General features: G+C 45.0%; 1 protein-coding gene across 1 annotated transcript; it reads right to left on the bottom strand.

Moving 5' to 3' along the window:
* Positions 1–26,338: 26,338 nt before the first annotated feature.
* ndufs4 (NADH:ubiquinone oxidoreductase subunit S4) lies at positions 26,339–67,479 on the bottom strand. Its single transcript, XM_020473078.2, has 5 exons — positions 67,318–67,479; positions 58,307–58,385; positions 27,112–27,284; positions 26,841–26,914; positions 26,339–26,548 (listed from the first exon to the last, which is right to left on the bottom strand). Exons 1-5 carry the CDS (start codon positions 67,398–67,400, stop codon positions 26,445–26,447), a joined length of 513 nt encoding a protein of 170 aa, XP_020328667.1. The 5' UTR covers positions 67,401–67,479; the 3' UTR covers positions 26,339–26,444.
* Between the last annotated feature and the right edge of the window lie 4,610 nt (positions 67,480–72,089).

Raw genomic sequence — 72,089 nt, 5'->3', positions numbered from 1 at the left:
CTCTCCATCCCTAGCTCCACCCCTAGCCCCACCCCTGTTCTTAATATTGTATCTATCCATCCCTTGGTCCATCCCTTGGTCCATCCCTAGCTCCACCCCTGTACTTAATATTGTATCTATCCATCCCTAGGTCCATCCCTAGCTCCACCCCTGCTCCTAATATGGTATATATCCATCCCTAGCTCCACCCCTAGCCCCACCCCTGTTCTTAATATTGTATCTATTCATCCCTAGGTCCATCCCTAGCTCCACCCCTGCTCCTAATATGGTATCTATCCATCCCTATCTCCACCCCTGCTCCTAATATTGTATCTATCCATCCCTAACCCCACCCCTGCTCCTAATATGGTATCTATCCATCCCTAGCACCACCCCTGCTCCTAATATGGTATCTCTCCATCCCTAGCTCCACCCCTGTTTCGGGAAGACTCTGGGGCGAGACATATTATAGACATGTTTAGAGAATACCTAAATAGAAGATCAGTGATAGATGAGAAATTAGATCTAATGACGCATGTATTTACAGTACGGTTCCCAGCTCTGTTAACTGACACACACACACACACACACACACACACACACACACACACACACACACACACACACACACACACACGATAGAGAGATTCCATGAGCCTTGCATAAGTATCTTTCGAGGGGAGTTGTGATCGAGGTGTGAAGACAGAACAGCACATTCTTGATTCTTCATCTTAATGAATTAGACCCTGCCAAACGATAAGAGCTAGAATCGCTTTGATGCGATGCGCCAAATGATCTTGCTAATGATTGTGTGTGTGTGTGTGTGTGTGTTCTTTCAGTTCTTATCTTAGTGTTTAAAACTGATTTACTTGATCAATTATACATGCAGCCATAAAGCCTTTTATAACAGCTAAATAACACAACATTTGTTATGGTTATAGCATCTGGTATGTACTGTAGAATCTTATGTAGCATGTCATAACATTTGTTATAGTTATAGCATCTCGTATGTACTGTAGAATCTTATGTAGCATGTCATAACATTTGACATACACTGTCATCCAGACTGTAATAGCAGTCGTTACTAACAGTTGACATATGACAACAGGATGACCGTGTCTCATAACTATTTTTTAAAACGACTTATGACAGATGTTTTAAGTGTTATATAGCTGTTATAAAGGCTTTATGAATACATTCATAAGGACACCTAGAGTGAAGTGTTACCAGAAAATCATAGATAGACATTTATTTATTTTTTGTGTGTGAATCATTTTTAGCCCTTTGACTGTATAATAAACATGATAGTTATTTTCCCCCCTTTGTTCCTGGACTGGAAAAGCACCCCTTCAAAACATCTCAAAATGACTCTTTTGGGGATGAAAAGTTTATACAAAGTCCATGTCCGTCAACATGACACTGACACCTTCATCCCCCCCCCAACCTAGAATCCTGTTGTTGTTGTCTCATGTTTTGATTGAATGCCTTCTCTGTCTGTTGGTCTATTAGATTCCAGTAGACTGTCGCTCAGGGGCTTACTGTTTTGCTCTCTCTTGCCCCCCCCCCCCTCCCCCCCTGTGATGTTGTTTCTCTTCGTCACCAACAACACCACAGTGTTGACAGACTGAGAATCTCCTCCCAAGTGGTCAACACATCAAAAACATTAAGAAGACCAGCTCTCTGTTTCAGCCAAACATCACTGACTCTTTTTGTTGTCCGAGGGACATGGGGGAGGCGAGGGAGGTGTGGGGTGGGGTGGGGGTGGGGGGTGGGGTGTAAGGGTTTATCTCTCGAAAATCTCCTCTCCCTATCACCTTCCACTGCTCTATCCCACAACAACGACAACAGAACATGTCAATCAAAATGATGGCACCGCATTCTTTAAGAAGTTCAGTTAGGTTTGAATTCAAAATGGCCGGTCGTCACTCTGCACCACTTTAATTTTACTCAAAATGTTTTTTTGAGTTTCTAGAAACCAAAAAACAAGAAGGTTTTATTGATAATTTCCCAGCTCTTAACTCACCAATATTTATTTGTATTTTATTTCCTGTCACCCTTGGTTGTACACAGAGAGCTAACATTAATAATATGCATGTACTTCTCTCATGGCTCAAAGTGGAGGAGAGACTGACTTCATCACTACTTGTGAAATGTTGACAAGCTGAATGTACCAAGCTGTGTTTAAACTAACTACTTGCACACAGCTCAGACACTCATGAATACCCCAAAAGACATCTCTTCACAGTCTCCAAGTCCAGAACAGACTATGGGAGGCACACAGTACTACATAGAGCCGTGACTACATGGAACTCTATTCCACAGTACTACATAGAGCCATGACTATATGGAACTCTATTCCACAGTACTACATAGAGCCATGACTACATGGAACTCTATTCCACAGTACTACATAGAGCCATGACTACATGGAACTCTATTCCACAGTACTACATAGAGCCATGACTACATGGAACTCTATTCCACAGTACTACATAGAGCCATGACTACATGGAACTCTATTCCACAGTACTACATAGAGACACGACTACATGGAACTCTATTCCACAGTACTACATAGAGCCATGACTACATGGAACTCTATTCCACAGTACTACATAGAGCCATGACTACATGGAACTCTATTCCACAGTACTACATAGAGCCATGACTACATGGAACTCTATTCCACAGTACTACATAGAGCTATGACTACATGGAACTCTATTCCACAGTACTACATAGAGCTATGACTACATGGAACTCTATTCCACAGTACTACATAGAGCCATGACTACATGGAACTCTATTCCACAGTACTACATAGAGACACGACTACATGGAACACTATTCCACAGTACTACATAGAGCCATGACTACATGGAACTCTATTCCACAGTACTACATAGAGCCGTGACTACATGGAACTCTATTCCACAGTACTACATAGAGACACGACTACATGGAACTCTATTCCACAGTACTACATAGAGCCATGACTACATGGAACTCTATTCCACAGTACTACGTAGAGCCATGACTACATGGAACTCTATTCCACAGTACTACATAGAGCCATGACTACATGGAACTCTATTCCACAGTACTACATAGAGCCATGACTACATGGAACTCTATTCCACATCAAGTAACTAATGCAGCTGTAAAATCATATTTATATATTTATATTATATTATATATATATTTATACAACAGATTAAAATGCATCTTATGGAACAGTGGGGACTGTGAAGGGACACAAACATTGGCACAGACACACACACATGAGAAGACATGCACTCTACACACACATACATATGGATGTTGTATTGTAGATATGTGGTAGAAGAGTAGTGGCCTGAGGGAACACACTTAATGTGTTGTGAAAAGTGTTATGTAATGTAATGTAATGTAGTGTTATGTAATGTAATGTAATGTAGTGTTATGTAATGTAATGTAATGTAGTGTAGTGTTATGTAATGTAATGTAATGTAGTGTTATGTAATGTAATGTAATGTAATGTAGTGTGATGTAATGTAATGTAATGTAGTGTTATGTAATGTAATGTAATGTAATGTGATGTAATGTGATGTAATATTCAAAAAATGTTTGTATTTTTTTTGTATTCAACTGCCTTAATTTGAATCCTTAATTTAAAAAATATATATATATATTTTTAACCTTTAACTAGGCAAGTCCGTTAAGAACAAATTCTTATTTACAATGACGGCCTACTCCGGCCATGCCCTAACCCAGACGACGCTGGGCCAATTGTGAGCCGCCCTATGGGACTCCGAATCACGGCCGGTTGTGATACAGCCTGGAATCGAACCAGGGAGTCTGCAGTGACGCCTCTGAGATGCAGTGCCATTAGAGAACACTGCGCCACTCAGGAGTCCTCTATAAATACAATATACGTGTGAAAATCTTCAGCTCGGGATGGTGTGTTAGAAATGCCAGATTCTGGTCCCAGTCCACCCCTGCTCCTAATATGGTATCTATCCATCCCTAGCCTCACCCCTGCTCCTAATATGGTATCTATCCATCCCTAGCTCCATCCCTAGCTCCACCCCTGTTATTAATATTGTATCTATCCATCCCTAGCTCCATCCCTAGCCTCACCCCTGCTCCTAATATTGTATCTCTCCATCCCTAGCTCCATCCCTAGCTCCATCCCTAGCTCCACCCCTGTTATTAATATTGTATCTCTCCATCCCTAGCTCCATCTCTAGCCCCATCTATACATTCAGTCTCTCTCTATGTAATGTTTTATCTCTCTTGATGTGATGTGTGTTTTGTCCTATATTTATATTGTTTTTTAAAAATAGTTTTAAATCCCGGGCTCCGTTCCAGGAGAGGCCTTTGCCTTTTGGTAGACCGTCATTGAAATTAAGAATTTGTTCTTAACAACTGGCTTGCCTAGTTAAATAAAGGTTTAAATAAATAAATAGCTAGCTATCTATCGCACACGATGAACTTCAGACACAAAAAATGTCTCAAATAGCACCCCTCTTATATAACTGCTCTAGATTTACGACCAGATACCTCTGGGCCCCTGGTCAAAAGTAGTGCACTATATAGGGAACAGTGTGTCCAGTCCTTGTGATTTGACATGGCTCCTGATTCACATGATTCCTATTGTTCTCTGTGGCCCCATGAGAAGTAGCACCATGGTAGGCAGCCCAGATCGTAGTGTTATAGTACTCAAGAACCGGTCTTGTCTCAGTGTCTCAGTGTCTTAATTATAAAAAAATACATTTTTTTTAAATGACTCGGGTCTTGGACAATTTAGTCGATAGTCGATAGATAAAACCTCTTTGTCAGGCCATATAACCCCACTTCTTTCATGATACATTAATGTCTTATTGCCTCTTGAAACCTGGGTTTCCTAATTGTACTCGTGACACACGTTACAGATGCTGTATCTTAATTTGATCATCCTGTTGTTGCAGAAATGTTCACAACACAACAGGAAATGCAAACTTCCAGTTGATCCCTTTTAAACATCTGTGGGGGAGACCGGGGAAGTTGTAACACATTTGGTATTTGTATCTATTAAAAAAAAACAAAATAAATATGTTTTAAGTGAAAAGTAGGCATTGCTCTAAAACTGAAAAAAGAGGAAGTAATTTACAGGAGCACCACAACTACACCACAACTACACCACAACTACACCAACGCTCAACCAAGGTTTTCCAGCACACAGCTTTGACCTACTACAGTAGCTGTGTTGCTCTATTGAGCTTTAAAACAATGTGTAAACAGGTTTCTTATAGGATATAAAACGATTCAAACATCTCTTGGAGGATGTGCTTCCCCAATAGTGTGATTTGTATCGCCTACACAACGTGAAGTATTGGATTCTTTCCACATTCTTTCACCACACTTATCCCATTCCACTTCCTTTTCAAGATAATTTTTTTGTTTGTTGTTGATATATGAAAACAAGCTTTCTTTTATACTGAGAAAACCATCATGCTTGATTGAGTGAGTTGTTTTATCTTGCAGTAATGTGGTGCCTGACTGTATTTCCTTAATCATTTTTATTTACCAATACATGTCATTGAGAAAAATATTTTTGTGGGGGGGGGGGTCAATAGGTGAACACAGTCACTCAGATAACAGACAGTGCCTTCAGAAAGTATTCATACCCCTTGACGTATTCCACATTCTGTTATTACAGCCTGAATTCAAAATGTATTAAATCTTCTTTTTTATCTCACCCATCTACACCGAATACCCCATAATGACATCACAATACCCCATAATGACATCACAATACCCCATAATGACATCACAATACCCCATAATGACATCACAATACCCCATAATGATAAAGTGAAAACACATTTTTAAACATTTTTTGCTAAATGTATTGAAAATAAAATAAAGAAATATCTCATTTACATAAGTATTCACTACTCTGAGTCAATACACGTATCACATTTGGCAGTGATTACAGCTGTGAGTCTTTCTGGGTAAGTTTCTAACAGCTTTGTACACCTGGATTGTACAATATTTGCACATTATTCTTTTTAGAATTATTTCAAGTTCTGTCGAGTTGGTTGTTGATCATTGCTAGACAGCCATTTTCAAGTCTTGCCATAGATTTTTTAAGCCAAATTAAGTCAAAACTGTAACTAGGCCATTCAGCAACATTCAGTGTCATCTTGGTAATCAACTCCAATGGATATTTGGCCTTGTGTTTTAAGTTATTGTCCTGTTGAAAGGTGAATTCATCTCCCAGTGTCTGTTGGAAAGCAGAATGAACCAGGTTGCCTGTGCGTAGCTCTATTCCATTTATTTATATCCTACAAAACTCCAGAGTCATTAATGATGACAAGCATACCCATGACATGACGCAGCCATCACTATGCTCGAAAATATGAAGAGTGGTACTCAGTGATGTGTTGTGTTAGATTTGCCCCAAACATTAATTACATTTGTTTCTCATATTTGCAGTTTTACTTTAGTGCCTTATAGCAAACAGGATGCATTTTTTGAATAGTTGTATTCTGTACAGGCTTTCTTTTCATTCTGTCAATCAAATCAAATGTTATTTGTCACATGTACAAAATACAACAGGTGCAGACCTTAACATGAAATGTTTACTTACAAGCCCTTAACCAACAGTGCAGTTCAAGAAATTAAGTTAAGAAAATATTTACCAAGTAGACTAAAGTGAAAAAGAATAAAAAGTAACACAATCAAATAACAATAGTGAGACTATATACAATGGGTACCGGTACCGATTCAGTGTGTGTGGGGGTGCAGGTTAGTTGAGGTAATCTGTGTATGTAGGTAGGGGTGAAGTGACTATGCATAGATAATAAACAACGAGTAGCAGCAGTGTAAAAACAAATGGAGGGGGGTGGGGATCAATGTAAATATTTCCCGGTGGCCATTTGATTAATTGTTCAGCAGTATTATGGCTTGGGGGTAGAAGCTGTTAAGGGGCCTTTTGGCAGGAAGCTTGGCCCCAGTGTGTCGTGCGCGTTACCCTCTGATATTTGTCCACATGTGCAGTTCCAAACCGCAGTCTGGCTTTTTTTATGGCGGTTTTGGAGCAGTGGCTTCTTCCTTGCTGAGCGGCCTTTCAGGTTATGTCGATATAGGACTCGTTTTACTGTGGATATAGATACGTTTGTACCTGTTTCCTCCAGTATCTTCACAAGGTCCTTTGCTGTTGATCTGGGATTGATTTGCACTTTTCACACCAAAGTACGTTCATCTCTAGGAGACAGAACGCGTCTCCTTCCTGAGCGGTATGACGGCTGCGTGGTCCCATGGTGTTTATACCTGTGTACTATTGTTTGTACAGATGAACGTGGTACCTTCAGGCGTTTGGAAGTTGCTCCCAAGGATGAACCAGACTTGTGGAGGTCTACAATGTTTTTTCTGAGGTCTTGGCTGATTTATTTGGATTTTCCCGTGATGTCAAGCAAAGAGGCACTGAGTTTGAAGGTATGCCTTGAAATACATCCACAGGTACACCTCCAATTGACTCAAATTGTGTCAATTAGCCTATGAGAAGCTTCTAAAGCCATGACATAATTTTCTGGAATTTTCCAAGCTGTTTAAAGGCACAGTCAACTTAGTGTATGTTAACTTCTGACCCACTGGAATTGTGATATGGTGAATTATAAGTGAAAAATTGTAAACAATTTTTGGAAAAATTACTTGTGTCATGCACAAAATAGATGTCCTGACCGGCTTGCCAAAACTACAGTTTGTTAACAATACATTTGTAGAGTGGATGAACGTGATCTATGGAGTGGTGGTTTATTCTATGTGACAACCATGGGTACGCCTGACTTATCCATTATGATCACAACCAGAGGCTTTCTGTTGATTGACTCTCCAGCAGATGAACTGGCGACCACAGAGAGAGACAACGAGACATACACTCTTAAATATGTAAACATAAATATGTAAATTGTAATTTATTTTCGAATGAGCGGTCGTTCATGTAAAGTATTAGCATTTTCTATGAGTGTCCCGCTCGAGCAGTCCCCACCCCTTTCCTTTGTCTACCAAGCCATCATATCGATTTCGTCTGCTAGGAACTCTTTCTTTGCATCAAGTAATACTCAATGGGGCCATGTATCGTGAGATTTTGAGTGAAAACCTCCTTCCATCAGCAAGGGCATTGAAGATGAAACGTGGCTGGGTCTTTCAGCATGACAATGATCCCAAACACACCGCCCGGTCAATGAAGGAGTGGCTTTGTAGGAAGCATTTCATGGTCCTGGAGTGGCCTAGCCAGTCTCCAGATCTCAACCCCATAGAAAATCTTTGGAGGGAGTTGAAAGTCCGTGTTGCCCAGCAACAGCCCCAAAACATCACTGCTCTAGAGGAGATCTGCATGGAGGAATGGGACAAAATACCAGCAACAGTGTGTGAAAACCTTGTGAAGACTTACAGAAAACGTTTGACCTCTGTCATTGCCAACAAAGGGTATATAACAGAGATAAACCTTTGTTATTGACCAAATACTTATTTTCCACCATAATTTGCAAATAAATTCATAAAAAAATCCTACAATGTGATTTTCTGGATTTTTTTTCTCATTTTGTCTGTCATAGTTGAAGTGTACCTATGATGAAAATTACAGGCCTCTCTCATCCTTTTAAGTGGGAGAACTTGCACAATTGGTGGCTGACTAAATACTTTTTTGCCCCACTGTATATTCGGGAATTGAAACTCTTATGAACAAAAATCTTTCCGTGGTGGCCCGACTTCCTAGTTAAAGTTACATGATTAGTTGAATCACATAAATAAATTACACATAGAGAATTGATTTGATAAGATACAGGTCTTCACATTTAATGATAGTTAAACGACATAACAATGGCTACCTCAGCATTCTGCAGCGATAGGCCATCCCATCTGGTTTGCGCTTAGTGGGACTATCATTTGTTTTTTGACCCAACACACCTCCAGGCTGTGTAAGGGCTATTTGACCAAGAAGGAGAGTGATGGAGTGCTGCATCAGATGACATTGGCCTCCACAATCACCCAACCTCAACCCAATTGAGATGGTTTGGGATGAGTTGGGCTACAGAGTGAAGGAAAAGCAGCCAACAAGTGCTTGACTGAGGGACCTTACATATGTGTTTGTGTGAGAGGAGGTCGTAATATATATATATATATTTTTTTAAATCACATTAAAACACTATTACTGCACACCAGTGGCAGTCAGTGCAATTTAAGATGGAGGAAAATTCAATGTATTTATTTATATTACAGCATATTGGATAACTGTCATTCATATTCCATTTACCCAGTTCAATGTAACATCTATAGGTTTAGACTACTACATGATACTAGAATATTCCCTACACCCATCATGAGGTTGATACAACCTAGCCTACGAATGAAAGTCGACAACGTAGGTGCACACAGGTCGAGAGACAAAATTTGAGGTGACAGACAGTGACACATGTGTAACAGTATAATTTTAGACCGTCCCCTCGCCCATACCCGGGCGTGAACCAGGGACCCTCTGCACACATCAACAACAGTCATCCACGAAGCATCATTACCCATCGCTCCACAAAAGTCGCGGCCCTTGCAGAGCAAGGGGAACCACTACTTCAAGGTCTCGGAGCAAGTGACGTCACCGATTGAAACGCTATTTAGCGCGCACCGCTAACTAAGCTAGCCGTTTCACATCCGTTACACATGGACAGACAGTGACATTCAATACTACACACTCTTGCCTGCATCTATGTCTAGGATTTAATCATTAGTACAACAGTGGCAAAGGAGAGTTTCTATTGGACAAATGTAAGTCTTTTAATCCACGTTTTGTTCCGTTTGCTACCGTGTCATCTAGACCGGCGGCCTTGCGAGGGTTAAAACGTTTCAAATGTCTTACTCACGTCGGCCGCGGTGAAGTAGAGCCAAAAGTCCTTGGTAGCGACGGTGGCACTGTGTTATCCTCAAAGTGGGCAAAAAAACGTGTTTAGCACCTCGGTGTCCACGGCGGTTTTCCGATTGTTTGGGGCATCCGGAAAAAAGCTTGTGTGGAGAAGACAAGGTGAGCGCTACCATCAGTCCTGTGTCATTCCAACAGTAAAGCGTCCTGAGACCATTCATGTGTGGGGTTGCTTCTCAGCCAACGGAGTGGGCTCACTCACAACTTTGCCTAAGAACACAGCCATGAATAAAGAATGGTACCAACACAACCTTCGAGAGCAACTTCTCCCAACCATCCAGGAACAGTTTGGTGACGAACAATGCCTTTTCCAGCATGATGGAGCACCTTGCCATAAGGCAAAAGTGATAACTAAGTGGCTCTGGGAACAAAACATCGAAATTTTGGGTCCATGGCCAGGAAACTCCCCAGACCTTAACCCCATTGAGAACTTGTGGTTAATCCTCAAGAGGTGGGTGGACAAACAAAACCCCACAAATTCTGACAAACTCAGGATGTGGCCCAGAAGTTAATTGACAACATGCCAGGGCAGATTGCAGAGCTCTTGAAAAAGAAGGGTCAACACTGCAAATATTGACTCTGCATCAACTTCATGTAATTGTCAATAAAAGCCTTTGACACTTATGAAATGCTTGTAATTATACTTCATTATTCCATAGTAACATCTGACAAAAATATGTAAAGACACTGAAGCAGCAGACTTTGTGGAAATTGATATTTGTGTCATTCTCTAAACTTTTGGCCACGACTGGACACAGCCATATTATTCTTCATGAAGCTACCCGGGAACATATCCCAGTCCGCATGATCAAAACAATCTTGAAGCGTGGATTCCGATTGGTCAGACCAATGTTGAATAGTCTTTAGCACGGGTGCTTCCTGTTTTGAGTTTCTGCCTATAGGAAGGGAGGAGCAAAATAGAGTCGTGGTCAGATTAGACCAGTGACACAAAATCACATTTTAATCCATTTTGAAATCAGCCTGTCTCCTCCTTTAACCAGTCTCCTCCTTTAACCAGTCTCCTCCTTTAACCAGTCTCCTCCTTTAACCAGTCTCCTCCTTTAACCAGTCTCCTCCTTTAACCAGTCCCCTCCTTTAACCAGTCCCCTCCTTTAACCAGTCTCCTCCTTTAACCAGTCTCCTCCTTTAACCAGTCTCCTCCTTTAACCAGTCTCCTCCTTTAACCAGTCTCCTCCTTTAACCAGTCTCCTCCTTTAACTAGTCTCTTCCTTTAACCAGTCTCCTCCTTTAACCAGTCCCCTCCTTTAACCAGTCCCCTCCTTTAACCAGTCCCCTCCTTTAACCAGTCCCCTCCTTTAACCAGTCTCCTCCTTTAACCAGTCTCCTCCTTTAACCAGTCTCCTCCTTTAACCAGTCTCCTCCTTTAACCAGTCTCTTCCTTTAACCAGTCTCCTCCTTTAACCAGTCTCTTCCTTTAACCAGTCTCCTCCTTTAACCAGTCCCCTCCTTTAACCAGTCCCCTCCTTTAACCAGGCCCCTCCTTTAACCAGTCTCCTCCTTTAACCAGTCCCCTCCTTTAACCAGTCCCCTCCTTTAACCAGTCTCCTCCTTTAACCAGTCTCCTACTTTAACCAGTCTCCTCCTTTAACCAGTCTCCTCCTTTAACCAGTCCCCTCCTTTAACAAGTCCCCTCCTTTAACCAGTCTCCTCCTTTAACCAGTCTCTTCATTTAACCAGTCTTCTCCTTTAACCAGTCTCCTCCTTTAACCAGTCCCCTCCTTTAACCAGTCTCCTCTTTTAACCAGTCTCCTCCTTTAACCAGTCCCCTCCTTTAACCTGGAGTTCCTCTGTAAGTGAACGTAATAAGACCAGTTGTGATACAAATGAAAGAATGAGATTGGTGAATATTTTGAACAACAATTCTATCTTTCTCACTGTCTCTCCAACCATAGGTAATTAATTAATTGTTTTATGTGGCTGTAAATCTTTAAAATGTGCCATTAAATCTCCCTGTAAACCAGAGTAGTGTGTTGTGTTTGATGTTGCTGTGTCAGCGTGAGGCCAGACTCTGTAGGTGGATTAGTTCATTGAATCCAAACAGTTTACAGCGAAAATCAACTCTGATGACGACACTATGTGGGCAGCTTGCAGCGCTCAGAACACACAAACGTTTCGTGTGAAAGAGAATGAGAGAAATAAGCAACTGGTTCACAGTCACCTTCTAGTAAACAAATGGGTTTTCCTTAGAGAGACATTTTCAGTTCAGCCATGGAACAGGGGTTTGGTTTAGAGGACGGATGTCTGGGCCATATTTGGGCAACAGCAGGACACGGTTATAGATGAATATAAAAATTCTGAATCATGAGAGCGAAATCTGTCCATTTATTTTCTACCGCGAATAGAACAATGACAATTCACACTATGGTGCCATGTGACACTGAATAAGAAATAAACCAATGATAAATACTTAAATTAAATACAGGGTAACATTTGACATTCCACTACCTCTTATTTATTTAACCTTTATTTAAATAGGCAAGTCAGTTAATAAGATTATTTACAAATAATCTACACTTGTAGACAGTAAAGGACGAGCTGATCACAATGTGTCTTTTGATCGTCTACACCTGCCCAAAATGTGGGCACAATCAGAATGTGGGCACAATCAGGACAAAGGACACATGTTAGCATCAGGTATAAACGGTGCTTTAGTGTGTCGTTTAGTGTGGCCCATTTGAAAAACCCAGTGGGGTACTCTACTGGTGAGCGTAGCTATGTTCAAGGGAATAGGGTTAAGGTACTGTATACACAGTGTACAAAACATTAGGAACACCAATACAGAAAGGTGTTGTCTGCGTAGAGGTGGATCAGAGAATCACCAGCAGCAAGAGCGACATCATTGATATATACAGAGAAGAGAGTCGGCACGTAGAGACTGCCAAAGGTCCAGGCAACAGGCCCTCCGATTTGACACACTGAACTCCATCTGAGAAGTAGTTGGTGAACCAGGTGAGGCAGTCATTAGAGAAACCAAGGCTGTTGAATCTGCTGATAAGAATGCGGTGATTGACAGAGTCAAAAGCCTTGGCCAGGTCGATGAAGATGGCTGCACAGTGCTGTCTTTTATCGATGGCGGTTATGATGTCGTTTAGGACCTTAAGCGTGGCTGAGGTGCACCCATGACCAGCTCGGAAACCAGATTGCATAGCGGAGAAGGTACGGTGGGATTGGAAATGGTCGGTGATCTGTTTGTTAACTTGGCTTTTGAAAACTTTACAAAAAGGCAGGGCAGGATAGATATAGGTCTATAACAGTTTGGGTCTAGAGTGTCTCCCCCTTTTGAAGAGGGGGATGACCGCGGCAGCTTTCCAATCTTTGGGGGATCTCAGACGATACGAAAGAGAGGTTGAACAGGCTAGTAATAGGGGTTGCAACAATTGGCCGGGGTATGGGTAGCCAGGTGGAAAGCATGGCCAGCCGTAGAAAAATAACTTATTGAAATTCTCGATTATCGTGGATTTATCGGTGGTGACAGTGTTTCCTAACCTCAGTGCAGTGGGCAGCTGGGCGGAGGTGCTCTTATTCTCCATGGCTTTCCTCTGACACCACCTAGTTTATAGGTCCTGGATGGCAAGAAGCTTGGCCCCAATGAATTACTGGGCCATACACACTACCCTCTGTAGCGCCTTACGGTCAGCGCCAACGTCTGAGCTGGATTCAATGAACAGCATTCTCACATAGGTGTTCCTTTTGTCCAGGTGGGAAAGGGCAGTGCGGAGTGCAATTGAGATTGCGTCATCTGTGGATCTGTTGGTGCGGTATGCGAATTGGAGTGGGTCTAGGGTTTCCGGGATGATGGTGTTGATGTGAGACATGACCAGCCTTTCAAAGCACTTCATGGCTACCAACGTAAGTGCTATGGGGCGGTAATCATTTAGGGAGATTACCTTCGCTTCCTTGGGCACAGGAACTATGGTGGTCTGCTTGAAACATGTAGGTATTGCAGATTTGTTCAGGGAGAGATTGAAAATGTCACTTGCCAGTTGGTCAGCGCATGCTCAGAGTACACATCCTGGTAATCCGTCTGGCCCCACGGCTTTGTGAATGCTGACTTGTTTTAAGGTCTAGCTTACATCGGACATCGAGAGTGTTATCACACAGTTGTCTAGAACAGCTGGTGCTCTCGTGCATGCTTCAGTGTTGCTTGTCTCGAAGCGAGCATAAAAGGCATTTAGCTCGTCTGGTAGGCTTGCGTCACTGGGATCTTGGTATCCCTTTGTAGTCCGTAATAGTTTTCAAGCCCTGCCACATCCGACGAGCATCAGAGCAGAGGTGTAGCCACAGCTTTCTTTCTCCCATTGCTTTCTTCCTTCTCTGGTAGTTTTGCCTTGCAGGAACAAACAAAAACGGTTTGAAGTACTGGAGCTGCAGTTGAGGGCAATGTATTCCAGGGTTCTTGCAAAAGTAGGGGACTGTTGCTATGTATAGACAGACTTGCATTTTTCCGCTGTATGGTAGCAAGGGGGAGCAAGGGGGAGGTAACCACTCATGCGTTGGGGAAAGTGGAAGAAGCTTTTCAATCAATCCCTTGAGTGCTGTGGACACCCTTTCCTGCTGTGCACTCAGGTCATTTGTGCCTGTGTGAAATATTAAAGTGGCTGGGTGACCCTAGTTGTTCCTCAGATAGCAGATCTAGGGCGTGCTGGGTATTTGGGCACCAGAGTTTAGCCTGTGGTTAGTGTCTAGAATGGGCTGTTCTGCTGGCTTTCCTGGGGGAGTGGCCAGCTCTTTCGTGGGTTTTTCTGTGTCGCATCTCACCTCTCTCAACTCCTCCATCAGCTTTTCTCTCTTCTCTTTCAGCCTTCTGTCTTCCTCCATCTAGTGCTCTCATCTTCTCCTGCCACTGGGGCCTCCTCCTTTCATTCTTCCTCTTTGTCCCATTGGTGTTGTCTCACCAAAGTCCAGACACGTCTTTCTCCCCCTGCAGTTCTCTCAATCTAGTTGAGAGGGTGTTGTGCTGGACTATTGTCTAGTACTAGTTGAGCGGGTGTTGACTTGCTGGACTGTTGTCTAGTTCTCGTTGAGTGGGTGTTGTTGTGCTGGACTATTGTCTAGTTCTCGTTGAGTGGGTGTTGTTGTGCTGGACTGTTGTCTAGTTCTAGTTGAGGGGGTGTTGTTGTGCTGGACTGTTGTCTAGTTCTAGTTGAGGGGGTGTTGTGCTGGATTGTTGTCTAGTTCTCGTTGAGTGGGTGTTGTTGTGCTGGACTGTTGTCTAGTTCTAGTTTTGGGGGGAGGGGGGGTTGACGTGCTGGACTGTTGTCTGTGTCTGTGCTGACTGCTGAGATTGTTGACCTGCTGTTCCTACTCCACCTGCCTTACCTCCAGCTGGGTGAATGTATCCCTCATTTCAATGAGAGAGTAGTGCTCTGTGTTGGGGAAGGGGAGTCGTCACCAAGAGAGAGCTTCTCCTGCGGTGCTCTGTCTTCGATTTAGTAAAAGTCCTGTTGGAAGTTACACTGCACCACCACTGTTCTGAATTGACAGAGGCAGTCTCAGTCTCAGGGTCCTCGTAAGGAAGCCATGGGGCAGAGAGTCTCAGTCTCAGGGTCCTCGTAAGGAAGCCATGGGGCAGAGAGTCTCAGTCTCAGGGTCCTCATAAGGAAGCCATGGGGCAGAGGGTCTCAGTCTCAGGGTCCTCGTAAGGAAGCCATGGGGCAGAGGGTCTCAGTCTCAGGGTCCTCGTAAGGAAGCCATGGGGCAGAGGGTCTCAGTCTCAGGGTCCTCGTAAGGAAGCCATGGGGCAGAGGGTCTCAGTCTCAGGGTCCTCGTAAGGAAGCCATGGGGCAGAGGGTCTCAGTCTCATGGTCCTCGTAAGGAAGCGAATGGCTTGCTATGTTTAGCAATTTTGTGGGACAGTTCATAGCTAGCTCTCGCAATTCCGTTGTTTGCTGAATGCAGTTTGGTGAAAAGTCCTTGCTGCTTTTGCAACTGAGAAAGCAACTCTTTCAATGCACTTGTACTCTGCTCAGAAGACATATTCCTGTATTTCTCTGCATGCTTCGAGAAAGCAACTCTTTCAATGCACTTGTCCTCTGCTCAGAAGACATATTCCTGTATTTCTCTGCATGCTTCGAGAAAGCAACTCTTTCAATGCACTTGTCCTCTGCTCAGAAGACATATTCCTGTATTTCTCTGCATGCTTCGAGAAAGCAACTCTTTCAATGCACTTGTCCTCTGCTCAGAAGACATATTCCTGTATTTCTCTGCATGCATCGTCTGGAAGCGTCGGGACAAGTTGTAGTCTTTCAAGACAGCGATGCTCTCTTTGCACACTAAGCACACAGCTTTCCCTGATACCTCAATAAAGAAATATTTCAATGTCCACTCTTGCTGCAACATCCTACATTCCATGTTTGCCCAGGCCTGTTGTAGAGGTTAGTATCCTTTATAGGTCTTTGTGAAAAAGTCTTAGTTTATCTAACTCTAAATCTATCATTTTGCAGAAAAGTTCAGGAAAAGTTCATGACCTCTCTGATCTCTCTTCTCCTCTCCCTCTGCTCCTCCTCCTCTGTTTATCTCCTCCTCCTCCGTCTCTGTGCTCCTCCGTCTCTCTCCTCCTCTGTCTCTCTGGTTGATGTCTATACAGTGGTGGACAGACAGACAGACAACCAGCCCGGCCGGGCCTCTCCCAGTGTGGCTGTTTCACATACACAAGATTAAGTAGCAAAAGTGACATCCAAAACCAAATCGGGCCACCCAGGAGAGGCAGGGCCAGTGGAAGACCTGTCAGAACCCCCCCCCCTCCCCATTAATCTTCAAGCCTCTCCGTCCCTGCCAACTCACATCTCCTTCAAATGGGACAACCAGGCAGAGAGAAGCAAAGTGACTTTCTCTCCCTCTCCGTTTTTCTACTTTCACAATCCGTCCCACCTATCGATGAACTCTTAGGGGGACAATTCATTGTCACGGCGACGCCCCCTGTGTGCCGAGACCAGAGCTTTAAAGAGACAACGTGATAGTTTTCTGTGTCTGTTCCGTGGCTCTGTTGGTTTGGTTTGAGGAAGTGACAAATTTGTAAAAAATAATGATTTAACTGAAATTGTTTATACAGTTTAAACCAGGGTTTCCCCCAAACTCGGTCCTCGGGACACGTTTTGGTTTTTGCCCTAGCACTATGCAGTGAAATCATCAAGCTTCGATCATTTACCGCTTGCTATAGACCACCTTCTGCCCCCAGCTGTGCCCTGGACACCATATGTGAACTGACTGCCCCCCATCTATCTTCAGAGCTTGTGCTGTTAGATGACCTAAACTGGGACATTCTTAGCACCCCAGCCATCCTTCAATCTAAGCTTGATGCCCTCAATCTCACACAAATTAGCAATGAACCTACCAGGTACAACCCCAAATCAGTAAACACGGGATCTCAGCGATCACTGCCTCATTGTCTGCGTCCGTAATGGGTCTGCGACCAAACGCTCCCAAAAACACTTTAGTGAGCATTTCTAATCGACCTGGCCCGGGTATCCTGGAAGGATATTGACTTCATCCCATCAGTAGAGGATGCCTGGTCATTCTTTAAAAGTAACTTCCTCACCATTTTAGATAAGCATGCCCCATTCAAAAAATGTAGAACCAGGAACAGATACAGCCCTTGGTTCACTCCAGACCTGACTGCCCTCGACCAGCACAAAAACATCCTGTGGCGGACTGCAATAGCATCGAATAGCCCCCGCGATATGCAACTTTTCAGGGAAGTTAAGAACCAATATACAGTCAGTTAGGAAAGCAAAGGCTAGCTTTTTCAAACAGAAATTTGCACCCTGTAGCACAAACTCCAAAAATCTCTGGGACACTAAAGTTCATGGAGAAAAAGAGCACCTCCTCCCAGCTGCCCACTGCACTGAGGCTAGGAAACACTGTCACCACTGATAAATCTGCAATAATTGAGAATTTCAATAAGCATTTTCAGTAAGGCTGGTCATGCTTTCCATCTGGTTACCCCTACCCACAGCCCTGCACCCCCCCACAGCAACTTGCCCAAGCCTTCCCATTTCTCCTTCACCAAATTCCAGATAGCTGATGTTCTGAAAGAGCTGCAAAATCTGGAACCCTACAAATCGGCCGTGCTAGACAATCTGGACCCTCTCGTTCTAAAATGATCTGCAGAAATTGTTGCAAGCCCTATTACTAGCCTGTTCAACCTCTCTTTCCTATCGTCTGAGATCCCCAAAGATCTCCCACTGTCATCCTCCTCTTCAAAGGGGGAGACACTCTAGACCCAAACTGCTACAGACCTATATCTATTCTACCATGCCTTTCTAAGGTCTTTGAAAGCCAAGTTAACAAACAGATCACCAAACATTCTGAATCCCACCGTACCTTCTCTGCTATGCAACCTGGTTTCCGAGCTGGTCACGGGTGCATCACAGCCACGCTCAAGGTCCTAAATAATATCATAACCGCCATCGATAAGAGACATTACTGTGCAACTGTATTCATCAACCTGGCCAAGGCTTTCTACTCTGTCAATCACCACATTCTTATCAGCAGACTCAACAGCCTTGGTTTCTCAAATGACTGCCTCGCCTGGTTCACCAACTACTTCTCGGAGAGAGTTCAGTGTGTCAAATCGGAGGGCCTGTTGTCTGGACCTCTGGCAGTCTCTATGGGCCGACTCTCTTCAGTCTCTATAGGGATGCCACAGGGTTCAATCCTCAAGCTGACTCTTTTCTCTGTATATATCAATGATGTCGCGCTTGCTGCTGGTGATTCTCTGATCCACCTCTACGCAGACGACACCATTCTGTATACTTCTGGCCCTTCTTTGGACACTGTGTTAACTAACCTCCAGACCAGCTTCAATGCCATACAACTCGCTTTCCGTGGCCTCCAACTGCTCTTAAATGCAAGTAAAACTAAATGCATGCTCTTCAACTGATCACTGCCCACACCTGCCTGCCCGTCCAGCATTATTACTCTGGACTGTTCTGACTTAGAATATGTGGACTACAAACTCAAAATATGTGGACTACAAATACCTAGGTGTCTGGTTAGACTGTAAACTCTCCTTCCAGACTCACATCAAACATCTCCAATCCAAAGTTAAATCTAGAATTGGCTTCCTATTTCGCAACAAAGCATCCTTCACTCATGCTGCCAAAAATACCCTCGTAAAACTCACCATCCTACCGATCCTTGACTTTGGCGATGTAATTTATAAACACTCTACTCAGCAAATTGGATGCAGTCTATCACAGTGCCATCTGTTTTGTCACCAAAGCCCTACATATTACCCATCACTGCGACCTGCATGCTCTCGTTGGCTGGCCCTCGCTACATATTCGTTGCCAAACCCACTGGCTACAGGTTATCTGTAAGTCTTTGCTAGGTAAAGCCCGCCTTATCTCAGCTCACTGGTCACCATAGCAGCACCCACCCGTAGCACGTGCTCCAGCAGGTATATTTCACTGGTTACCCCCAAAGCAAATTCCTCCTTCGGCCGCCTTTCTTTCCAGTTCTATGCTGCCAATGACTGGAACGAACTGCAAAATCACTGAAGCTGGAGACTTATATCTCCCTCACTCACTTTAAGCACCAGCTGTCAGAGCAGCTCACAGATCACGTCACCTGTACATAGCCCATCTGTAAATAGCCCATTCAACTACCTCATTATTTATTTTTCTCCTTTACACCCAAGTATCTCTACTTGCACATTCCTCTTCTGCACATCTATCACTCCAGTGTTAAATTGTTAAATTGTAATTACTTCACCACTATGGCCTATTTATTGCCTTACCTCCCTTATCTTACCTCATTTGCACACACTATATAGAGTTTTTTTTTCTATTGTGTTATTGACTGTACATTTGTTTATTCCATGTGTAACTCTGTGTTGTTGTTTATGTCGAACTGCTTTGCTTTATCTTGGTCAGGGTCGCAGCTGTTAATGAGAACTTGTTCTCAACTGGCCTACCTGGTTAAATAAAAGGTGAAATGCACTGCTGCCAACAATGGTGTGAAGATCCTGTCTAATGTCTGCTGTTGAGACCTGCGCTGCTGCCAGCAACACCGTGACTCTCCTTCAGATGGTGACGCCACTGTACCTCATATCACACCTCTCAAACTTTGCATTTCACCACCTTTTCAAAAGGTATTGCTATACAGGACTACGCTGCTGTCGCTTCCCTCTCTCACTCTGTCATTTTTTAAGGATGATGATATTCGTGGCAAATCATTTGAAAGATGCATATATCTCCTACTAACGTTACAGCATTGTACCGATAGGCATCTGTTAAATTCTTTGTTTTTCCTTTCACTTTTTTGGGATAGGGGGCAGTATTCGGAGGTTTGGATGACTGAGGTGCCCAAAGTAAACTGCCTGTTACTCAGGCCCAGAAGCCAGGATATGCATATAATTGGTAGATTTGGATAGAAAACACAAACATTTCCAAAACTGTTAAAATAATGTCTGAGTATAACAGAACTGATATGGCAGGCGAAAACCTGAGGAAAATCCATCCAGAAAGTGGGATATTTTTGATGTGTGTAGTTTTCTATTGAATGCCTGTACAGTATGTAATGGGTTAGGACCCAGATTGCAGTTCCTATGGCTTCCACTAGATGTCAACAGTCTTTAGACATTGTTTCAGGCTTGTTTTCTGAAAAATTAGGAAGAATGAGAACATTTTGTAATTGGACTGTAGAACAAACCAGAGCTGGTTTGCACGTGTGACCGATTGCGCACCGTTCGTTGTTTTTCCTTTCTATTGATTACGCTATTGTCCGATTTAAATATTATCGATTATTTAGACAATAGACAACCTGAGGATTCATTATAAACATCGTTTGACATGTTTCGATAAACTTTACCGGGACTATTAGGATGTATTAGTCTGCCTATTGTGACCGTCTTTGAGCCAGTGGATTACTGAACAAAACGTGCCAACAAAACAGAGTCTTTGGGATTTAAAGATGCTGAATTAACAAGAAGTTAATCTTTAAACCGATGTATAACACTTGTAGTTTTTATGAATGTTTATTTCTCTATATGTGATTAAAAGTTTGAGAAAAAAAAACGCTTTTCGGATTTTTACGTTTTTTGTTGAAGATGCAGAAATCGCTCCGTCATTTCCTGTTTGCTAAAATTCTAATAATATCCCTAATTTCAGGTTGTGACCCCCCAAAAAATCCAATGTAGGGTAGAGAATCATTGTACCATCTAAAACGCTGTGAAATATAACAGAACCCAAAATAATGTATTTTCAACTGTTTGAAAACCGGTGTACAAAACCGAAAGTAAAAGACGTAAAAACTAAACTTAAGAACAGAAAGCATAGAGAGTACATAGAACAGAGCTACAGCTTCTTAGACTTGGTTTTATTGAGATAGAAATGTGTTATAGATCTGTCAATGTGAATTTGGTCAGTTCGCCCCAAAGTGGACATATTGCAGCTTTAAGGATCCCAACTTAGTTTAAAAACGTTACTTACTACTCCGTCGGCTCTTATTACTTTAAGGATCTTAGTTTAAAAACGTTACTTACTACTCCGTCGGCTCTTATTACTTTAAGGATCTTAGTTTAAAAACGTTACTTACTACTCCGTCGGCTCTTATTACTTTAAGGATCTTAGTTTAAAAACGTTACTTACTACTCCGTCGGCTCTTATTACTTTAAGGATCTTAGTTTAAAAACGTTACTTACTACTCCGTCGGCTCTTATTACTTTAAGGATCTTCGTTTAAAAACGTTACTTACTACTCCGTCGGCTCTTATTACTTTAAGGATCTTAGTTTAAAAACGTTACTTACTACTCCGTCGGCTCTTATTACTTTAAGGATCTTAGTTTAAAAACGTTACTTACTACTCCGTCGGCTCTTATTACTTTAAGGATCTTAGTTTAAAAACGTTACTTACTACTCCGTCGGCTCTTATTACTTTAAGGATCTTAGTTTAAAAACGTTACTTACTACTCCGTCGGCTCTTATTACTTTAAGGATCTTCGTTTAAAAACGTTACTTACTACTCCGTCGGCTCTTATTACTTTAAGGATCTTCGTTTAAAAACGTTACTTACTACTCCGTCGGCTCTTATTACTTTAAGGATCTTCGTTTAAAAACGTTACTTACTACTCCGTCGGCTCTTATTACTTTAAGGATCTTCGTTTAAAAACGTTACTTACTACTCCGTCGGCTCTTATTACTTTAAGGATCTTCGTTTAAAAACGTTACTTACTACTCCGTCGGCTCTTATTACTTTAAGGATCTTCGTTTAAAAACGTTACTTACTACTCCGTCGGCTCTTATTACTTTAAGGATCTTCGTTTAAAAACGTTACTTACTACTCCGTCGGCTCTTATTACTTTAAGGATCTTAGTTTAAAACGTTACTTACTACTCCGTCGGCTCTTATTACTTTAAGGATCTTCGTTTAAAAACGTTACTTACTACTCCGTCGGCTCTTATTACTTTAAGGATCTTAGTTTAAAAACGTTACTTACTACTCCGTCGGCTCTTATTACTTTAAGGATCTTAGTTTAAAAACGTTACTTACTACTCCGTCGGCTCTTATTACTTTAAGGATCTTAGTTTAAAAACGTTACTTACTACTCCGTCGGCTCTTATTACTTTAAGGATCTTAGTTTAAAAACGTTACTTACTACTCCGTCGGCTCTTATTACTTTAAGGTTTTGTAAATGTATTGAACATTGTAACAATTGCAATACACACAAAACGTTTTAATAAATTAAGAATAAAAGCTCCAAAGACTCATTTCTACACCGTCTCAAACCAATCATAAAAAGGTCTCACAGTTGCATGTCAGAGCAAAAGAAAACAAGCCATGAGGTCAAAGGAATTGTGTTGAGGCACAGATCTAGGGGAAGGGGTACCAAAACATTTCTGAAGAATTGAAGTCCCCGAGAACACAGTGGCCTCCATCATTCCTCAATGGAAGAAGTTTGCTCCACATTGACTTGGTACTGGTACTCCCTGTATATAGCTCCACATTGACTTGGTACTGGTACTCCCTGTATATAGCTCCACATTGACTTGGTACTGGTACTCCCTGTATATAGCTCCACATTGACTTGGTACTGGTACTCCCTGTATATAGCTCCACATTGACTTGGTACTGGTACTCCCTGTATATAGCTCCACATTGACTTGGTACTGGTACTCCCTGTATATAGCTCCACATTGACTTGGTACTGGTACTCCCTGTATATAGCTCCACATTGATCTGGTACTAGTACTCCCTGTATATAGCTCCACATTGAACCGAATGCGCTGTGTATTCAACCTCATGGAAATATATTAACTTCAAGACATCAAGCATCGCTCTGCTCTACTGTCAGCTCATTTCTACAAGGTGTTGGTGATTGGTGGACTGTTTGGTATAGAGTACAGTGTATGTGGATCTGAAGGTATATATCACAATGGCGCTGTCCCAAATGGCACCCTAGTGAACTACTTTTGACTAGAGACCTAATCCCTATATAGCGCACTACTTTTGATTAGAGCCCTATTCCCTACATAGTGCACTACTTTTGACAAGGGTGCAATTTGGAATGCTGCCAATGCTAAGATATGGGACTTGAGGTCTAGTGAAAATACGGTGGAATCACCAGACAGTCACATGAAATAAGTCTCTATAACTGAATCAAACTACTGTTGTTTGGCCGATTCCACTTGATCCAACTTTCCCTTCATCGTGACGATTGTAATTCCCGAACTAATTCCACTGAAGTCATTGATGGAAAGCGTTCAATCTTTATTGTTCCAGTTTAGTATTGACAGTACAACATTTGTCAACTCTGCACCAGTTCTCCCCCCCCCCCGCGCACCCTTAATCTCAAAAAAGGGAGGCACATCGAAAGCAACAAAAACACGTCTTGTGTTTAGTCAGAACATTACGCTCATATCGGAGTGGGTCGTTTGATGTTTTCGGGAGCATTGGGTTTAAATAAAGAGCGAGAGACTGAAGGATTTGCAATGCGTTAATTAGTGCTGGGTTATACCAATTAAGTGGTTTGTTGTGCGAAGAAGACGGAAGGCACAGTCACGCAGCTAGAGGCCCACTGGACAGCAACACGATTGTTTACTGAAACACAAAAGACCAACTGTAAAGAAACCCTGGTTGTTGTTATTGTACCCTTTTCACACTATCGTGCCAACGGTAGCCTACTGCAATGTGTGTGTGTTTCCTGTTTGGCCTTTTCAGCACGGTTACAGCAACTGGTGGTGGGTCCTGCAAAGCATTCAGTGTTAAAGGGGGTATTGGAGAGGTCTCAGAATTGATGAAAAACGTATGTAAACCACACTATAAATACCTAGCCACACAAGAGCATTAGTGAGGTCGGGCACTGATGTTGGGCAATTAGGTCTGGCTCACAGTCGGTGTTCCAATTCATCCCAAAGGTGTTCGATGAGGTTGAGATCAGGGCTCTGTGCATGCCAGTCAAGTTCGTCCACACCGATCGACAAACCATTTCTGTATGGACCTCGGCTTTGTCCACGGGGGCATTGTCATGCTGAAAGAGGAAAGGGCTTCCCCAAACTGTTGGCACAAAGTTAGAAGCACAGAATCTTCTAGAATGTCATTGTATGCTGTAGCGTTAAGATTTCCCTTCACTGGAACTAAGGGGCCCAAACCATGAAAAACAGCCCCAGACCATTATTCCTTCTCCACCAAACTTTACAATTGGCACTATGCATTGGGGCAGGTAGCGTTCTCCTGACATCCGCTAAACCCAGATTTATTCGTCGGACTGCCAGATGGTGAAGCGTGAATCATCACTCCAGACAACGTGTTTCCACTGCTCCAGAGTCCAATGGCGGCGAGCTTTACACCACTCCAGCCGATGCTTTGCATTGCATATGGTGATCTTAGGCTTGTGTGCAGCTGCTCGGCCATGGAAACCCATTTCATGAAGCTCCCGACGAACAGTAACCGTGCCGATGTTGCTTCCAGAGGCAGTTTGGAACTCGTTAGTGAGTGTTGCAACCGTGGACAACCGCGCTACATGCTTCAGCACTCGGCGGTCCCGTTCTGAGCTTGTGTGGCCTACCACTTCACAGCTGAGTCGTTGTTTCTCCTAGACGTTTCCACTTCACAATAGCAGCACTTATGGTTGGTCGGGGGCAGCTCTAGCAGGGCAGAAATGTGACGAACTGACTTATTGGAAAGGTGGCATCCTATGAAGGTGCTACATTGAAAGTCACTGAGCTCTTCAGAAGAAGACTGGCCACCCCTCATAGCCTGGTTCCTCTCTAGGTTTCTTCCTAGGTTTTGGCCTTTCTAGGGAGTTTTTTCCTAGCCAACGTGCATCAACACCTGCATTGCTTGCTGTTTGGGGGTTTTAGGCTGGGTTTCTGTACAGCACGTTGAGACATCAGCTGATGTAAGAAGTGCTATATAAATACATTTGATTTGATCTTCAGTAAGGCCATTATACTGCCAATGTTTTCCTATGGAGATTGCATGGCGGTGTGCTCAATTCTATACACCCGTCAGCAACGGGTGTGGCTGAATTTGAAGGGATGTCCACATATCTATCTATCTATCTATCTATATATATATATATATATATATATATCTATATATATATATATATACACACACACACACAAAGGCATCTCATTGTTCGTCCTATATAGGGCTTCATACTGTGACCTCTCCATGTCCCTCTAATCTATACTTTCCATAGTTTAACTTAATGGCTAATTAACAAGTCTTCCCATCTCCATCACCTGTACTCCAGACAGAACCCTATTCCAGATGTAGTGCACTATATAGGGAACAGGGAGCCGATTTGGGTACATTCTATACTTTCCAGTTTAACTTGATGGTAAATTAACAAGACCTCCCTTCTTTATATGATGAGGATGAGTTTTCCCTGGTTGTCCAGAGAAACCTTGCTGAGGTAATGGGATGAGTTTTCCCTGGTTGTCTAGAGAAACCCTACTGAGGTGATGGGATGAGTTTTCCCTGGTTGTCTAGAGAAACCCTACTGAGGCGATGAGTTGGATTCCTTCAGTTGATGTCTTCCAACTTAATTTAAATAGTGTATTAGTGGTCTGTTAGAGGGACGGCCCAACAGATAATAGGTATTGCCTGAACCTGGGAGACAATGTCTTATTTGAAATGGAGTGTGATGGCGATGGTTTAAAATCCAAGATGGGACTCGTGTGTAAACATTCATTTGGCTGTTGTTGTTGAACTGGTGACGGTTACAACACAATCCCACTACAATAGAATTTAGTCCAACTGTAATTAGTCAAAACGGGAAGTTCAACTTGGAGCTCATTAATTCCTAACAAATATTTCTCCCCGGGCTGCAAGCAATTTCAGGATTTTAGATTTTTTTGTTTTTGTTGTTGTTGTTGTTGTTGTTGTCTTAAAATAAAGCAAAATAAAAGGGACAAAGCAACAAACAAACGCAATACTAAAACAGGACAGAAAATCGCTTTGAACACATAAATATCCATGTATTATTTAATCAAGTAGAGTATTATTGGTACAAGCAACAACAGGTGTGTGTCTTCAGACCAGGGTCAGGACAGTCCAGTTTACTTAGCAGACCTCCTAGTCCTTTTGTCCCAGGAGAAGTTGGCTCCGTACGACTTCGCTCTGGGCTTCTTCTCCATCTTCTCTGTGATGTCGTAGCTCCAACCTGAGATAATAAACAGCTCAGATGAATGAAATGAAGCCACGGGGGCCAAGAACAGCTTGTGTATTCGTCTTGGATCAACTCCCATTCACTATTTTTTTTAATTTTTAAAGTGGGAGGTATAAACACGTGTCGTCAGAAAGCTGTGTATAGACAGAACCGCACTAATCTCTATCCTGCTATGATAAACAAAACACGTGTCCTTGAGTTAAGTGTATCAGCGTCACCCTCAACCAACGACTAGCGGAGGTCGGAAGAGGGATCTTTGGGATTTAACAGTGTGTGGGTTGTTTACCGTTTTTCTCTGCGAATGCGACAGCGTCATCCTTGGAGGTGAACGTAAGGTTGACGTTGGACATGGGGTCACCCCTGAGAGAACAAATAGAAAGCCATGTGATAACATAATCATTAAAAACGAGCTTGAACGTAACAGCATTTCACAAAAAAAAATATATATATATATATATTTTTTAATGTTAAAATCACATATCACCACCCAGTGACCTTTTTTGGGGTTAGGGTTCTGACTGGAAACAGGTATTTAATATACGTCTGTGTTGTCTTACGTGGAGGCCCATCCCATCAGAGGATTTTCCCAGCGTTCCCGGGTGTCGAAGTCAATCTTCCACTTCTTGGTTCCGTGGGCTCCTGACTGCATGGCTGTGCGGGCCGGCACAAAGATGTGCACCTTGCGGGTCTTTATGTGTTCGTCGGGAATCCCGGTCAGAGTGGAGATGTCCTGAGGGTGAGAACCACAAACACACGCATTAGTAAGGGGTGTAACGGGTAAATCATATCCATGGAAACCAATGAATACATCAAAAATACATTTTAAAAATGCCTCAAGTAAATCTGAGATAAAACATTTCCTGCTCTTCCTGTTAACACTGGAGCCTAATGCGGACGTTGTATTCAAAAGTAAAATCTTAAAAATGGTTGCATTTCAAAATGTCCTTTTGTCAGGTGCAGCTGGGAGCTAGTTCTATACGATGGAGAGGGGTTGGGTAAACCAGGATTGGGGAACATTTTTCATCTTCCCAACGGCAACGGACAGAGAGTTGTGGATAAAACAGGTCGTCGCCACGCTCAACATTTACACCGGCATCAACACAGTATACCAGACGGAAAGACGGAAACGCAAAGTAACACAACATCATCTCTGGTCTGCATTCAAGCAGCCCTTTGGCAGCTGATTCTGACCGGGACAAAGAAATGACAAGAGATCGTTAGGTAGGCTACGTTTACCTTTTTAACAGTCATTGGTTTATAGCCGCAGATATTTCGTCCATTCTAGGTGGGTTTCAGCAACTCATGAAAAAGCCCTTGAGCAACATTACAAACGTCCCTACTGCGTCCATTTCAGCAAAAAAAAAAAGGTAGTTTAGACAAGGGAGCACTTAGAGATGGTCATTTTCACATTTTCATGAAATTCATAGAAGTTTTGGGAACAACGTTGAGTAAGGGATGTGAAACGTTTATAGCAACAGAGTGGAAAAGGGGCCATGTGTTTGGACAATGAAGACACTGCAGACCAGTACAGCCAATAAGCACCACATTAGGCCTATATGCAAATTAGTCCTTTCCCTACACAGGCCCCAGACAATCTGTACAAATAGTTTTTATGGTGATCTATTTAATAGGCTATACCCTTACACCATTCACTTTGAACTGGACTGTGTGTTTACAGGCAGTAGGGCCTGTCATCATTCACTATGAACTGGACTGTGTGTTTACAGGCAGTAGGGCCTGTCATCATTCACTATGAACTGGACTGTGTGTTTACAGGCAGTAGGGCCTGTCATCATTCACTATGAACTGGACTGTGTGTTTACAGGAAGTAGGGCCTGTCATCATTCACTTTGAAAGGAAGTAGCAACAGCGTGACTTTAGATCATTAGAACACATTCACTTGAATGTATGTCTGTAAATATGTTAATGTATGTCTGTAAATATGTTAATGTATGTCTGTAAATATGTTAATGTATGTCTGTAAATATGTTAATGTATGTCTGTAAATATGTTAATGTGTGTCTGTAAATATGTTAATGTGTGTCTGTAAATATGTTAATGTATGTCTGTAAATATGTTAATGTATGTCTGTAAATATGTAAAACACCACAGGAGTCCTCTTACATTTGGGAACGTTTACAGTCCTACTGATCTAAACCACCATGAAAAAGGTAGTCTCTCTCTCTCAGTTATGCACATCAACAACTAATGTTAGCCAGAGCAAGATAATCTAACGAGGGTACATCAGATAAACCCTCTCCAACTCTTTCAGCTGGTTCTAAACAATCTGTACATATTAGTAAAGACTAGATAACATTGGGAATAGTCTGAGGGGTGTGCAGCTTGAGGCAAAGGAAAGGGCACAAGAGACAGGGCACAAGAGACAGGGCACAAGCCCCCCCCCGACTTTTCACAAATAGTCCACAAGTGGCATCATGCAGCCCAGATAGGTTTTGATTTAAGACAAAGGGTTGCATCATTCACAACTACACTTGTTAACTGGTCAATTCCCATCTCCCACATGGTCAGAGACGTAGCAGAGTGGGAACTGGAGAGGCCCAACATAACAATCCTGTCACAACAGACGATGGCCAAGAACATTGTGAATGACGTCACAACAGACGATGGCCAAGAACACTGTGAATGACGTCACAACAGACGATGGCCAAGAACATTGTGAATGATGTCGCAACAGACGATGGCCAAGAACACTGTGAATGATGTCGCAACAGACGATGGCCAAGAACATTGTGAATGATGTCGCAACAGACGATGGCCAAGAACACTGAATGACGTCACAACAGACGATGGCCAAGAACACTGAATGACGTCACAACAGACGATGGCCAAGAACACTGTGAATGACGTCGCAACAGACGATGGCCAAGAACACTGAATGACGTCACAACAGACGATGGCCAAGAACATTGTGAATGATGTCGCAACAGACGATGGCCAAGAACATTGTGAATGCCCGAATATTGTAAATGGCATGTCATTTTCCCGGTGTACCAAAACCTAACCTAACCTAAAACCTACCATTCCAGTATTTTACTTGCTATATTGTATTTACTTTGCCATCATGGCCTTTTTTGCCTTTACCTCCCTTCTCACCTCATTTGCTCACATTGTATATAGACTTGTTTATACTGCATTATTGACTGTATGTTTGTTTTTACTCCATGTGTAACTCTGTGTCGTTTTATCTGTCGAACTGCTTTGCTTTATCTTGGCCAGGTCGCAATTGTAAATGAGAACTTGTTCTCAACTTGCCTACCTGGTTAAATAAAGGTGTTCTCAACTGGCCTACCTGGTTAAATAAAGGTGTTCTCAACTGGCCTACCTGGTTAAATAAAGGTGTTCTCAACTGGCCTACCTGGTTAAATAAAGGTAAATAAATAAATAAATAAGTGACCACAATACATACTGAACATTGGATTTGGTGACCTGTTACGCCCCTGCGCATTAGGGTTGCATTCATTAGTGAAAACCGTAGCATTAGGGTTGTATTCATTAGTGAAAACCGTAGCATTAGGGTTGCATTCATTAGTGAAAACCGTAGCATTAGGGTTGCATTCATTAGTGAAAACCGTAGCATTAGGGTTGCATTCATTAGTGAAAACCGTAGCATTAGGGTTGCATTCATTAGTGAAAACCGTAGCATTAGGGTTGCATTCATTAGTGAAAACCGTAGCATTAGGGTTGCATTCATTAGTGAAAACCGTAGCATTAGGGTTGTATTCATTAGTGAAAACCGTAGCATTAGGGTTGCATTCATTAGTGAAAACCGTAGCATTAGGGTTGCATTCATTAGTGAAAACCGTAGCATTAGGGTTGCATTCATTAGTGAAAACCGTAGCATTAGGGTTGCATTCATTAGTGAAAACCGTAGCATTAGGGTTGCATTCATTAGTGAAAACCGTAGCATTAGGGTTGCATTCATTAGTGAAAACCGTAGCATTAGGGTTGCATTCATTAGTGAAAACCGTAGCATTAGGGTTGCATTCATTAGTGAAAACCGTAGCATTAGGGTTGCATTCATTAGTGAAAACCGTAGCATTAGGGTTGCATTCATTAGTGAAAACCGTAGCATTAGGGTTGCATTCATTAGTGAAAACCGTAGCATTAGGGTTGCATTCATTAGTGAAAACCGTAGCATTAGGGTTGCATTCATTAGTGAAAACCGTAGCATTAGGGTTGCATTCATTAGTGAAAACCGTAGCATTAGGGTTGCATTCATTAGTGAAAACCGTAGCATTAGGGTTGCATTCATTAGTGAAAACCGTAGCATTAGGGTTGCATTCATTAGTGAAAACCGTAGCATTAGGGTTGCATTCATTAGTGAAAACCGTAGCATTAGGGTTGCATTCATTAGTGAAAACCGTAGCATTAGGGTTGCATTCATTAGTGAAAACCGTAGCATTAGGGTTGCATTCATTAGTGAAAACCGTAGCATTAGGGTTGCATTCATTAGTGAAAACCGTAGCATTAGGGTTGCATTCATTAGTGAAAACCGTAGCATTAGGGTTGCATTCATTAGTGAAAACCGTAGCATTAGGGTTGCATTCATTAGTGAAAACCGTAGCATTAGGGTTGCATTCATTAGTGAAAACCGTAGCATTAGGGTTGCATTCATTAGTGAAAACCGTAGCATTAGGGTTGCATTCATTAGTGAAAACCGTAGCATTAGGGTTGCATTCATTAGTGAAAACCGTAGCATTAGGGTTGCATTCATTAGTGAAAACCGTAGCATTAGGGTTGCATTCATTAGTGAAAACCGTAGCATTAGGGTTGTATTCATTAGTGAAAACCGTAGCATTAGGGTTGTATTCATTAGTGAAAACCGTAGCATTAGGGTTGTATTCATTAGTGAAAACCGTAGCATTAGGGTTGTATTCATTAGTGAAAACCGTAGCATTAGGGTTGTATTCATTAGTGAAAACCGTAGCATTAGGGTTGTATTCATTAGTGAAAACCGTAGCATTAGGGTTGTATTCATTAGTGAAAACCGTAGCATTAGGGTTGTATTCATTAGTGAAAACCGTAGCATTAGGGTTGTATTCATTAGTGAAAACCGTAGCATTAGGGTTGTATTCATTAGTGAAAACCGTAGCATTAGGGTTGTATTCATTAGTGAAAACCGTAGCATTAGGGTTGTATTCATTCGTGAAAACCGTAGCATTAGGGTTGTATTCATTAGTGAAAACCGTAGCATTAGGGTTGTATTCATTAGTGAAAACCGTAGCATTAGGGTTGTATTCATTAGTGAAAACCGTAGCATTAGGGTTGTATTCATTCGTGAAAACTGTATCAAAATGTTTCGCAAGAGAAAAACCAAACAAGCTGTAGTCCCTCCTGGTTTCAAGTTGTTTTTTTGGTACCTAATTAATAAGGCCTAGAATTATTTGGATATACAAGACCTGTGTGGTTGGGATAATTAAAAGTTAGGCCTAAATTGTAAATAATGTAAATGGATGACTGAATATCCCTTATTTTAGTGGTTATAAACATTGTAAAAACGTTACCTTAAAGTTTTCAAAAAAAACTTTGATCAACACTTGACTTTATGACCGACAAGTTTGTGACAACTGAAAAACTATGGATGTATATATATATATATTTTCAACATTTAAAAAAACAAAATCAAGAGTTTGTGACAACTGAAATAGAATGTGGATGTAAAAAATATTTTCTAAATATAAAACATTTTTTTTAAATCAAGAGATGTATTCCTATTTTGTTGACATATTACAGAGTCCATGACATGCACATTTTATAACAATATTCAACGGCTTAAATTTCCCCAATGTGTGTGTTTTTCTCCCCTTTCCCAGACGGTGATTTAAAGAGCTGGCCCCTTTGGCTGCTAACTGTCGTCAGGATCCTTTGAACATATTCTGTCAAGTGGACCCATAACCAGGTTTCCAGACAACCTTTTTTTTTTTATGGGAGTAAAGAACGTATAAAATCAAATAAAAATAAATGTAATGAGGAGGCCTGATGGAAACAGAACTTCTCAGTCAACTTTCCAAATGTCGACAAAACAAAAATACTCTCGACAAGGTGGGATCTTTTGGTTTCTGTTATTTTATTTTTTATTTATACAGGAAAATGGAAGGTGGAAAGTGATAATAAATATTGATTATAATAACCATTATATCGAAGTAAACTTCGGAGTCACATGAAATGTTCTGCGGTTCTCCCTCCACGACTCATGAAACCATGCAGTTTATGAGGCTACAGATTAAATAAGTTATGAACTTCAGGGTGGTGAAAGTGCAATGTGAATGAGCTTGATTCTCCTTTCCAATAAATATTGACTGTTTTTATTCGGGTGACATGATCAATACCATTTGACAAATACAACCAATGTTGCTGTCCTGTCTATGATAATCTCATCATTAAGTAGGCTATATTCGCATTGTATCTGAAAACGGTTGGCTAGAGTGCCAATACAACAGAGCGAACAAAACATTAAGAACACCTTCCTAATATTGAGTTTCACCCCCAGAACAGACTCAATTTGTCGGGGACATGGACTCTACAAGGTGTCGAAAGCGTTCCACAGGGATGCTGGCCCATGTTGACTCCAATGCTTCCCACAGTTGTGTCTAGTTGGCTGGATGTCCTTTGGGTGGTGGACCATTCTTGATCCAAACAGGAAACTGTTGAGTGTGAAAAACCCAGCAGCGTTGCAGTTCTTGACACAAACTGGTGCGCCTGGCACCTACTACCATACCCTGTTCAAAATCTTTTGTCTTGCCTATTCACCCTCTGAATGGCTCACAGACACAACCCAGGTTTCAAAGGCTTAAAAAGTCCTTCTTCAACCCGTCTCCTCCTCTTCATCTACACGGATTGAAGTGGATTTAACAAGTGACATCAACAAGGATCATAGTTTTCACCTGGATTCACCTGGTCAGTGTCATGGAAAGAAAAGGTGTATTTAATGTTTTCTACACTCTATGTATAACAAACATTTCTGTGACAAAACCATCGGTAGAGTTGAAAATGAAAATGAAACCCAATTAACTTTACATGCTTTATTTGGTACATGGGAATTTAACCGCAAAAGGTATTTATGTGATTTACATAAAACACAGCTTTTTATAAACAAGTCAATTTGATGGAAACATGTCTCTGGTGGGAAAATGCACATATTGTTTATATGCAGATGTTAGAATATTTGCATGAAAATCTGTTGCCAATTTTTTTTTTTTCGTATTCTTTGGTCGGCAGAGTTTTTTTTCCCCCACCACTCAACTCTTATGGTTGGTCGCGACGTCAGACACCTCAATTAGTGGGTCACAAAGCAGAACGTTTTGAGGACCTGCGGACTAGGATACTCCCTCCGGGAGACAGAGTTAAACTGTGTGACTGGATGAGTCCTTCCTGTATTTTCCACTGGGAGATTAGGCTAGGTGAGCAAGCCGACAAAACACTTTAGTCTTGGCTGCAGACTGGAAATAACTATTTCAGTAAAGTGTGTTTTAAAGTTAACTACTTGTGAAAAATGAATCACTTTGTGCAACAACAAAAAATGTTTAAAAAAAATAACTGGCATCATCCGTCATATATTTCAGACCTGAACAGCACGACGCCAAAATATGTCACTATTAAAAACAGACTTGAACTTTTGTTGAGACTTTGATTCCTCAAAACTCTGAAATGCTTGGCAACAAATGTTATGTTAGAATTATGATCCTATCAGGAACACAGCCAATGGCTCCCAGCATGGCTCAAGTTACAAAAACAACCATTTCTTATTCAACAAGAAATAGTCCCTCCCTGTTTCAATCAGTTTTCAGATAATTTGTATTTATGTTCATTTGAAAATGGAACATAATACCCCAGAGGTGAACAAACTTGTCAAAAATCTGCAAATAGCAGTTGCATGTTGCTTAGCTCAAAAATGGATCAAATAAATCCAACTTTAAATAGATAACTTAGCCTAGTCAATAAACCTTGACCTAAATGGAACACAAAGACCTTGAGCACCACTAGCCTGGTCCCTGGTGGTGCAGGAGGAAAAAAAAAAGAAGGAAACCCCAACCTTTGGCTATATAATATATGCATATTCCTGGTTCAACTGAAGCCCATTCAGAGCCCTATAGAGAACCTGGTCCAATTCTTCTGGGAATTAGCAAACAAGCGATGGGGAAGTCTGCTACAAAACCCAGACCAACCTCCCAGCACACCAGGCCACAGCCACCCAGGACTGGAGGGCTTTCCCCTTTCAATACATGGATTTCACACATTTTGATGGCCATTACAACTTCAAAAGAATGACATTTCCATCATTGTCTGTCATCTGCCAGTTGATTTGTATAAAAGGCGGTCCTTTTGGCACGAACTTCACACAAAAGCCAGCAGCAGAGCTATGCTAACTGGCCCGCCCGCACAGGGCCAACTGGCCCGCCCGCACAGGGCCAACTGGCCCGCCCGCACAGGGCCAACTGGCCCGCCCGCACAGGGCCAACTGGCCCGCCCGCACAGGGCCAACTGGCCCGCCCGCACAGGGCCAACTGGCCCGCCCGCACAGGGCCAACTGGCCCGCCCGCACAGGGCCAACTGGCCCGCCCGCACAGGGCCAACTGGCCCGCCCGCACAGGGCCAACTGGCCCGCCCGCACAGGGCCAACTGGCCCGCCCGCACAGGGCCAACTGGCCCGCCCGCACAGGGCCAACTGGCCCGCCCGCACAGGGCCAACTGGCCCGCCCGCACAGGGCCAACTGGCCCGCCCGCACAGGGCCAACTGGCCCGCCCGCACAGGGCCAACTGGCCCGCCCGCACAGGGCCAAAGACTATCAATTATATTGACAAGATATTCAAGTAACCGCTCTAACAACAGAGTACATGTCCTCAAGGATGGAAGGCAGGTGAGATCAGGTTGGACCCTTCTAATGTGGACACAATGAACAACTGGTACAACTAAGGACAAACACACACACATATATATACACACACACAAATCTTTGAAAAAAACTACATATAGTTGAGTGAAGACGGATCAATTACAGGGCGACGACTCCTAAATGGTACACTACACTCTTTATAGTGCACTACTTTTGACCAGGGATAAAGGGGACTAGGGGGCCATTTTGGACACAGCCTTAGGCTGTGGTTGGACAGGGACACTGGGCGGTTGTTCTGTGGTCTCTTTGTGGTCAAAGTGGGGAAAGGAAAGAGCCCTGGTCCACATGGTGTTCATATTTAAAAGTTGAGTGGAGACATCAAATACAACTGTGGTTGGACCAGGGGGGGTGTATTCATTACGGAAAACTTTTTTGTTTTGTTTTACCACGCAGAAGGAAACAGGGAGGAACCTCAGTTTGGAGAAAATGGTTTGTAGCCAAAATGATTACACTCCAGGACACTGACAGTGGTTGTTCTATGGTCTTGTTGAGAACGGAATGAGTAGTGCTCCTGGTCCATCTGACAAAACATCACCCTCAGAGATGAGGGCATGAAAATCTGTCTCCCAGACATGTATACGAGACTTGTAACTTTCACAAAATTCCATGGATTTCCAGGAATCGCAGTTGGAAGATTCTCACATTTCCTTGTAATTCCAGGAATGTCTTTGAGAAGCCCAGCCAATGTAATTCAGTTGTTTTCTTCTTCTGAAAACCTGTTGTTACTGTCATTATAGGGTATTGTGATGTCATTATGGGGTATTGTGATGTCATTATGGGGTATTGTGTGTAGATTGATGAGGGGGGGGGAAACTATTTCAATCTATTTTAGTAATTATTTTACCTTTATTTAACTAGGCAAGTCAGTTATGAACAAATTCTTATTTTCAATGACGGCCCTAGGAACAGTGGGTTATTAACTGCCTTGTTCAGGGGCAGAACGACAGATTTGTACCTTGTCAGCTCGGGGATTCGATTTTGCAACCTTTCGTTTTCTAGTCCAACACTCTAACCACTAGGCTATCTGCCGCCAAGGACAGTATAAGGCTGAATAAAGTAACAAAATGTGGAAAAAAGTCAAGGGGTTTGATACGGCCAAAATATCATCAAGGTATAAAAAAAAAAAAAGACTATTAAATGTTTATAAATAATAACATTTGTAAATTTGCTTAATAAGTAGTGCATTACCGCAGGGTGTCAACACATACAGTTGAAGTCAGAAGTTTACATACACTTAGGTTGGAGTCATTAAAACGCGTTCCTGCCGTCATACCGCTCAGGAAGGAGACGAGTTCTGTCTCCTAGAGATGAACGTACTTTGGTGCAAAAAGTGCAAATCAATCCCAGAACAACAGCGAAGGACCTTGTGAAGATCCTGGAGGAAATAGGTACAAAATAATCTATATCCACAGTAAAACGAGTCCTATATCGACATAACTTGAAAAGGACACTCAGCAAGGAAGAAGCCATGGCTCCAAAACCGCCATAAAAAGGCCAGACTACAGTTTGCAACTGCACATGGGGACAAAGATAGTACTTTTTGGTGAAATGTCTGTTTGGCCATAATGATCATTATTATGTTTGGAGGAAAAAGGGGGAGGCTTGCAAGCCAAAGAACACCATCCCAAATTTGAAGCACGGCGGTGGCAGCATCATGTGGTGGAGGTGCTTTGCTGCAGGAGGGATTGGTGCACTTCACAAAATAGATGGCACCATGAGGGAGGAAAATTATGTGGATTTATTGAAGCAACATCTCAAGACATCGGTCAGGAAGTTAAAGCTTGGTCGCAAATGGGTCTTCCATCAAGCAATCAAATTTATTTATAAAGCCCTTCTTACATCAGCTGATATCTCAAAGTGCTGTACAGAAACCCAGCCAAAAACCCCAAATAGCAAGCATGTAGGTATAGAAGCACGGTGGCTAGGAAAAACTCCCTAGAAAGGCCAGAACCTAGGAAGAAACCTAGAGAGGTACCAGGCTATAAGGGGTGGCCAGTCCTCTTCTGGCTGTGCCAGGTGGAGATTATAACAGAACATGGCCAAGATGTTCAAATGACCAACATAATTCCAAAGTTGTGGCAAAATGGTTTAAGGACAACAACATCAAGGTATTGGAGTGGCCATCAAAAAGCCCTGACTTCACTCCTATATAAAATGTGTGTGCAGAAAAACAAAAACAAAAGTGTGTGCGAGCAAGGAGGCCTACAAACCTGACTCCTTTACACCAGCTCTGTCAGGAGGAATGAGCCAAAATTCACCCACGTTAAACAATTTAAAAGCAATGTTACCAAATAATGATTGAGTGTACGTAAACTTCTGACCCACTGGGAATGTGATGAAAGCTGAAATAAATCATTTCATTCCTTTCCTTCTATTATTCTGACATTTCACATTCTTAAAATAAAGTGATGATAAAATAGAGTGATGATCCTAAATGACCTAAGACAGGCAATTTTTACAAGGATTAAATGTCAGGAATTGTGAAAAACTTAATTTAAATGTTTTTGGCTAAGGTGTAAACTTCCGACTTCAAATGTACATTAAGTAATTTCAAATGGGTCTTTCTCCATTCTGATTGGTTTATACTGTTCACCAGCACCTTTATTTATCCAGTTAGGCCAGTTGAGAACACCTTTATTTAACCAGGTAGGCCAGTTGAGAACACCTTAATTTATTTAACCAGGTAGGCCAGTTGAGAACACCTTAATTTATTTAACCAGGTAGGCCAGTTGAGAACACCTTAATTTATTTAACCAGGTAGGCCAGTTGAGAACACCTTAATTTATTTAACCAGGTAGGCCAGTTGAGAACACCTTAATTTATTTAACCAGGTAGGCCAGTTGAGAACACCTTAATTTATTTAACCAGGTAGGCCAGTTGAGAACACCTTAATTTATTTAACCAGGTAGGCCAGTTGAGAACACCTTAATTTATTTAACCAGTTAGGCCAGTTGAGAACACCTTTATTTAACCAGTTAGGCCAGTTGAGAACAAGTTCTCATTTACAACTGTGACCTGGCCAAGATGAAGCAAAGCAGTGCGACAAAAACAACAGAGTTACACATGGGATAAACAAAAGTATAATCAATAACACACAAAAAAGTACAGTGTGCAAATGTAGAAGAGTAGGAAGGTAAGACAATAAATAGGCCATAGAGGCGAAATAATTACAATTTAGCATTAACACGAGTGACAGATGTGCAGATGATGTGCAAGTAGAGATACTGAAAGTAGAGATACTGGGGTGCAAAAGAGCAAGAGGGTAAGTAATAATATGAGGATGAGGTAGTTGGGTGGGCTATTTACAGATCGGCTGTGTACATGTACAGTGATCGGTAAGCTGCTCTGACAGCAGATGCTTAAAGGTAGAGAAGGAGATAAGACTCCAGCTTCAGTGATTTTTTGCAATATAATGATAATAATATAATGATTATTCTAATTCTAGTTAGAATATGATAGTGGGCACATTGAATAGTGTTGTTTGACATACACAAATTAAAATGCCAGAGAGGAGTTACTGTGATTGGTTCCTAAAACAAACACTTAGGGCAGGAACCAAAGTGTTGATACTGGTTTCCTAGGGGACCCTATAATCTTTCGCTACATTGTCTGTTTTCTCTTAGCTACTTCATGTAGCTAACATATTAATGCTTCTTGTATTCCTCTTTGATTTAGAAGGTACTGTTGCACAGAGAACATGCTGATTTAGGTCTACAGTCGTGGCCAACATTTTTGAGAATGACAAATATGAAATTTTACAAAGTCTGATGCCTCAGTTTGTATTATGGTAATTTGCATATACTCCAGAATGTTATGAAGAGTGATCAGATGAATTGCAATTAATTGCAAAGTCCCTCTTTGCCATGCAAATGAACTGAATCCCCCAAAAACATTTCCACTGCATTCAGCCCTGCCACAAAAGGACCAGCTGACATCATGTCAGTGATTCTCTCGTTAACACAGGTGTGAGTATTGATGAGGACAAGGCTGGAGATCACCGTCATGCTGATTGAGTTCAAATAACAGACTGGAAGCTTCAAAATGAGGGTGGTGCTTGGAATCAATGTTCTTCCTCTGTCAACCATGGTTACCTGCAAGGAAACACGTGCCGCCATCATTGCTTGCACAAAAAGGGCTTCATAGGCAAGGATATTGCTGCCAGTAAGATTGCACCTAAATCAACCGTTTATCGGATCATCAAGAACTTCAAGGAGAGCGGTTCAATTGTTGTGAAGGCTTCAGGGCGCCCAAGAAAATCCAGCGATTGCCAGGGCCATCTCCTAAAGTTGATTCAGCTGCAGGATCGGGGCACCACCAGTGCAGAGCTTGCTCAGGAACGGCAGCAGGCAGGTGTGAGTGCATCTGCACGCACAGTGAGGCAAAGACTTTTGGAGGATGGCCTGGTGTCAAGGGCAGCAAAGAAGCCACTTCTCTCCAGGAAAAACATCAGGGACAGACCGATATTCTGCAAAAGGTACAGGGATTGGACTGCTGAGGACTGGGGTAAAGTCATTTTCTCTGATGAATCCCCTTTCCAATTGTTTGGGGCATTCGGAAAAAAGCTTGTCTGGACCCACAAATTCTGACAAGGTGAGCGCTACCATCAGTCCTGTGTCATACCAACAGTGAAGCATCCTGAGACCATTCATGTGTGGGGTTGCTTCTCAGCCAAGGGAGTGGGCTCACTCACAATTTTGCCTAAGAACACAGCCACGAATAAAGAATGGTACCAACACAACCTTCGAGAGCAACTTCTCCCAACCATCCAGGAACAGTTTGGTGACGAACAATGCCTTTTCCAGCATGATGGAGCACCTTGCCATAAGGCAAAAGTGATAACTAAGTGGCTCTGGGAACAAAACATCGATATTTTGGGTTAATGGCCAGGAAACTCCCCAGACCTTAACCCCATTGAGAGCTTGTGGTCAATCCTCAAGATGCGGGTGGACAAACAAAAACCCACAAATTCTGACAAACTCCAAGCATTGATTATGCAAGAATGGGCTGCCATCAGTCAGGATGTGGCCCAGAAGCTAATTGACAGCATGCCAGGGCAGATTGCAGAGGTCTTGAAAAAGAAGGGTCAACTTCATGTAATTGTAAATAAAAGTCTTTGACACTTATGAAATGCTTGTAACTATACTTCAGTATTCCATAGTAACATCTGACAAAAAATATCTAGAGACACTGAAGCAGCAAACTTTGTGGAAATTAATATGTGTCATTCTCAAAACTTTTGGCAACGACAGTACACCATCACTGGTATTATCAGGCTGTATAACCAATTATGTTTGCTCCGACTCAGTACATTTATTAGCTAGCTACCTAGCGATTAGCATTACCGGCTAACAAGATTATTGGCCAAACTTACTAAGTAAAGACAAACTAGCTGTTTGCAGATGTAAGAAACACAAACTAATCGTGTCATTATTGAACACTACTGGATTCATATGTGATCAATGTCATCAACATTGTTACATGGCTCATTGAGTGGCAGGGGGTGGGGGCTAGGGCTGTGTGGAAAGCGAGGTAGAGAGAGAGAGCTCAGAGAGATGACTCAAGTAGCGAAGTAACCTCATTAAATTGACGTTAAAAACAGTGTCACCTTTAAACAAACATTCAAATAGCGTTTATAGAAGGTGAAGTAAAAACACAAACTAGTCCATGCATCAATACCGGTATATGGTTAAATACGGTATACCGCCCCTGCCCTGGTTTCAATACTTCCCGAATGCACTGTATGCATCCAACCTTATGAGCAGACTTGGAACGAGTACAGAAATAGTGTCAAAAAGTTGAAATATTGTTGCACACATATCAAGTAACCATTTTGGATTGCATAATGGAAAAAAAGTTTAACTGCAGACTCCTTTTATTAAGCAGCATTGATGCAACAACGCTGTCGGTCTGATCGAGGCGTTAGCCCTCCAGGCTCCGGTATGCCCCCCCCACTTCTAATAGCAATTACAGGCTCTCACCTAACAGAGTTTCCACCATACCTGACACGGATCAATGCAATACACTCACCAGAAAACCTTTTTGTAACATAATCAGTTCTATCATGGTGAAGATCTGACTTCTGTTGCTGTTAGACAACTAACTGGAGAAAAGCAACATGTCTGCTGCTTACCTCTGCCATGTGCATTTGCATCATTCTCATTGGTTCGAGAGTCAAGATTATTTTTTGACTATCCATACATCCGACAATCTTTAAATAATATAGGAACAGTAAAATAATTGACCATGCTCATCCCCACTACTCCATCCTGCTAGCCCCCCAGAAATCCCTACCTGCTTATTCCCCTACAGTGTTCCCCATCCCCAACAGGGATCCTCCAGTAGCCCCAACAGCATTTCCAAACCCTGGTCCTCCAGCAGCCCCAACAGGGATCCTCCAGTAGCCCCAACAGCATTTCCAAACCCTGGTCCTCCAGTAGCCCCAACAGGGATCCTCCAGTAGCCCCAACAGGGATCCTCCAGCAGCCCCAACAGGGATCCTCCAGCAGCCCCAACAGCATTTCCAAACCCTGGTCCTCCAGCAGCCCCAACAGGGATCCTCCAGTAGCCCCAACAGGGATCTTCCAGCAGCCCCAACAGGGATCCTCCAGCAGCCCCAACAGCATTTCCAAACCCTGGTCCTCCAGCAGCCCCAACAGGGATCCTCCAGTAGCCCCAACAGGGATCCTCCAGCAGCCCCAACAGGGATCCTCCAGCAGCCCCAACAGCATTTCCAAACCCTGGTCCTCCAGCAGCCCCAACAGGGATCCTCCAGCAGCCCCAACAGCATTTCCAAACCCTGGTCCTCCAGCAGCCCAACAGGGATCCTCCAGCAGCCCCAACAGCATTTCCAAACCCTGGTCCTCCAGCAGCCCCAACAGGGATCCTCCAGTAGCCCCAACAGCATTTCCAAACCCTGGTCCTCCAGCAGCCCCAACAGGGATCCTCCAGCAGCCCCAACAGGGATCCTCCAGCAGCCCCAACAGGGATCCTCCAGCAGCCCCAACAGCATTTCCAAACCCTGGTCCTCCAGCAGCCCCAACAGGGATCCTCCAGCAGCCCCAACAGTACACGTTGTTGTTGTTAAGGTATCCCTGGACCAACACATCTCATTCAACTCATTGAGGGCTTGATGATTAGTTGACAAGCTGAATCAGGTGTGCTTGTCCAGGGTTGTTTGTACTGTTGGAAGGTACTGCAGGACCAGGGTTGTGGGTACTGCAGGACCAGGGTTGTGGGTACTGGAGAACCAGGGTTGGGGGTACTGGAGAACCAGGGTTGGGGGTACTGGAGAACCAGGGTTGGGGGTACTGGAGAACCAGGGTTGGGGGTACTGGAGAACCAGGGTTGGGGGTACTGGAGAACCAGGGTTGGGGGTACTGGAGGACCAGGGTTGGGGGTACTGGAGGACCAGGGTTGGGGGTACTGGAGGATCAGGGTTGGGGGTACTGGAGGACCAGGGTTGGGGGTACTGGAGGACCAGGGTTGGGGGTACTGGAGGACCAGGGTTGGGGGGTACTGGAGGACCAGGGTTGGGGGTACTGGAGGACCAGGGTTGGGGGTACTGGAGGACCAGGGTTGGGGGTACTGGAGGACCAGGGTTGGGGGTACTGGAGGACCAGGGTTGGGGGTACTGGAGGACCAGGGTTGGGGGTACTGGAGGACCAGGGTTGGGGGGTACTGGAGGACCAGGGTTGGGGGTACTGGAAGACCAGGGTTGGGGGTACTGGAGGACCAGGGTTGGGGGTACTGGAGGACCAGAGTTGGGGGTACTGGAGGACTAGGGTTGCGGGTACTGGAGGACCAGGGTTGGGGAAGCAGTGGCCTAATGTTATGCTTTTGCACTAGGGTGTATGGGTTGTATCCCATCATTGAATGAAGGACTACCTTTAAATAAAATAAATAAAAAAGTTGTCCTCTTCCTGGTCCAAGTCCATTATCTAGGAAACCTAATATTACCTTCCATTCTCAGGTTCCAATGACAATATCATCTGAAAGGCTTTCAGGACAAGGTCTGAATGACTGACTGATGAGGAAAACATGAAAAGTAACAAGTAGAAACTAAAGACCTCTTCTCCACAGCATGCACATTCACTTACTGGAGAGAAGAGCAACAAAACTATTATAGCGAATCACATTTTGGCAACGCTCAATAGTCTTAAATAATTGCCCCCCTCCCCTTCCAATATAGACTGATCCTCAGTGACGGGGAAACCAGTATCTTTAAACTTAAAAGAAAAAATATATATACTATAGCGTGCGGGAAGCTCGTCTATATAACAGAGTCTTCAAGGTGGCGGATAGCAGGATGTTTTGGCTGAGGGGGCTGCAGACCCGGTGACAAACGTACTGACTGAGAGGCCCATGGACATGATAGACTATCCCTATAGCTCCACATGTGTACGACCAGACCGGACTCCCTATGCCAAATCACTACTACCACAACTCAGCAGCTCGAAGGAGGTCAGCAGGTCAGCCAAAACAAGGCCGATCACAGTGAACCGCCTTGGGCCGGGAGGAGAAATATATGTCCCCCTTAACCTCCAGAGGGAGGGTCCAAACCAGGCCCCCCCAGTGTCTGGACCAGGGCAGCTGGCCTCACTTTTCACCCTGGCGGGTAGGGTTCAGCTTTGAAGTATAAAAGAGGAGGAGTCTCGTGCTAATTATGGACTGGATGTAGATGGCGTCCGTTACTAATAGCAACAAAGACTATGCGCTTGCGTGTGTGGTTTTAGAGGGCGGGAGGGCGAGGAGCAGCTGGTGCAAAGGGTTGTCTTAGTTCTCCGCTTACCACACCGACAGTGTCCATTCCACATCCTATAGGCCAGGACATCATATACAATAATTCATAATTTGGTGGGTGATAATCTTTGTCCTGTTATATAAATAAATAGAAGTGGGTATTAGGTGTTGAATTTGGAAATGGGATATGTAAAAATAAGAAAACAACTTCCCCTGAGAGACCCTGGGAGAGTGGGGTCACAGCCACAGTCAGCCATCATCAACGACAACCCTGGAACAATTAGGGTTAAGTACCTTGTTCAAGGGCACGTCGACAGATCTCAACCTTGTCGGCTCAGGGGTTTCAAAACCAACGACCTTTCTTTCGGTTACTGGCCCAGCTACCTGTAGCCCCCGGAAATCATGACAGGCTTTGTTTATATGTGCCCCTCTTCAACTGTTACTATGATACAGATCTTCTTCAACCCCTAAAGGTAGACTGAAAACACCCGCTGGCCATTTAGGGGACACATGCCAAAACAACACTCATTGTCACTTCATTATATTGTTAGGACTCAGCTGAAGTAAGTCCACAACGTCTAGCTAGTCAAGTATTACATCCTGAAGGAGAAAAAAACACTTGTTTAATTTAAAAATGAAATTGTGTCATGTGGAATGGACCGATATTACAAACAATTTTTTTTTTTTAAAGGCCCAAAATCACAGAACCAAAAGAAATCCTGCAAAGACAGGAGACAACAGACGGTCTGGCTATGTGACTAGCGCTACCACAGACAAGGGGTGACTAGCGCTACCACAGACAAGGGGTGACTAGCGCTACCACAGACAAGGGGTGACTAGCGCTACCACAGACAAGGGGTGACTAGCACTACCACAGACAAGGGGTGACTAGCACTACCACAGACAAGGGGTGACTAGCACTACCACAGACAAGGGGTTGGGGAGATTTCCTGTTTTCCACAGATCAGACCGTATGCTCCAGCGAGCCACGGCCTGTCATTTCCTCCATCCCTTCACAGCTCAGACAACACTCCTTTCTCTGTGTAGAAAGTGTGTTAACTAAATGAAATCCTTATTTAGTGGAGCATACATAAACCTCTTGTCCCAGGGCCCCATCAAAGAGGCCTCTCCTCTGACCTGCTAGGCTACTCTACACACCAGCCGGTAGATTCCCACACACACTACAAGGAGGCAACCAGACAAAACAGACACTTGATATGTCTAGAGAGCGAGAGAGGGGAGAATCAATGCAATATGCTCCAGTGCATGTCATCATACCCCAGAGCGAGGCAGGCTATGCAGGCCCTGGCCGGCTTTGAGAATTCAAACCCTGATCTTAACTCATCACTCTAAAAAATACCCTGGACAGGACAGTGTTCCTCTGGTAGTCACGCTTCTATGTCCACATTGTCAGTCACACACACAGAGAGACACAGGCAGAGAGACACAGGCAGAGAGACACAGGCAGAGAGACACAGGCAGAGAGACACAGGCAGAGAGACACAGGCAGAGAGACACAGGCAGAGAGACACAGGCAGAGAGACACAGGCAGAGAGACACAGGCAGAGAGACACAGGCAGAGAGACACAGACAGAGAGACACAGGCAGAGAGACACAGAGACACAGGCAGAGAGACACAGAGACACAGGCAGAGAGACACAGAGACACAGGCAGAGAGACACAGAGACACAGGCAGAGAGACACAGAGACACAGGCAGAGAGACACAGAGACACAGGCAGAGAGACACAGAGACACAGGCAGAGAGACACAGAGACACAGGCAGAGAGACACAGAGACACAGGCAGAGAGACACAGAGACACAGGCAGAGAGACACAGGCACAGAGACACAGGCAGAGAGACACAGGCACAGAGAGACACAGGCAGAGAGACACAGGCAGAGAGACACAGGCAGAGAGACACAGGCAGAGAGACACAGGCAGAGAGACACAGGCAGAGAGACACAGGCAGAGAGACACAGGCAGAGAGACACAGGCAGAGAGACACAGGCAGAGAGACACAGGCAGAGAGACACAGGCAGAGAGACACAGGCAGAGAGACACAGGCAGAGAGACACAGGCAGAGAGACACAGAGACACAGGCAGAGAGACAGACAGAGATAGCGAAGACCGTTGTGTCAGAGTCTTCATAACTGCAGAGAGGCTTCAGAGCTCAGACTCATCCACTTCATTAACCTGTTGGTGTTAGGGGCAGTATTTTCATTTTTGGAAAAAAAACGTTCCCGTTTTAAAACGGGATATTTTGTCAGGAAAAGATGCTAGAACATGCATATAATTGACAGGTTTACAGCAAAACTGTAAAGATATTGTCTGTGAGTATAACATAACTGATGTTGCAGGCGAAAGCCTGAGAAAAATCCAATCCGGAAGTGCCCCAGGTTTTGAAAGCGCTGCGTTCCAATTACTCCCTATTCAGCTGTGAATGTACCATCAACGAGCTTATGCTTTCTACGTATTCCCCAAGGTGTCTACAGCATTGTGACGTAGTTTTACGCATTTCTGTTGAAGAATAGCCATAGGCAGCCACATTGCCTAAGTGGTCACATGGTGGCTCAGAGAGATTCTCGTGGAAAATACAGAGTTAGCCATTACTCCAATCGGTCCGAGTGAAAAACGAATTGTCCCGACTGATATTATCAAATAGATATTAGAAAAACACCTTGAGGAAGGATTCTAAACAACGCTTGCCATGTTTGTCGATATTATAGAGCTAATTTTGAATATTTTTCGGCGTTGTGGTGACCGCAATTTCCGGGCGATTTCTCAGCCAAACGTTAAGAACAAACAGAGCTATTTCGCCTACAAAAATAATATTTTTGGAAAAATTTAACTTTGGCTGTCTACCTGGGAGTCTCGTGAGTGAAAACATCTGAAGTTCATCAAAGGTAAACGATTTAATTTGATTGCTTTTCTGATTTCCGTGACAAGTTTGCCTGCTACTAGCAAGGCATAATGCTATGCTAGGCTATGATAAACTTACACAGATGATTGTCTAGCGTTGGCTGTAAAGCATATTTTGAAAATCTGAGACGACAGTGTGATTAACAAAAGGCTAAGCTGTGTTCCAATATATTTCACTTGTGATTTTCATGAATAGGAAGATTTTCTAGGAAGATTTATGTCCGTTGCGTTATGCTAATTAGTGTCAGATGATGACAACGATGATAAGTTCTAAGTTAAGTTCTGAGATATGGCTGGACATCTGCATCTTCTTAACATGCTAGTATAACGATATCACTTGGTAAATGCTTAGGGCAATAAAGCCCACCTTCTTGTGGACACTGCAGAATGGACATTGCGGACACTGCCGAGTGGACATTGCTAAGTGGACATTGCTAAGTGGACACTGCCGAGTGGACATTGCTAAGTGGACATTGCGGACACTGCTGAGTGGACATTGCTAAGTGGACATTGCGGACACTGCTGAGTGGACATTGCTAAGTGGACATTGCTAAGTGGACATTGCGGACACTGCTGAGTGGACATTGCTAAGTGGACATTGCTAAGTGGACATTGCGGACACTGCCGAGTGGACACTGCCAAGTGGACACTGCCGAGTGGACACTGCCGAGTGGACACTGCTAAGTGGACATTGCTAAGTGGACATTGATAAGTGGACACTGCCAAGTGGACACTGCCAAGTGGACACTGCCAAGTGGACACTGCCAAGTGGACACTGCCAAGTGGACACTGCCAAGTGGACACTGCCAAGTGGACACTGCCAAGTGGACACTGCCAAGTGGACACTGCCAAGTGGACACTGCCAAGTGGACACTGCCAAGTGGACATTGCTAAAAGAGGTAGGTTTTGAGCCATGAATAAAATAAAAAAAAATAAAGTTGTGAGCAAGAGCAGCAGCAGAGGCTGCAGACTAGAGATGCTCTGCTCAGTTCAGACAGACATTTTACTCCTCCTGTCTAGAGGTCGACCGATTAATCGGAATGGCCGATTAATTAGGGCTGATTTCAAGTTCTCATAACAAATCGGTAATCTGCATTTTTGGAGACTGCGTGGCAGGTTGACTGACTACCTGTTATGTGAGTGCAACAAGGAGCCAAGGTAAGTTGTTAGCTAGCATTAAACTTATCTTATAAAAAACAATCAATCATAATCACTAGTTTTAACTACACATGGTTGATGATATTACAAATTTAGCTAGCTTGTCCTGCATCGCATATAAATCGATTTCGGTGCCTGTTAATTCATGATTGAATCACAGCCTACTTCACCAAACGGGTGATTTAACAAGCCCTGTGTGTACCTAGCCATAAACATCAATGCCTTTCTTAAAATAAAAAAAACAAGTATATATTTTTTAAACCTGCATATTTAGTTCATATTGCCTGCTAACATGAATTTCTTTTAGCTAGGGAAATTGTGTCACTTCTCTTGCGTTCTGTGCAACAGAGTCAGGGTATACGCAGCAGTTTGGGCCGCCTGGCTCGTTGCTAACTAATTTGCCAGAATTTTACGTAATTATGACAGAACATTGAAGGTTGTGCAAAGTAACAGCAATATTTAGAGACTTATGGATGCCACCCGTTAGATAAAATACGGAACGGTTCCATATCTCACTGAAAGAATAAAAAGTTTAGTTTTTTCGAAATGTCATAGTAGTATGAGAGGTGTTGTTTTACAGGCTCAACCAATCGTAATACGGCACACCTGGAGCAAATTAGGGTTAAGTGCCTTGCTCAAGGGCACAGCCGACAATTTAACCTTGTCGACTCAGCTATTCGAACCAGCAACGTTTCAGTTACTGGCCCAACACTAACCACTGCCACCTCACCTGCTGTCTACGTAAATAATAAAATCATCATCATCATCATCTTTTGGACAATGTTAAAAGGCACTTCAAAGATAACAGGATGAAATAAAGATAAGATGTCACCAAACAGACAGGACACTAGTCACGGCTGCCGACTGATGCCAAACAAGCCAGCTGGAACTGAAGGACCATGTCTTAAATACCTAGTCAATGTTACATCCTCCACTCCTCTCCCACAATCCTCTCCTCCCATAAAACCATAGTTTACTTTAGAAGACTAGAACAAAGCTTCACAAGCGCTTTAAGGTTATTGGTTTGTCTTTATGTGACGGAGAAGGGAGAGGAGGGTGCTAGCTCGCTAACAGAGATAGAAAGAGAGAGAGAGATCAAGCAGAGTGCTTCTGCCTCTCCTTTACGCCTAGCTGAGCTGACCAGGCCTGTGTCTGTAAGCTACTAGCTGGTTGAGTAGAGGGGGCTGCAGGGCCAGTCAGCCTGCTTGTAGAGAGAGCAGACATTTCATGTCAAGCTGTGTATCAGTGGCCAGCCTGTCAGCCGGGTCCTGGAGTACCACAGCATGCTAAATCAAACAGTAATTACTAACAAAAGTGGGTCGGCGGAGGGCAGAGCAGGGGAAGGGAGGGCGGGGGAGAGGAGCAGGGGAAGGGAGGGCGGGGGAGAGGAGCAGGGGAAGGGAGGGCGGAGGAGAGGAGCAGGGGAAGGGAGGGCGGAGGAGAGGAGCAGGGGAAGGGAGGGCGGAGGAGAGGAGCAGGGGAAGGGAGGGCGGAGGAGAGGAGCAGGGGAAGGGAGGGCGGAGGAGAGGAGCAGGGGAAGGGAGGGCGGAGGAGAGGAGCAGGGGAAGGGAGGGCGGAGGAGAGGAGCAGGGGAAGGGAGGACGGAGGAGAGGAGCAGGGGAAGGGAGGGCGGAGGAGAGGAGCAGGGGAAGGGAGGGCGGAGGGCAGAGCAGGGGAAGGAGGGCGGAGGAGAGAGCAGGGAAGGGAGGGCGGAGGAGAGGAGCAGGGGAAGGGAGGGCGGAGGAGAGGAGCAGGGGAAGGGAGGACGGAGGAGAGGAGCAGGGGAAGGGAGGGCGGAGGAGAGGAGGCAGGGGAAGGGAGGGCGGAGGAGAGGAGCAGGGGAAGGGAGGGCGGAGGAGAGGAGCAGGGGAAGGGAGGGCGGAGGAGAGGAGCAGGGGAAGGGAGGGCGGAGGGCAGAGCAGGGGAAGGGAGGGCGGAGGAGAGGAGCAGGGGAAGGGAGGGCGGAGGAGAGGAGCAGGGGAAGGGAGGGCGGAGGAGAGGAGCAGGGAAGGGAGGGCGGAGGAGAGGAGCAGGGGAAGGGAGGGCGGAGGAGAGGAGCAGGGGAAGGGAGGGCGGAGGGCAGAGCAGGGGAAGGGAGGGCGGAGCAGGGGAAGGGAGGGCGGGGGAGAGGAGCAGGGGAAGGGAGGGGCGGGGGAGAGGAGCAGGGGAAGGGAGGGCGGAGGAGAGGAGCAGGGGAAGGGAGGGCGGAGGAGAGGAGCAGGGGAAGGGAGGGCGGAGGGCAGAGCAGGGGAAGGGAGGGCGGAGGAGAGGAGCAGGGGAAGGGAGGGGCGGAGGGCAGAGCAGGGGAAGGGAGGGCGGAGGAGAGGAGCAGGGGAAGGGAGGGCGGAGGAGAGGAGCAGGGGAAGGGAGGGCGGAGGAGAGGAGCAGGGGAAGGGAGGGCGGAGGAGAGGAGCAGGGGAAGGGAGGGCGGAGGAGAGGAGCAGGGGAAGGGAGGGCGGAGGGCAGAGCAGGGGGAAGGGAGGGCGGAGCAGGGAAAGGGAGGGCGGGGGAGAGGAGCAGGGGAAGGGAGGGCGGGGGAGAGGAGCAGGGGAAGGGAGGGCGGAGGAGAGGAGCAGGGGAAGGGAGGAGGGAGGAGAGGAGCAGGGGAAGGGAGGGCGGAGGGCAGAGCAGGGGAAGGGAGGGCGGAGGAGAGGAGCAGGGGAAGGGAGGGCGGAGCAGGGGAAGGGAGGGCGGGGGAGAGGAGCAGGGGAAGGGAGGGCAGAGCAGGGGAAGGGAGGGCAGAGCAGGGGAAGGGAGGGCGGGGGAGAGGAGCAGGGGAAGGGAGGGCAGAGCAGGGGAAGGGAGGGGCGGGGGAGAGGAGCAGGGGAAGGGAGGGCAAGGCAGGGGAACGGAGGGCGGAGGGCAGAGCAGGGGAAGGGAGGGCGGAGGGCAGAGCAGGGGAAGGGAGGCGGAGGGCAGAGCAGGGGAAGGGAGGGCGGAGGCAAGACAAGGGGAAGGAGGGCGGGGGAGAGGAGCAGGGGAAGGAGGGGCGGAGGGCAGAGCAGGGGAAGGGAGGGCGGGGGAGAGGAGCAGGGGAAGGGAGGGCGGAGGGCAGAGCAGGGGAAGGGGAGGGCGGAGGGCACGAGCAGGGGAAGGGAGGGCGGAGGGCAGAGCAAGGGGAACGGAGGGCGGGGGAGAGGAGCAGGGGAACGGAGGGCGGGGGAAGGAGCAGGGGAAGGGAGGGCGGAGGAGAGGAGCAGGGGAAGGGAGGGCGGAGGGCAGAGCAGGGGAACGGAGGGCGGAGGAGAGGAGCAGGGGAAGGGAGGGCGGGGGGAGAGGAGCAGGGGAAAGGAGGGCGGAGGGCAGAGCAGGGGAACGGAGGGGCGGGGGCAGAGCAGGGGAACGGAGGGCGGGGGGAGAGGAGCAGGGGAAGGGAGGGCGGAGGGCAGAGCAGGAGGAACGGAGGGCGGGGGGCAGAGCAGGGGAACGGAGGGCGAGGGCAGAGCAGGGGAACGGAGGGCGGGGGGCAGAGCAGGGGAAGGGAGGGCGGGGGAGAGGAGCAGGGGAAGGGAGGGCGGAGGGCAGAGCAGGGAACGGAGGGCGGGGGAGAGGAGCAGGGGAAGGGAGGGCGGAGGAGAGAGCAGGGGAAGGGAGGGCGGGGGGAGAGGAGCAGGGAAGGGAGGGCGAGGAGAGGAGCAGGGGAAGGGAGGGCGGGGGAGAGGAGCAGGGGAAAGGGAAGGGCGGGGAGAGGAGCAGGGGAAGGGAGGGCGGGGGAGAGGAGCAGGGGAAGGGAGAGGGCGGAGGAGAGGAAGCAGGGGAAGGGAGGGCGGAGGAGAGGAGCAGGGGAACGGAGGGCGGAGGGCAGAGCAGGGGAAAGGGAGGGCGGAGGAGAGGAGCAGGGGAAACGGAGGGCGGAGGGCAGAAGCAGGGGAAGGGAGGGCGGAGGAGAGGAGCAGGGGAAGGGAGGGCGGGGGAGAGGAGCAGGGGAACGGAGGGCGGAGGGCAGAGCAGGGGAAGGGAGGGCGGGGGAGAGGAGCAGGGGAAGGGAGGAGGCGGGGGAGAGGAGCAGGGAAGGGAGGGCGGGGAGAGGAGCAGGGGAAGGGAGGGCGGGGGAGAGGAGCAGGGGAAGGGAGGGGCGGAGGAGAGGAGCAGGGGAAGGGAGGGCGGGGGAGAGGAGCAGGGGAAGGGAGGGCGGGGAGAGGAGCAGGGGAAGGGAGAGGGCGGGGGAGAGGAGCAGGGGAAGGGAGGGGCGGAGGAGAGGAGGCAGGGGAAGGGGGAGGGCGGAGGAGTAGAGGAGCAGGGGAAGGGAGGGCGGAGGAGAGGAGCAGGGGAAGGGAGGGCGGGGGAGAGGAGCAGGGGAAGGGAGGGCGGAGGAGAGGAGCAGGGGAAGGAGGGCGGAGGAGAGGAGCAGGGAAGGGAGGGCGGAGGAGAGGAGCAGGGGAAGGGAGGGCGGTGGAGAGGAGCAGGGGAAGGGAGGGCGGTGGAGAGGAGCAGGGAACGGAGGAGAGGAGCAGGGGAAGGGAGGGCGGGGGAGAGGAGCAGGGGAAGGGAGGGCGGGGGAGAGGAGCAGGGAGGGAGGGCGGGGGAGAGGAGCAGGGGAACGGAGGGCGGAGGGCAGAGCAGGGGAACGGAGGGCGGGGGGCAGAGCAGGGGAGGGAGGGCGGGGAGAGGAGCAGGGGAAGGGAGGGAGGAGGGCAGAGCAGGGAACGGGAAGGGAGGGCGGGGGAGAGGAGCAGGGAAGGGAGGGGCGGAGGACAGGAGCAGGGAAGGAGGGCGGGGGGAGAGAGCAGGGAAGGGAGGGCGGAGGAGAGGAGCAGGGGAAGGGAGGGCGGGGGAGAGGAGCAGGGGAAGGGAGGGCGGGGGAGAGGAGCAGGGGAAGGGAGGGCGAGGAGAGGAGCAGGGGAGGGAGGGCGGAGGAGAGGAGCAGGGGAACGGAGGGCGGAGGAGAGGAGCAGGGGAACGGAGGGCGGAGGGCAGAGCAGGGGAAGGAGGGCGGAGGAGAGGAGCAGGGGAAGGGAGGGCGGGGAGAGGAGCAGGGGAAGGNGAGAGGAGCAGGGGAAGGGAGGGCGGGGGAGAAGGGAGGGAGAGGAAGCAGGGGACAGGAGAGGGGGGGGAGAGGAGCAAGGGAAGGAAGGGAGGGACAGGGGAGCAGGAGAAGGGAGGGCGGGAGAGAGCCGGGGAAGGCGAGGGCGGGGGGAAGAGGAGCAGGGGAAGGGAGGGCGGGGAGGAGCGGAGGAGGCGGGGGAGAGGAGCAGGGGAGGGAGGCGCGGGGAGAGGAGCAGGGGAGGGAGGGCGGAGGGCAGAGCAGGGGAGGGAGGGCGGGGGAGAGGAGCAGGGGAATCCTGCCTAACAGGATTTTTTTTATTTAAAAAATAGAACCGGTTTGAGTTTTGTTATTTTGAACTTGACCTTCTATAACTGTATTTCAATGGTTTGGTTTGTTAAAATGTGATACGTCACCCCGGGGAGCATAGATCTTCTTATAGGTTGAATATGCTACTCGAGTTCTTTCTGTCCCTCTTCTGCTACATGCCTCTAATCACACCAAGCCCCCACGGGCCCTGTCACTGAAGGAGAGAGCAATGACTCCACCAAGGTGTCATGAGCATTTGCTTTACCGCTCACCTCTTCGTGGTCAGATGGATGCAACAACATTGGTGAGATGATGCTCTGCTCTGGCGTTCTAGAATGTAATGTAACATCTAGTTAGGGTCACCTGGAAACACTGACAAAACTTTTGGTTCCTACCGTGTAAATAATTCTTCCCTGGTTTGTTAATTCGTTGTCATGGTAAACAACATATTCGAAGTGCTATCCACTATATTCCAACTATAGAGTTAATATAATGGAAATGTAATGATTATTCTAACCGTTCAATTAACTAGTAGTATAGTCTCCTGTCTGTCTGACCAGTCCCAGTATAGTCTCCTGTCTGTCTGACTAGTCCCAGTATAGTCTGTCTGTCTGACTAGTCCCAGTAAGGTCCCCTGTCTGTCTGACTAGTCCCAGTATAGTCTCCTGTCTGTCTGACCAGTCCCAGTATAGTCTCCTGTCTGTCTGACTAGTCCCAGTAAGGCCCCCTGTCTGTCTGACTAGTCCCAGTATAGTCTCCTGTCTGTCTGACTAGTCCCAGTATAGTCTCCTGTCTGTCTGACTAGTCTCAGTATAGTCAGTCTCCTGTCTGTCTGACTAGTCCCAGTAAGGCCTCCTGTCTGTCTGACTAGTCCCAGTAAGGCCTCCTGTCTGTCTAACCAGTCCCAGTATAGTTTCCTGTCTGTCTGTCTGTCTAACCAGTCCCAGTATAGCGTATAGCCGCCTGTCTGTCTGGGAGGTGTGTACTTCACCTCTGCTAGGCAACTGGCAAATAGTGTTCTCTCAGTGTCAGTGGAGGTCTCGTTGGAAAAACTAAAGACTGCCGCCAAAATAAAGACGGTTCTGCCGAGTTGTTGCAGGAAGAAAAGAGAGGAAGGTTCCACTCGGACTTCAGTATCTTACCTAGTTATTTACAGATTGTCATTTTGATCTTTTGCCGCTTTGGCAACTAGGTGTGTTTGGTAACCTATTTGCGCCTCTCCCTGTAGGCTTTACAGACACTCCACACCCCTTGGCTGCAACCCTTATAAATTTAGTGTACCCTGAGAGCACAACCCATGTGCAATTCCTGGTCTCTGGCAGCACTCGGGAAGTGCTGGTCTGCGTTTAACACCGCAGAGTTCATCTCAGCCTATGCTGCCCTACAGTCCCTAGACTTTTTGTCCCTGATGGGAGACATGGATCACCCCAGAGAACACTGTTACTCCAGCTGCTCTTTCTTGATCTGACTACGTTTTCTCTCATAGTCCGAGAGCATCTGGTCGTCGTCGCGGTGGTGGTACAGGGCTAAATCATTTCTCCTAACTGGAGATAGTCTTTTTCTCCCCCTCTCACATGTCCATCTCCTCATTTGAATTCCATGCTGTCCCTTGTCCACTCAAGCTTAACAGTGTTGTCATCTATCACCCACGTCGGAGAGTTCCTCAATAAGCTTGACACCTTGATAAACTCATTTCCTGACGATGGCTCACTGCTCTTCGTACAACTTCAACCTCTCGACGTCTGCCTTCCATTCACTTCTTTCCAGCTCTCGCTGTCGTGTCCTTGCCTCTTAACCTCACCGTTTCCTAATCCCCTCCAACTCACAAGGCAATACGCTTGACCTTGTCTTTACTGTAACCGAAAGGTCAGTCATCCTGAAAACCGAAAGGTTGCTCGATCGAATCCCGGAGCTGACACGGTAAAAATATGTCGTTCTGTCCCTGAACAAGACAGTTAACCCACTGTTCCCCGGTAGGCCACCATTGTAAATAAGAACTTGTTCTTAACGGACTTGCCTAGTTAAATAAAGGTAAATAAATCAAAATAAAACCTCTCTCTCCAGATGAAATCCTGTGACTAGTGAGGTCTGGCTGCCTGACAACCTGCCCACTCTACCCAGTCCCCTCCTCCAGACCATCTCTGGAGACTTTTCTTTTCAAAATATTTGAGCATGCCGTCTCTCTTTCAGAACGATCTTGACCCTAACCAGTTAGGTTCCAAAAACGGGTCACTGAACGGAGACTGCTCTTCTCTGTGTCACATAAGTCTCTCTGCTCTGCCAAAGCTGACTCTCTCTCTCCTCTGTTCATGCTCCTAGATCCATCTGCTGCCTTCAGACAACGTGAACCATCAGATCCTCCTCTCCACCCTCTCAGGGCTGGGTGTCTCAGGCTCTATCAGATCCTCCTCTCCACCCTCTCAGGCTCTATCAGATCCTCCTCTCCACCATCTCAGGGCTGGGCGTCTCAGGCTCTGCACACTCCTGGATTGCATCCTACCTGGCAGGCCGCTCCTACCAGGTGATGTGGAGAGGATCTGTGTCTACATCACATACTCTCACTACTGGTGTCCCCCAGGGTTCAGTTTTAGGCCCTGTCCTCTTCTCTCAATACACCAAGTCACTCAGCTCTGTCATATCCTCACATGGTCTCTCCTATCACTGCTATGAGGATGGACCTCTCCTCTCTATAGACCAAGTAACTCAGCTCTGTCATATCCTCACATGGTCTCTCCTATCATTGCTATGTGGATGGCACTCAACTACTTTTCACCTTACGTCAATCTGACAATCAAGTGGCGACATGCATCTCTGCGTTCCTGGCAGATATCTCAACTTGGATGTCAGTCCACCACCTCAAGCTCAACTTGACGGAGCTGCTCTTCCTCCCGGGGAAGGCCTGCCCGCTCAAAGACCTCTCCGTCACGGTTGACAACTCCAGTGTCGCCCTCCGACAGTGCAAAGGACCTTGGCGTGACCCTGGACAACAACCCAAACCGAGCACTCCGTTCTGCCACCTTAGGTCTCTTGGCCATCCCACCCCTACGGGAAGGCAGATCCTGCTCAGCCCAGTTAGTGCTTCTCTGTCCTGGCACTCCAATGGTGGAACCAGCTTCTCCCTCAAGCTAGGAGAGCCCATCTTCCTGAAAACATCTTAAACCCTACCTCTTCAAAGTGTTTCTTAAATAATACCCTACTTTACCTTGACACCCCCACTCAAAAGATATTTAAATACCATCTTTCCTGAACAAACACTTGCACCCTCCCCCCCCCCACCTTTCTAGCTCTGAATTTGCTGATAAGCTACTTTATTGAGGAAGTGTCTTTACTATGCCTGTGATGTGGTTGTCCCACCTAGCTATCTTAAGACGAATGAACAAGCTGCAAGTCACTCTGCATAAGAGCGTCTGCTAAATGACTTAACATTTTCATGCCTGATTGGCCAGTCCCATTATATCCTCCTGTCCTCTCTCTGGTCAGTCTGACTGAGCATTAAAATGGTCGATCTGCAGTTTCTACGACAATTTCTTGACTTATAAAATAAATGAAATCTACAAAATGATTCTTAAAAGAATATAACTTAAACAAATGCATCATGATCTTAGTTCAACTGTCGCATCACGTCACTACCCAAAATATTTATTCCAATGTTTGTAAACAAATTAAATGTAAACAAACATTCTATAGCCTCATAACATGGTTGAAACTATAATGTTGATATCATGGATGGTCAGTCCTTGCATCTATATCTCGGTCTATGAATTCGAGAGTGGTAACATTTCTCCAGCCTCATCCCTCCCGCTTTTTAAAATTTGAATTTTTTTATTTTGCGGATTGCCCCTTTAAGCTTCTCTCTCCACCACAATGAAAAATCTCTGTGGCCCACAATGCTGAAGCACCGTCTTCTGCGTGAGAATGAATGCAAGTGGCTGAATGAGTCCCCCGTTCATTCTATGGTCCCCTTTTCTCTTCACCGTGTCTCCTGCTGTGAGGACTGAGGAGAGAGACAGACAGACGGAGAGGCTGCTTCTCTAAATGGGACCCAATTCCTTATATAATGCCACTACATTTGACCAGGCAGCCCATAAAGAACAAGGTACCATTTGGATGTAGCCGGGCCTTGAGCCGATCAAAGGCTTTCTCTGTCTGTGCCAGGGTGGCCAGCTCAGGGTCTGGGAAGAACACAACGACCACAACATCCATCCGCTTTCACCAGCTTCCCCCCCATCTTATCTCCCCATTACTTCACCTGTTAAATAAGAATGTGCTTATGAAAACACAGCCAGCCTTGGTACAGTATGTTCAAAGCACGCCTGAGGCTTGCTTATCAATGTTTATGTTATACAACGGATGAGAAGGACGACTGTGAAGACCTTGGATTTCTAGAAACATGAAATTAGCCTTTGACTTGAGAGCTCTCTATGATCTAATGTGTTGGGGGAGACAACCTTCTGGGGGGAGGAAAAAAACTGTTTAAAACAGGCTGTGATATTTCTAATCTGTTTGATGACATTTACAATTATATTTATAAAATAGCTTCTCTCTTCCATTCATGTGTGGAACTAGGCTAACACACAACTGATGTCGTGAGACGTGGATGGCGTGACGCACGGAGGTGGGGGACACCGTGAGAGCAGAGTTGGACGCCGTCACACGAGAGATACTGTCATGTGACAGACACGTTGAGCAGGAAGTGTGTGTGTGTGTGTGTGTAGCCTATTACTCACCAGCTTCTCGTCCACGGTGATCAGTTGCGTCTCTTGTCCTGCTTTCTCTGCCAGCCTACATCCCGACAGGCTCACCGACCTGCAACGGCAACGCAGGAAGTTAGAAGACTGTTCATGGCAAAGAATCACACACACACACACACACACAACATTACGCAAACAAGTGAGGAACTTCCATGACAATTAACTGTCTTGGAGGACTCAACAGAGGAGAAGAAAGGAGGGAAGGAAACAGTGAAAGGAGACAGACAGACGGGGGGGGGTTCTTTTCCTTCCCCATTAGTTCTGTCTGGTGAGTTTCTGGCTCCTGCTTGCCTGTTAACCAGACGGACCTGCTGGGTTCAACCCACATTTGACATATTTCAAAACACAGCATTTGCCCCAAGCCTGCCTGGAATGCCAAAATGGGAGGGGTTTGGGCTGTTCAAATTATTAAATTGGTTCCATCGCACCATCAATCAAGCCCAGCAAAAGTATCTGAACAATGTCAAATAACCTTTGAACCCAGGTCTGCTGATGAGTTGACGACAGACCACACTTTATGTCGGCTCACCGCCACCGAGTGCCTAAGGAAGGACTGGGATGGCTCTGTGTGGAGTAGTGAACATGCTGGCTTGTCATGAAACAACCAGGAAGCCTAGCCAGCCAACAATGTCCTGGTCAAACCATGGCGACTGAGTCAGTGGGGCAAGAACTGGGGTGGTTCTGTGAGAAGTGAACAACGTGGCCTACTGGCTATTAGCTTGTCACAAAAACAGCCCAGTGGCCAGCCAGGGACTGGAGTAAGCCAGGGAGGTAGATTTGCCCGTCTGTGTTAGTCCATGGAAGACCAGCCTGTTGATAGCCTGGTTAAACAAGACTATTGAACAGGTCATATTCATTGGTGCACACTGTAGCAAAAATGTTTTGTTTACGGAAAAAATAAAATAGTTTATTGGACAAAGTCAGGTAGGTCCCTTGCCCTTTCAGCCTGTTTGCTTCCTAGTGATTGAGACCCAGCTGAAGCGGCAGGGAACGCTCCCAAAATCCGGGGACAACGTACAGGCTACAGAGGACCAATCGGATGTACAGGCTACAGAGGACCAATCGGATGTACAGGCTACAGAGGACCAATCGGATGTACAGGCTACAGAGGACCAATCGGATGTACAGGCTACAGAGGACCAATCGGATGTACAGGCTACAGAGGACCAATCGGATGTACAGGCTACAGAGGACCAATCGGATGTACAGGCTACAGAGGACCAATCGGATGTACAGGCTACAGAGGACCAATCGGATGTACAGGCTACAGAGGACCAATCGGATGTACAGGCTACAGAGGACCAATCAGATGTACAGGCTACAGAGGACCAATCAGATGTACAGGCTACAGAGGACCAATCAGATGTACAGGCTACAGAGGACCAATCAGATGTACAGGCTACAGAGGACCAATCAGATGTACAGGCTGTGGGCTACAGATGACCAATCAGACATGGATAATCACAGTACGGGTTCATTGAATTTAAAAAAGAGAATAGGCCTACCATAAATGTTTTACAGGTATGTTTCCATGGCAAGGCTAGACATGAGTCGGGAAACATGTTTACATGCACATTAATAACTAGATCAACTCATTATGACAGTAGGCAAATGGAGATCACATCTCTGGAGTCACACCCCCCTCCCCCCTCTAACTGACCACTCTCAAGAGGAAAGTCAAATGGCCGGACCTGCTGGTTGACGACCTACACAACCTGGGACGGAATAGGACGACACAGAGATCCAGATGTCATAGCACTGCGCTCCAAGGAGATGGCGGAGACGAGTGAGACTATAACACAATCAAGTTAACTTAACTCAGCAAAAGCTTTAGCTAGTTAACGGCCATAATTCACTTTAACACCCCCCCCCCATACAATAATGAGTCATCCACATGTGCGTATCTGATCTGTCACTTTATTTTTTAGCTATAAAATCTACATGGATACCATGTCATTATGTCATAACCTTTTATCACAAAATGTTGTGCATATTTATAAAAATTAAAAAAATTAAGCTGTCAGCGCTGTTGTTACCACAGTCACAAAGCCAAAATTGGCCAAATCGTGAAAATTCATGAAGGAAATATATATTTTGTCTTAATTTAAAAGGTTCAGTAAAAGGTTAAGGTTTAAGGTTTTTTATCAGATTTTAAAGTAGAGAAAATGTAGAAATAGGCCGGGATGTAAAACTTTGTGGCTGTGGTAACTAGTGACGACAGCTCTGACGTCATTTACAGGCGCATCCAGGTCGAGGCTTGCTATCAGAAGGAACATGAAGCACTCCGTGCTATCAGCAGGTCAGCAGGAACATGAAGCACTCCGTGCTATCAGCAGGAACATGGACCACTTCGTGCTATCAGCAGGTCAGCAGGAACATGGACCACTCCGTGCCACTAAGTCATGATACAATTGTTTCCTTCACATTGCATTATCCAAGCTGTATCACAACCTGACGTGATTGAGAGTCCTTTAGGGCGGCCCAGTGTCGTCTGGGTTTGGCGGTTATTGTAAATAAGATTTTGTCGTCATCTGACCTGCCTAGTTAAATAAATAAAAATGATACAAATTTCAAGAGTTAATACTACACTCATAAGAAGTGGAGAAGCCCTAGACCCCATACAACATTCTACTCCTGGAATAAATTCCTGTCAGAGAGACCAATTAGAGGGTTAGGCAGGAGGCCCTGGGCCAGTGGAGACCAATTAGAGGGTTAGGCAGGAGGCCCTGGGCCAGTGGAGACCAATTAGAGGGTTAGGCAGGAGGCCCTGGGCCAGTGGAGACCAATTAGAGGGTTAGGCAAGAGGCCCTGGGCCAGTGGAGACCAATTAGAGGGTTAGCCAGGAGGCCCTGAGCCAGTAGAGACCAATTAAAGGGTTAGGCAGGAGGCCCTGAGCCAGTGGAGACCAATTAGAGGGTTAGGCAGGAGGCCCTGAGCCAGTGGAGACCAATTAGAGGGTTAGCCAGGAGGCCCTGAGCCAGTGGAGACCAATTAGAGGGTTAGCCAGGAGACCCTGAGCCAGTGGTAGGTGAGAGCTCTCTTTCAAGCACACTCCCTACCTCTATCCATCTCTCTCCAGGTGCTACAGAGAGTGACTGGTCCAAGGACTTCTAAAGCCTTCTGACCCACTACCTGCGATCTCTCCAGAGCACAGAGAAGTAAGCTGCACTCATAATAGTATAGTTGACGCACTGGCTAAACCTCCTCCCTCACTGGCTAAACCTCCTCCCTCACTGGCTAAACCTCCTCCCTCACTGGCTAAACCTCCTCCCTCACTATGGCAGTCTGCTTGTGTGCTGTCAGCATATTATCCAGGGCCAATGGTTAGATAGAGCGAGTACAGTAAATCCTATCTCATGCTCAATTCTCCCTGGTCTGTCTGCATTGCTGCTTTTCTAGTGATTTAACTCCCTTTGAATCACCACCAAAAACACAAAGAAGAATTATCCCAGTCAGTCAGTAACTTGGTTAACCAAAAACTGTGTTTTCCCATCTACATAACATTGCCAAAAAAAATCTGAAACTTTGTCCTAAAACAAATGCTGAAAAATTCATCCATGTTTTTGGCCACATCTAGGTTAGACTACTGCAATGTTCTACTCTCCGACTACCCGGATAAAGCACTAAATAAACTTCAGTTAGTGCTAAACAAGGCTGCTAGATTCTTGGACTAGAACCCCCCCAAAAATGTGATCATATTACTCCAGTGCTAGCCTCTCTACACTGGCTTCCTGTTAAGGCTAGGGCTGATTTCAAGGTTTTACTGCTAACCTACAAAGCATTACATGGGCTTGCTCCTACCTATCTTTCCGATGTGGCCCTGCCGTACATACCTACACGTACGCTACGGTCACCAGACGCAGGCCTCTTTACCGTCCATAGAATTTCTAAGCTTTCTCCTATAGAGCTCCATTTTTATGAAATGGTCTGCCTATCCATGTGAGAGATGCAGACTCGGTCTCGATCTTTAAGTCTTTACTGAAGACTCATCTCTTCAGTAGGTCTTATGATTGAGTGTAGTCTGGTCGAGGGGTGTGATGGTGAACGGAAAGGCACTGGAGCAACAAACTGCCCTTGCGGTCTCTGCCTGGCCGGGTTCTCTACACCGGGATTCTCTGCCTCTACTTTACGGGGGCTGAGTTACCGCCAATGTCTTCAGTAGTTGTTTATTTACCTTTATTTTACTAGGCGAGTCGGTTAAGAACAAATTCTTATTTTCAATGACGGCCTAGGAACAGTGGGTTAACTGCCCTGTTCAGGGGCAGAATTGACAGATTTGTACCTTGTCAGCTCGGGGATAAGAACTTGAACATGTTATTACCACGTGAAAGTCCTTAGGTGTGTTTGAATACTTACTACACTAACATACTATTTGCGACAGAAATTGAATATGTAGTATACAAGCAGTGGACACTATTTCCGTGCTTTTAGGGCCCATAATGCAATTCTTCCCGAAAATGGGCATGGCTTCACTACATTTTCAGATTTGAAGAAAATATGCAGCCCGAAGTCTGACACAAAAATCATAGCTTTAACTAATTATGACAAATGTTAAAATGTTGATCAATGTAATAAAGTAATGACTTATGTTGGCTGACAATTTGTTAGCTACGCTGTCCTTACGAATCGCATATCATAACAGTATGTACCGGTATGTTAGCTAGCTACCTAACGTTAGTTGGCTACTGATACATCGAACTTGCCAGTATATTAACTATATGCTATCTAACGACACAAAGTGTATTGAATTGATTATTCAAGTCATTCTTAGCTTAGCGGCATAGTCGTAATGCATTCGTAAATTCGCTCTGGCAATCTACACTGATTTCAGAGCACTCTCATCGGAGAGCAGAGTCAGAGACTCTGCCAGAGAGCAGAATAACTCATCAATTTATGAGCGCTCAACACCAGTTGAATATGGCCGGTGTCAGTAAATTTACATACATTTAAACTCAGTTTCACAATTCCTGACATTTAATCCTAGTAGAAAGTCCCTGTCCTTAGGTCAGTTAGGATCACCACTTTATTTTAAGAATGTGAAATGTCAGAATAATAGTAGAGAGAATTACTAATTTCAGCTTTTATTTCTTTCATCACATTCCCAGTGGGTCAGATTAGAATTTGGTAGCATTGCCTTTAAATTGTTTAACTTGGGGCAAATGTTTCGGGTAGCCTTCCACAACCTTCCCACAATAAATTGAGTGAATATTGGTCCATTCCTCCTGACAGAGCTGGTGTAACTGAGTCAGGTTTGTAGGCCTCCTTGCATGCACACGCTTTTTCAGTTCTGTCCACACATTTTCAAAAGGATTGAGGTCAGGGCTTTGGGATGGCCACTCCAATACCTTGACTTTGTTGTCCTTAAGCCTTTTTGCCACAACTTTGGAAGTCTGCTTGGGGTCATTGTCCATTTGCAAGATCCATTTGCAACCAAGGTGTAACTTCCTGACTGATGTAATGAGATTTTGCTTCAATATATCCACATAATTTTCATGGCCTCATGATGCCATCGATTTTGTGAAGTGGACCAGTCCCTCCTGCAGCAAAGCACCCCGACAACATGATGTTGCCACCCCCGTGCTTCACGGTTGGTCTTCAGCTTGCAAATGGATCTTCAGCTTGCAAGCCTCCCCCTTTTTCCTCCAAACATAACTATGTTCATTATGGCCAAACAGTTCCATTTGTTTCATCAGACCAGAGGACATTTCACCAAAAAGTATGATCTTTGTCCCCATTTGCAGTTGCAAACTGTAGTCTGGCTTTTTTAATGGCGGTTTTGGAGCAGTGGCTTCTTCCTTGCCGAGCGGCCTTTCAGGTTATGTCGATATAGGACTCGTTTTACTGTGGATTTTGATACTTTTGTACCTGTTTCCTCCAGCATCTTCACAAGGTCCTTCGCTGTTGTTCTGGGATTGATTTGCACTTTTTGCACCAAAGTACGTTCATCTCTAGGAGACAGAACCCATCTCCTTCCTGAGCGGTATGACAGCTGTGTGTTCCCATGGTGTTTATACTTGTGTACTATTGTTTGTACAGATGAACTTGGTACCTTCAGGTATTTGAAAATTGCTCCAATGGATGAACCAGACTTGCGGAGGTCTACAAAAAAGAAATTTGAGGTCTTGGCTGATTTCTTTTGATTTTCCCATGATGTCAAGCTAAGCGGCACTGAGATTGAAGGTAGGCCTTGAAATACATCCACAGGTACACCTCCAATTGACTCAAATGATGTCAATTAGCCTATCAGAAGCTTCTAAAGCCATGATATAATTTTCTGGAATTTTCCAAGCTGTTTAAAGGCACAGTCAACTTAGTGTATGTAAACTTCTGACCCACTGGAATTGTGATAGAGGTATAAGTGAAATAATCTGTTTGTAAACAATTATTGGAAAAAGTGTGTGTCATGCACAAAGTAGATGTCCTAACATACTTGTTCACAACAAGCAACCTCTGACAAAATTCTACGTCTATTCATGGTGAAAATGATGAATCAGACATCTTATCGATAGCAACAGCTCATGGTGTCCTGGAATCAAGTTTTTTGACTCAATCGAGGAACATAGTGAGAGAAATGCTGATGAATGTCTTGCTCGAGCGGTGTATGCAACTGGTTCACCTCTGATGCTCACAGGCAGTGTATTGGAAGAGATTTCTGAATGTTCTTCGCCCAGCATACACCCCTCCAACCAGACATTCTTTATCTACTAACTTTATCTACTCATTTGCTGGATGCAGAGTTCAGAGCTCAAGTGAAGGTCCAGAAAATCATAGAGAAAGCATACTATTGCAATCATCTCTGATGGGTGGTCGAATGTTCGTGGGCAAGGAATAATTAACTACATCTCCACCCCTCAACCAGCAGTCTACAAGAGCACAGACACAAAAGACAACAGACACACCGGTCTCTACAATCCAAATGAGCTGAAGGCAGTCATCAATGACCTTGGACCACAGAAGGTATTTGCACTGGTGACAGACAATGCTGTGAACATGAAGGCTGCTTGGTTTAAAGTGGGAGGAGTCCTACCCTCACATCACACCCATTGGCTGTACTGCTCATGCATTGAATCTGCTCCTCAAGGACATCATGGCACTGAAAACATTTCCCCAACTCTACAAGAGAGCCAAGGAAATGGTTAGGTATGTGAAGGGTCATCAAGTTATAGCAGCAATCTACCTCACCAAGCAAAGTGAGAAGAATAAGAGCACCACATTGAAGCTGCCCAGCAACACCCGTTGGAGTGGTGTTGTTATCATGTTTAATAGTCTCCTGGAGGGGAAGGAGTGTCTACAAGACATGGCCATATCTCAGTCTGCCAATATGGACAGCAACATCAAGATGATCCTCCTAGATTATGTATTTTGGGAGAGAGCGGTAAGCAGCCTGAAACCTATAGCAGTAGCCATTGCATGGATTGAAGGAGACAATGCCAGCCAGTCTGATGTTCAGACTCTGCTTGCAGATGTAAGATAATAAATCCGTACTGCCCTGCCCACTTCACTGTTGCTCCTGCAGAACTGCAGTTCTGAAATACATCAAAAACCGTGAAGACTTCTGCCTGAAGCCCATACACAGCGTACATGTTGGACCCCAAGTATGCTGGCAAGAGCATCCTGTCTGGTGTAGAGATCAACAAGGCCTATGGTGTCATCGCTACCGTGTCTCATAAATTTGAGGCTTTTTGAGCCTGACAACGAGCCATCCTCAAGGTTGGAAAGTGACAGTGAAGATGAGGCCTCAGAGTCTGATGTTCAAGAGGTGGACATAGAGGGGGTCAGAGTGAGGTCAGAGTAAAATGGTCAGAGTGAGGTGTTCTCTCATTTGTGTCTGGAAGTAGCTAGTAAGTTAGCTTGGGTGCTTGACTGTCGTTGTGAGGTCAGAACGGCGATAGCGAAACGCTCTCTGAATTTACCAATGGACCATCTTGACAATTTACAAACACCCAGAACGCACTCTGGCACTCCAGATTGAATTGACAAACCCACACAAAGTCAAAATGTCTAGATATTAATTTGCTATGCTAACAGGCGGTTGCATAGCAACAGCATCCACTTCCAGTGGACAGGCAAAGTGCTTAGGACAGTCAACTGAAAGAATACCGTTCATTTATTCTATACTAAAATGAACTAATAGTAGAAGGTATGTAGCATACATACTTTGTGAAAAGTTACAAACTGACAGGTTTTCATTTTCGTCAAAATAATTTTGGTGCTTTCAAGACAACTGGGAAGTCGGAAAAATAAAGAGGTAAAGTAATTACTTCCGGTAAAAATAAATAAAGTAGGAGCTCTATATATAGAGGCCCGAGTTCCCGACTTGGATAACCATTCAAAGCTATTTTTTCCCAGTCGGAACTCGTTTTTATTTTGAGTTCCCAGTTGTCTTGAACCCATTGAAGTAAGAAGTTGAAGATTTCCGAGTGCAGTTGTTTCTGAACGCGGCATTGATATGAACGCGGCATTGATATGTAACGAGTGACATTGATTTTTGACGGACTGCACAGCTCGGTGTGAGACTTACCTTATTCTGCGTATGAATTTAGCCAGCCGACGACGACATGACATCGCATACAAGCATGATCGCGGATTTTTTTTTATTTTATAGTTGAAGCAATTTCTGCCCATCTTCATACTGTACTGCCTTTGCTGCTAACTAGCTAGTTAACACATTTAAAGGACACACGCAGCTAGCTAACGTTAACACTAGCGATTAACTCCTTAACTAGCTATGACTTACTTACACTGCCTTTCACAAAAACCAATACAACAATCCATACTCATTATCACCTAGAAATATCCCAAGAACACATCGTGAAATGTAACTTTTGTGTTGTTGTTTGTGCTAAGCTAAATAGCTAGCTAAAGTAAACCAACGACACAGGCATAAACTAGCTAACAATGGCATGTTATGACGAATAGGAGAATAGAAACTCGTTGTGCGACAGAAATATGACTATAGCAATGTAGCAAAATAAAAACATAATTACCTGACAGGATTCAGGATTACTTTAGTGGCTGTATTTAGCAGGGAACACCGTCCCAAACCTAGAAGTGACATTGAGGACGCCATGATTCTGTCAACAGCTAATATGTACGGAGTACGGGAAGGTTCAAAACTAAACAAAAAGAGCTGCTGCTGGGCTTCTTCTTCTTCTAAGAATCGCAACCAACAGACAGGTGCATACAGGGCCACCTATTGTTCTGGAGAATGGGGCCGGTCGAGAGATTTCTATACCACTATATTGTATTTTTTTTAACATTTTATTTAACCAGGCCAGTCAGTCAGTCAGTTAAGAACGAATTCATATTTACAATAACGGCCTAGGAACAGTGCCACTAAAAGTGCCTAGTTCAGGGGCAGAACGATTTGATCTAGCAACCTTTTGGTTACTGGCCCAATGCTCTAATAACCATGAGACTACCTGCTGCCCTTACTACTTTCCTCCCATCGTCTCTGCCAGCAATCTAACCCCATTTTTCTGAATCAATGTTTTGATGTCCCCATCTACGTGTATATCCATAATAGAATTTTGCCTTGCTCTTTTTTGCTATTATATATACTATATAATATATAATATCTACTATATAATATATAATATCTACTATATAATATATAATATCTACTATATAATATCTACTATATAATATATAATATCCATTAACTCCTGTATGAGCTGGTATCCAACAGAACTGAATTTCAATACCATGCCTTTGTAGCCCCAAGAACATCATCATTATTTCTACCCATAAATCCTCACTTTCTGATTTTCCAGATCTTAAAACTACACAAAAAAACTAATGCCGTGTCTGAACACATTACTACTCTTCTTGGTTGCTCCTTCCTCAATTCAATTCTGTTGAATATGCAGATAAATCATTAGTCACTCTTATGCATAGATTAACGTCAAACTCAGGAATAAACACACCTTGATAAGGACCATTCCTCTACTGCTACAACAGCACCTTGCATTTCCTCGATGACATAAGGAATGTTCCTTCCCCTTTTCTAAAGGGCACCTTCATTCGGCATATAACTCCGCCCCCTATACCCTGTCCGATATCCCCGAAGATATCGTCACTCATCAACGTGAATAAGATAGGACTAATAGCACTACCCTGTGGAGTTCCATTTTCCACCTCGTATTCTCTTGATAACTCCAATCCCACCCTTACCTGGAAGGTTTGGTCAAACATTAAATCCATAATCCGATCAGTAGACCTTCTTGCCACATTGTATCACATGCTTTATCAATATCAAAATATACTTTTGACATCACTTCCTTCATTGCCAAAGCTCTGGTCACCTCAGCATTCCAGGTGAAGCTGGTTGAGAGAATGCCAAGATTGTGCAAAGCTGTCATCAAGGCAAAAGGTTTTATATATATATATTTTTTTGCCTTAAAATATATTCTGATTTGTTTAACACTATTTTGGTTACTACATGATTCCATATGTGTTATTTCATAGTTTTGATGTCTTCGCTATTATTCTACAATGTAGAAAATAGTAAAAAATAAAAAATTAACTAGCATTAGCAGCTGTGTCCAAACTTTAATATGTAATGTAAGATCTAACCATGAAGATATACTTCTAGTCACATTTACCCGTGTCTCCTAACCATCATTTATACAAACTAGTCCCCTCCGCTCCATAAAGTCTTCAGCCACATTGGTATCTGTGGTATTGCTGCCCCACAGGCTGTTATGTGCATTCATATGTCAAATCAAATCACATTTTATTTGTCACATACACATGGTTAGCAGATGTTAATGAGAGTGTAGCGAAATGCTTGTGCTTCTCGTTCCGACCATGCAGTAATATCTAACAAGTAATCTAACCTAACAATTTCACAACTACCTTATACACACAAGTGTAACGGGATAAAGAATATGTACATAAAGATATATGAATGAGCGATGGCCGAGCGGCGTAGGCAAGATGTAGTAGATGGTATAGAGTACAGTATATACATATGAGATGAGTAATGTAGGGTATGTAAACATTATATTAAGTGGCATTGTTTAAAGTGGCTAGTGATACAAACCAATTTTTCCATTATTAAAGTGGCTGGAGTTGAGTCAGTATGTTGGCAGCAGTCACTCAATGTTGGTGATGGCTGTTTAACAGTCTGATGGCCTTGAGATAGAAGCTGTTTTTCAGTCTCTCGGTCCCCACTGTATCTCTTTATCACCTGAACTGGATTGTAACGCTCGTCGGAAGAAGTGGACCAAGGTGCAGCGTGTTCATGATTCTTTATTTAATCCAAACAAAACAACTTCATGTTCTGAAGGTTACTCAGAGCTAACAACAATTTTTTTTTTTTTTAAATAAAAACATCCCACAACATAAGGTAGCAAAAAATGCTGCCTAAGTATGATTCCCAATCAGAGACAACGATAGACAGCTGTCCCTGATTGAGAGCCATACCCGGCCAAAACATAGAAATAAAGAACATAGAATGCCCACCCAAATCACACCCTGACCAAACCAAAATAGAGACATAAAAAGCCTCTCAAAGGTCAGGGCGTGACATGGATTTTGCAACGATGTCTAATTCAGATACAGAGATGGGCTTACAAGGACTATAGTAATCAAACAATGTGATATTCCCTCCCCCCCACTTCTCTACAAATCTCCACTGCCACACATTCATGTTCTTTGAAACCCATGAATCTCTCTATGTGCTACACCTTCTTTGATAAATATAGCACACCCATCACCCCGAACACTCCCTTCTATCACTTCACACAGAGACAAACCCAGGTATAATATAATCCATCTGAGGTTTAAACCATGTTTCTTGTATACACGCCACGTCCGGTAAGGAACACCACAATACTATTTATTATCCTGATCATCATTTGAATTCTGGTTCAGCATCCGGTGTTTGTATACCTGATCAATTTAATGGTATTTTAAGGGACCCCTAAAAAATGTGCTTTTCTTTCAAAGACAAGGACATTTCTAAGTGACCCCAAACCCGTTCAAAAGTTTAGAAATGTCCTTGTTTTTTGAAAGAAAAGCAACTTTTTTTAACATCAAATTGATCAGTATGGGAGTTTACCTTTCTTTTGTAAATGTTTTACCCCCCCCACCCACACCTTTTAAGTGTAGTTCACCATAAAACTCAACAAAGAAGAAGAAAGTACAGAAAGTTGTGCATGTTTGCGGGGCGGCAGTGTAGCCTAGTGGTTAGAGCATTGGACTAGTAACCGAAAGGTTGCAAGTTCAAATCCCTGAGCTGACAAGGTACAAAATCTGTCGTTCTGCCCTTGAACAGGCAGTTAACCCCACTGTTCCTAGGCCGTCATTGAAAATAAGAATTTGTTCTTAACTGACTTGCCTAGTAAAATAAAGGTAAAAAAAAAAAAAAAATGATAGGGGAAGATGGATACAGGGTGAGGGATCATCTTGAGGATTCCTGTGAGTAGGCAGAGACCAGAGAGAGTGATAGGGAGAATATGTTCTTCAGTAAGGTGAGCTTTTTAGCGTTTATAGCCATGGTTGTCAATTATACTGAAGAAATGGATTGGAATTCAAAAGAAAATGGAGGTTGCGATGGAAGCGGCAGAGAAGTACTTGTGATTGAGGGGATTTACTGCAGAAAATTTGCAGTTTTTCTGTCCTCTCAGACCGATGGTCTGCAGTAGACAGGGTTGCATAGTGGACAAGGTGGTGTTAACTGGTAGTTTCATGTCCTCTCAGACCGATGGTCTGCAGTAGACAGGGTTGCATAGTGGACAAGGTGGTGTTGAGTGGTAGTTTTCTGTCCTCTCAGACCGATGGTCTGCAGTAGACAGGTTTGCATAGTGGACAAGGTGGTGTTAACTGGTAGTTTCATGTCCTCTCAGACCGATGGTCTGCAGTAGACAGGGTTGCATAGTGGACAAGGTGGTGTTGAGTGGTAGTTTCCTGTCCTCTCAGACCGATGGTCTGCAGTAGACAGGGTTGCATAGTGGACAAGGTGGTGTTGAGTGGTAGTTTCCTGTCCTCTCAGACCGATGGTCTGCAGTAGACAGGGTTGCATAGTGGACAAGGTGGTGTTGAGTGGTAGTTTCCTGTCCTCTCAGACCGATGGTCTGCAGTAGACAGGGTTGCATAGTGGACAAGGTGGTGTTGAGTGGTAGTTTCCTGTCCTCTCAGACCGATGGTCTGCAGTAGACAGGGTTGCATAGTGGACAAGGTGGTGTTGAGTGGTAGTTTCCTGTCCTCTCAGACCGATGGTCTGCAGTAGACAGGGTTGCATAGTGGACAAGGTGGTGTTGAGTGGTAGTTTCCTGTCCTCTCAGACCGATGGTCTGCAGTAGACAGGGTTGCATAGTGGACAAGGTGGTGTTGAGTGGTAGTTTCCTGTCCTCTCAGACCGATGGTCTGCAGTAGACAGGGTTGCATAGTGGACAAGGTGGTGTTGAGTGGTAGTTTCCTGTCCTCTCAGACCGATGGTCTGCAGTAGACAGGGTTGCATAGTGGACAAGGTGGTGTTGAGTGGTAGTTTCCTGTCCTCTCAGACCGATGGTCTGCAGTAGACAGGGTTGCATAGTGGACAAGGTGGTGTTGAGTGGTAGTTTCCTGTCCTCTCAGACCGATGGTCTGCAGTAGACAGGGTTGCATAGTGGACAAGGTGGTGTTGAGTGGTAGTTTCCTGTCCTCTCAGACCGATGGTCTGCAGTAGACAGGGTTGCATAGTGGACAAGGTGGTGTTGAGTGGTAGTTTCCTGTCCTCTCAGACCGATGGTCTGCAGTAGACAGGGTTGCATAG

This window comes from Oncorhynchus kisutch, linkage group LG8 (genome assembly GCF_002021735.2).
Source record: "Oncorhynchus kisutch isolate 150728-3 linkage group LG8, Okis_V2, whole genome shotgun sequence".
In the NCBI taxonomy this organism is placed as follows: domain Eukaryota; kingdom Metazoa; phylum Chordata; class Actinopteri; order Salmoniformes; family Salmonidae; genus Oncorhynchus; species Oncorhynchus kisutch.
This window is presented reverse-complemented; position numbering and strand designations above follow the sequence as displayed.

Bases quoted from the DNA above. Each gene is read 5' to 3' on its own strand.
- ndufs4 (XM_020473078.2), bottom strand. From the start codon at position 67,400: ATGGCGTCCTCAATGTCACTTCTAGGTTTGGGACGGTGTTCCCTGCTA. The intron at 27,285-58,306 runs GTGAGTAATAGG...TCTCACCCTCAG, and splicing joins TCACCGTGGACGAGAAGCTG to GACATCTCCACTCTGACCGG. The intron at 26,915-27,111 runs GTAAGACAACAC...TTGTTCTCTCAG, and splicing joins CTGATGGGATGGGCCTCCAC to GGGTGACCCCATGTCCAACG.